Here is a 63273-nt window from a genome sequence, read left to right on the forward strand (position 1 = left end):
CTTCCACGGGTTAAAAATCTCTCTCGTGTCCTATGCAGTAATGCAATTTGCTTCTGAGACAGGAAACCTTGGCTTGGACGAGAGAGACGGGCAAGAGCCAGGGTGGGTTTATGGATGGAAGGTCAGACTAGAAACCGACTTTTCTCATCCAGCTCCCAGGCGCTGCGCTTGAAGGCGGAGAAACGGCGGCGGAACTGGGAAAGCTTCATATTCGCTTTCGCTTTCGCAGAAAGGAAGCGCTCCCTCCAAGGAAGCGCCGCTTTCCCCGAAATGACGTCGCGGGGGCGGGGCTCGTCCGCGGCTTGCGCTACATCTTCCACCCGCGCGCGCATTTGCAGGATGGCAGGCTTTGTTGATGCGCAGCAGCTGAGCGGCAGCTCCAACTTTCGCTGGGCGCGCGCGCCTTAAAGCAGCGAGGAGCGCCGCGCGCCGCCTGCCTTGGGGGGGCCGCCAGGTTACTTCCAAGTCCAGAAAGAAAGAAGGAAGGAGAGGCACGTCTTTGCATAAACGTATGTATGCATGCGTGGTGCATGTTTTGTGTTTAGCAAACGAACTAGCCAAAAATCGGAAGCAGCTTTTCCTTGCGCGGGTGTGTTGTCCTGGGGGAATGGAAGCAATTGGTTTGCATGGCTCCCCCCGTCACTTTTAAATTTTTGCCTAATCCTGCACACCCATTGTTAAGGTGGAAGAAATGTTTGGGGCTTGCGTCTCCTTGGATGGTTGCAGGATTCGCGTGAGAGCTGAGCCTCAGGGTGCAATCCTTTTCGCGATTCAGTTTCATGGAGCTCCCTGGTAATTGGTTTAATTTCTGTGGCCGAAATGCACAGCCAACAGCTGTGAGTCATGGGCGGCAGGGAAGCAAGTCTGGTTTTAAGTATAACTAGAGGGCAAGCAAGCAAGCAAGTGGACCAAAGGAATCAGGAGAGAGCAAAGTGGCATGGTCCCACAGGTCTCTGCTGCTTTTCACATATTTGTTGGACTACAACTCCCATCATCCATGACCACTGGCCAGGACTGATGGGAATTGGAGTCCAACATAATCTGGCGAGCCAAAGATTAGGCCCTTGCCTAGCCTTGCAGAAAAGTGGCTGGGGGTTGCCTCACTTGATCGCCAAGGTTGTAAGAAACATAACTTCCTGCACTTGCTGGGTTAGATTTTTTTTTTTTTGCCTCCTGCTTGCCAAGGCACAAACTGGGAGAGAGCAGCTCTGGGTATTGTTTACAGGATCACACTTGAGAGAACGTGTGAGCATGTCAGACCTAGGCTGTTCTTTCTTTCAACTTGGATTGAAACTGGTTTGGAGGAATATGGATCGAAAGTTCAACATGTGTGTAGGCTGCTTTCCCAAACCAGAGTAAAAGGAAGTGTGTACACATCCTTGGCAGGAAAGTGTGCACATACTGGTAAATGTTGGTGGCGACGTCTGACCCATTTGACTAATGTTGGTGGCTTGGCTATTTCAGAATACAGTGGTACCTCGGGTTACAAACACTTCAGGTTACAGACTCTGCAAACCCGGAAGTAGTACCTCGGGTTAAGAACTTTGCCCCAGGATGAGAACAGAAATCGTGCGGCAGCGGGAGGCCCCATTAGCTAAAGTGGTACCTCAGCTTAAGAACGGACCTCTGGAATGAATTAAGTTTGTAACCAGAGGTACCACTGTAGTTGTCCTGCAAATAAAAAATAAATAAATATGAGAGCTTCGACCAACTCTGGTGCTTGCAAACTGCCAGAAGCTGGTCCAGGAAAAATGAAGTGCCCCTGTTAGACTATCCACAGCAGCTGGTTTCTGTGCAACTTTTGTGAGGCCTCTGAGTCGGCCTTTGGTGGGGTGGGGGGCATTGAAAGTCTGTTGAGACCTGAGAAGTTGATAGCATGCTAAATGCAGTTTTCAAAGAAGGTTGCAGGGCATTTTGAAAACTAGCATGGAATCTTGTGTCTATTGAAAAGGCTGTCGCGTTTACTGTAGGCCAGAGCCCATTTTATGAGATGCATGAAGTGGTCGTTAAAGATGCAGTTCCACATTATTCTGTCTCTAGTCTGTACCATGCCCATTAGAAATTAAATGTTACATGCATCACCAATTCCATTGCATGTCATATGCTCTTCCTTGAGGAAAACAGGGCAGAGAGGCAAGTTCTCCTTTCTCTTTAGATTTTGCAAGAGTTTTGCTTCCCTGAATCCTCCTTTATGAAACCGTAAGGCATAAGTTGTTCCGTTTCCCCTATCCTTTAGTTCCCTCTGCTGTCCCTTTGAATGTTGGCTGGGCCATGTTTTGCAAATGCAAAGTATGACTTCCAAAGAAGAAAAGATTGTATACATTTATTTTAATAGTGAAAATTTTAACCAGCCTAGAGATAGTAGTGGTGTGAATTGTTATCAACATTTATTTATTTATTTATTTATTTAAAAAACCACTCTGCTTTTCTTGCACTCAGAACAATTACCTGAAACTTTCTGGCAACTTTTAAAGATTTGTAAGTAAAGCTGTTCCCAAAAAAGATTGACTGCTTAGGCCAGTCAATTCTGCTTAGGATATGTTTTTCTCAAGGGCTTTGGTTTTGAATTTGGAACAGCCTTTCTTCAAGCAGAGATGAACTTGGATTTTTTTTATTTGCATTTTATATTATAGCACCGTTATAAAACTTCAGCTGAAAAACTAGAGTGCATGTTTGGAGAGTTGGCTTCTTTTAGACCAAGTTAGTTTAGCTCTTTAATAATTTCATTAGCAGAATGTTCCCTTATAGAAGCAACTGGGAATCCTTGGCATTACTGCAGAAAAAAAATGTTGCCAATAACTAAGCAGTAAAAATCTGCACTGGAAAACAAGCAGTCAAGCCAAACAATGTTAGTAACCATTCGCTGGACTCTCCAGGGATTGAATATTATCTAAGTTTTGGCATGGAAGTGCAAAACCGCACAGTTTTGTTCCTACTTGTTGTTTGCAGGCAGATTGTTCTTATCTAAAGCAAGGGCATTTTGAAAAATGTTACGGTTGTCTTTACTGCTTTAGTTTAAAGTGTGATAGCACTGTCTGGAAGCCATCTACCATACTGACCTTTTAGTCAACCAACAAGCCTGAAGCAAACCAGTTCCCTTAATATACAGGTGACTTATGAAAATGTATTTCTTTAAAAAACAAACACACAATGCTTCCAGAATGTAAGAAAATTATTCCAAAAAAAAAAATTACTTATGCCACTTTCTGTCCACTTCCTGTTCATGTTCTTGCAACTTCATTTTTGCTACTTCTTACATCAGTCCATGCCCAGAAGAAAGTTTTGACTATGCCCTGGGTCCTTTTATGTTTTCCTTCCCTCCCCTTAAATTCCCTTAAGATTCTCACACAAATTCTGTGTGGGATGGCTGAACAGAATAGAGGTTTCAGCTTTCTGCTAGCCCCTGCTTTCATTTAAATGTGTGGGTAAATAAGGGCTAACCAAGAAATCTCCGAAGACAGAGCCGGGTTGAGCAGGATTACTGTAGTACTTCACATTGCATAGCTGTTTTCTATAACTAGCAGGAGCAGAATGACTTGTGTAAGATAAAGAACTGCTGTGTCTCAAGCTGCTTTTGAAAATCATCTCAGTTTCCATGTAGCGTGAAGAGTTTTTGATTGAGAAATGTGGCAAAGGTCCACATAGATGGCTGGTACTAGTTGTACTGTTATTTGGATCCCGTTTGGGCAAGTTTTCTTAAATTATATTCCAGTTTTTCTTCATGCAGAATTGGCATTACCCTGGCACATAATTTTATTGCCGCTTGTTCATCTGGAATATTTTTCAAACCCTCCTTCGGAGAGGGCTGTACAGTTAAAAATAAAAAAATGAAACAACTGAACAAAAGCCTGCCAGAGTAAAATGCATAATTGTGTGTAAACAAACAGATCAGAGTGACAGTATAATCATGGATGTGGTGGACAGAGGGCATGATCTGCTTCCTTGCAGACTCTCCAAGTGTCCCTATTTTTCAGGGACGCGCCTGATTTAGAGAAGCCGTACCGTTTTCTGATTTGATCCCGGAATGTCCCGCTTTTCCTTAGGTTGTGCCTATTTTCATTGGCAAAATGTTGGAGGGTATGGAGTTATCTGGCCCCCCGAACCGTCTGAAGGCTATCCTGTATAGGGAAGGTTTTTTTTTTTAATGTTTAATGTTTTATTAAGTTTTTATATATGTTGTAAGCTGCCCAGAGTGGCTGGGGCAACCCAGTAAGATGTGTGGCGTATAAATTATAAAATTATCATTATGTGATGGGATGTCCCTATTTTCATCGGTGAAATGTTGGAGGGTATGCCCTCGTTGTGACTCCTGGTGAGTCACAAAATTCAGGCCAAACAACTTGCTTTCTGAATCAGATAAACTTGTATCTTTCAATGGGCTCTGCTTTGGTATGATCTATGGAGAAACCCCCTGGAGGATCACAAATACAAAATATATTGAATGAAACTAGCAACATCAAAATGGAAAACTTCGGACCACATAAATGAATTTTGTTTAGACTCTTATGTGGAAAAGACCTTCACATCACTCATTTCCTACTACTTTTCTGTTGAAGGGGATGAGGGGCAGTATATGTTGTTGCTGTTTACTTCTTGGAAGGGTAGTGGAAGCTCTTTCTTGCCCCTGTCCTTACGGCTGCCTTATGAGGACTGTGGGCAGTTGTCATTTTGTATTTTAACTTAGGTGGGTTGCTTGCTGTGTTAATATTTTGCAAAACCTCAAATGCTAGAGCAGCGTGTCTCAGTACTTCTAGTCCAGACTTCTGCTCTGTCCTAAGGGTGTAATGGAAACGGTTCAAATGTTTGGAAAGGGGGTGTGGTAAAATCCTCACTGAGCTTTGCCAGTTCAGAATGCATTGGTTGCAGATACGATGCAAATACTGTCATTTGCCAGTGCAAGGCTTAGAAAAAGCGAAGACTTACCGTGCTCTCTCTCTTCTCCCAAATGTGTTTTGTCTAGTTAAGTTTTTGCCTCTATCTTCAGTATATTTTATTGCTATGGCCAGTGGCTGATGCAAATAAAGGTTCTTCTGATCTGATCTAGTGTCCAACTGTGATCTAGTGTCCCTTGCTTGAAGCATGGGAGGGAGATTAAAAAAATAATAATTAAGGAGCAAACAGAAAACAACAAATGACAACTTAAAGAGTAGCAAATATTATAAAAATACAGTGATACCTCGTGTCACAAACACTTTGGGTTACAGACTCCGTTAACCCGGAAGTAGTACCTCGTGTTAAGAACTTTGCCCCAGGATGAGAACAGAAATCACACGGCGGTGGCACGGCGGCAGTGGGAGGCCCCATTAGCTAAAGTGGTACCCAGATTAAGAACGGACCCCCCAAACGAATAAAGTTCATAACCGGAGGTACCACTGTACAGGCAACATATGAAAAAGTTACATGACTGCGTTGCTAATACGTATCAACAAATATTGGTTCTGTCAGGGAACTGTCTCCGGCTCAGCGCAGGGCTCTCGGGATGTTACCTGACCAGCAGCACATCCTCTTCCAGCGGAGGAAACAGCGACATCTCCAGCGGGGAGGAGCCAGCAGCTCCGGGTCTGGAGAGCAGAGGCTCTGGGGTTGTTGGAGAGACCCTGCACTCCCCTCGCTCAGCAGGCGAGGAGGCAGACACGCCATTTCCGGCGCCCCAAGTGCGCAGAGGGGTGAAACGTAAGGAGGGGAGGCGGAGATTTGGGATACCAGAACTCTTATGTTGGGGTCACAGCTGGAAGGGGCCACTCCCGGATTCTGCGAGTGACTGATACAGACATAACTTGTAGCTCTGCACTGTAAATAGTATGCACAATAAACCTCTTAAAAGATGGTTTGGAAACTTGCCTGGTTACTCGCGAGCAACCACCCCACGGACCTTATAGGTTCTTTTGCCTTTGGAAGCACCCTTCCTCTCGGCTTCCTGCTTTCACCCTGGACTCCACCTTCCCACCCTAATTCTCACCCAGGGTCTCAGTGCAGCCACAAAAAGTGCCACTAGGAGAAGGGTTGCTGCGGGCATCGCCCTAGTTTCCCCCTCTAGGTTTGCTTTTTATGGGCAAGCCCCGGGGCAGATGGAGCTTCCTCAGGCTGCCCACAGCTGTGTCCCATTAAACAGCCGCCCTCTCCACACCCGGTTCCGGGTGTAGTAGGTTTGGTGAGTTTGCCAGGGGGCCCCAAGGATGAAAAAAGAGTGCCCTCCACTCAGTTCTTCTCCAGCCTCTGTCTCCTCCTCTTCCAGCCTTTAGTGGCAAATTGTGTTCTGCCACCCGTTTCCCAGAGGATAGTGGAATATCTGCAAGGATCCTCCTTGACCTCACAAATGAACTTTAATTTCCATATTTGAGAGTTTGAAGCAGGCTTGTAAATAGCCACTGGCCTGATAACCTGTGGTGACTGAGGCCAGGTATGTCATCTTGACACGCTGAGAAACAAGCTAGTCTTTTGTCCCTTCATTCCTCCTTTTGTAGTATGAGCAACCAAACCAGAAAGCCTTCCATTCAAGGCTGGAAACTATGCTTGCCAGCTTTGGAACAAGCCATGATATTATACACAACTTCAAGTCTTCCTTTAATAGCGTGGCTTGTTCTGAAGTTGGTAACCATAGTTTCTTGGTTTGGACAATATGGAAACACTGTTTAATTACAGGCTTCCTAGTTTAATTGTGGCTTGTAAAGAAAATGCTTGTTCATATATTGGCTTATTAAGCGGAGAGATTATTGTTTTACCATTCTTAGAGCTGGTTCAGTCTGACAGGCAAAGCTCCATGTTTAGGTCACAAATAACTAACATAGGTAAGCACAGACAGGTGGGCCAGTGATATTTCTTCTTGTATGCTGGCAAAAAACAAACAAACACCCAACTGTGCACTTTTTAGCAAGGTGATTTAAGTTTCTGATAGCTTTCCAGCCTGACATTTTGTTACGATAAATCCTGAAAGCACGATATTTAGATTGTCCTCCCCTTGATTTGCTGGGAACAAACAAAAATAAATCTAGCAACCATTTTGTTATATTTTTGGTGTCTGGTATTTCAACAACCTCTTTCTACGTAGCTCCCAAGGCAGACTGATTTTATTTTATTTTTAAGGAAACAGCTCAAGATGTTTCCATCCACCTTCAGCAGCTAGTCCTAAGGAGAGCCTTTTTCAGTTAAAGTTGGCATCGTGAGCACCTTCGCTGCTAAACTTCACTTTTGCCATCCAGTGGGTGGCACTGTGGGTTAAACCACAGAGCCTAGGGCTTGCTGATCAGAAGGTCGGCGGTTTGAATCCCCGCGATGGGGTGAGCTCCCGTTGCTTGGTCCCTGCTCCTGCCCACCTAGCAGTTCGAAAGCACGTCAAAGTGCAAGTAGATAAATAGGTACCGCTCCGGTGAGAAGGTAAACGGCGTTTCCGTGCGCTGCTCTGGTTCGCCAGAAGAGGCTTAGTCATGCTGGCCACATGACCCGGAAGCTGTACGCCGGCTCCCTCGGACAGAAAAGCGAGATGAGCGCCGCAACCCCAAAGTCCTCCACGGATGGACCTAACGGTCAGGGGTCCCTTTACCTTTACCAGTAGTAGAGAGTGATGCCCATTCTGTGCAAATGGGCATGATGGTCCCACCCTTCCCTATTGAAAAAAGCCTGTTGTATATTATAGTTGAGACCACAGGTGCTTTTATTGAATCTGCTACTTGCCAAGTAGCAAGTAGTTACTTAGGTCCTTCCGTTCTGGTTTCTGGGGTGCTGGGCAAAGGGAGCAGTTCCACATACTGTATGCACCAAAGTATGGTTTCAGGAATCCATGATGATCAACTTGCAAATGCTGAAGGCTGAAGGAGTGGAAATGATGTTATCATTGCACCATGAGATCCTTAAAATACATGGATCCTTCTTCCTACCCTGCAGGCTTTGAGATAAACAGAGAGATATGGCGAAACTCGCCAGAAAAATAAGAAATCAAGATAGCAAACTTTTTATAAAATATTAATAATAATAATAATAATAATAATAATAATAATAATTTGTACCCCGCCCATCTGGCTGGATTTTCCCAGCCACTCTGAGCGGCTTCCAACAAAAATCAGATACAAAAATATCACACATTAAAAACTTCCCTTAAAAGGGCTGCCTTCAGGTATTTTCTGAATGTCAGGTAGTTGTTTATCTCCTTGACCTGTGATGGGAGGGCGTTCCAATAATGAAAATGGTTTATTGAATATTTACAAATAAACTGTAAACCAATAAGAACATTGGCAGGATTATTGTAATAACCTGCAGTTTTATAAGAGTATATATTTAAAGTAGATGAATAAATCAGTAAATTAAGTTAATTTGGAATCTGCAGGAAATATAAAACATAAATTTAAGGAACCGCAGAAAGGGGAAAGGAAGTCAAGTTTTGAAATGTTAAAATGATTGTAAAATTATTGAAATGTGTAAAGCTTAAAATCATTTTTTTTTTATTTAAAAGAAGAGATTAAACAGAGAGATGAGCCCTATAACTTACTTAGACTTGTGTCTTTGTGGTTGACAAGTTCTCTGAGAACAGCACCAAAGGAGTCTCTGGAGGAGCAAATTCTGATTACTCTCCATTCTAATTCAAAATAAGAAAAAGGAGAATACTGTATGTATCTCTCTGACCCATTACACAAATGTTTCCTTTATCTTTTTACTTTGATGCGTTTGCATCTTTGGGTCCCTTTTGATTTTACATGCTTCCTGTTCAGAGTTTAAGTTACACTATATCTCTGGTTAAATGGAAAGCATCTGTTCAAGGAAAAACATCCCAACTATAAATTATGGGTGTGTGTGTGAAAAGAGGGGTATACCGGTAATATTTGAACTGGGCGCTATAAGCCTGTGGTGGTGAGTGATGCTATCTGATAATTGTCCTGAATATTGTTATTTTTCTTTAGCCAACATTTTTGTCCCTATTGAGAGAGAGAGAAGCCTTTGTTTTGGGCAATTGGTCCGAGAATGGAGGGAACAATCTTAGCTAGAAAGCAGATGGTTTCGAGGTCATTCTTCCAAGGCTGGGTGGAATTTGTGTTGTGGTTTTGATAAGGAAGGTTGAAAGATTTCGGGATGGAAGTGAAGAAGAACCAAAGAAGGTAGAGAATCTTGGTGCAAGTCATAAATTTAAGAATGACTCGGTTTGATGAGGGGTAAAATTGTGCAGGAGTGTTACAAAAGAGAACAATTTGGAGCGTATCTGGAGATTTGAAATGAGAAGAGTTGTATTACGGAAAATACGTGAAAACAAAGACTTCGGAGTGCTTCTTCCTTCCTTCCTTTCTCTCTCTCTGGTTGTTCTCTTACAACTTTTAGCTCACATTTGTGTTTCTCCATTGATATTTTTCTCGCTGCGGCCTCGGCCAGTTCCTTGGAGGCAAGCCTGTGCTTTTGATGTGGCCTCGTAGATGTTGGCTTTTCTTGGGGTTTTTCCTTCTTTGATCGGGTTTTGATTTTTCTAATCCTTGTGGATTATTTTTGCTCAGGAGTCTCGTAGTGGAAACCAATCGACCACAGCAGGTCTGGTAGATATGGACGCATTATTGCCTAAAGTCCCTGAGTCTATCCCAGTATTAGGGACACACGTATATGCTAAATCCCATTCAATTTTTCTTGTATTTTTTAATTACCTTTATAAGGCAGATTTTTTTTAAAGTGCTATTGCTTTTAACTGGACTGGAGGGAGAGGGTGCTAAGAAAATAACTGCTTTCTTACATACTTAAAGCAACTAATGCAAAGCCTTATATCTTGTTTAGTTCTTGTAGTAGCCCCATTGTAATTACTTTATTTATTTATTTATTTATTTATTTATTCATTCATGCACTCATTTTTATACATTGTATTTATTTTGTTATCATACTTTCACTTGTAAATGAATACGGTTTTCACCTTTTGTCAGTTACAGGTAGGTAGCCGTGTTGGTCTGCCATCAAAAATTTAAAAAAAAATCCTTCCAGTAGCACTTTAGAGACCAACAGAACAAACCTAGTTGGTCTCTAAGGTGCTACTGGAAGGAATTTTTTTTTAATTTTTAACTTTGTTTTTACCTTTTGTCAGCTTTTTTTAATCGCTTTTTTTGTTTATTTTGGAGCGGTTCTGGCTGTTTTGGACACTGTTTGTATGCTCACTAGGCAAAATTAATATTTTTTGAATTTAGAAATTGTTTTCCAGTTCTTTGTACAGTGTGAAGGAGTCTGTTGGAGCCAAATGCTATGTTTTGCTGCAAATAAAAGGACAGAGTTTTCTGCACACACACACACACACACCCTTTTACACTGATGTTTCATCACTAAAGTCCATATTAAGGCAAGCCTTTACTAGGCCAACCAAAATATTGCAAAATAGCATGCAGTCTTTTGAGTACTCTGGAACTCTTTATCAGACTACATGGTAAACACAGCAAAAAAGTAGGGAAGGAGAAAGGGGGGGGAGGAAATGTGCATTCTCAGAGTCTTAAGGCGGGAGGAGGAGAGAGCAGGTAGGTATTTTAGGTGCTACAGAGGTAGCAGCAAGGAAAGGACTGGTTGTGATTGGAAAATAATGAATTTGGTTGTTTTAACAGCAGAAGACTGTAATAAGAATATTAAGGTATGTTATTTTGTGATACTTTGTTTGGGTTAATAAAGGTATTACAACATTAATATGGACTTCGGGAATTTCTTTATGTGCCAAACCTTTTGACCTCTAAAATTGTACTTATAAAATGTTTCCTCCTCCCACCCCCTTGATAATTTAGGTGGTGGTGGTAGAAGACAGATGCAATTAAAATAAGAGGCAAAAACAAACCAAAGGTGGAGAGGGCAGCTTTCTGCTCACCTCCTGCTACGAAAGGCTTCCTTCCTGTGAAGCCTTGTGTCCTTTTATGCTGTATCTAGATGCAGTGTTTCCCAAACTTGGGTCTCCAGCCTGTTTTGGTCTCCATCATCCCTAGCTAGCAGGACCAGTGTTCAGATAGTCCCGATAATACTTCAGCTCATCACCGAAGGTAGAAGCACTTTATTGGTGTTTAAATATATGTGGTGTTGATTAAGTAACTCAAAATGCTCTTGTGCTGTGGGGTGAGGAAAATATTTTGTGCTGCCACTCAGAGCATATTTGTTTCCTCTCTTTGTCAGAATGGATCCCTTCAGCTTTGGGGACCCCTTTCATTATGCCGAATACTTGAGAGTGCAAGGGAATCAAGACTTCAAAAATGGAAATTATTCTCTTGCCATCAGAAAGTATGACGAAGCAATAAACATACTGGTTTATTTACACCAAGCAGCAAGGTAAGCTCTTCCTTAAAGAACTGTGAGCTGTCTAGCGCTAACTTCTAGACTTGAGCTTTCCTTCTGTTAAGCTACTGAGCTTGGATTCCAGTCACCAAGTTATCTCTTTGCCGTTTTCCTTACACTCTTTATTCAACTTTTTATAGCAGGGTTCCCTTGGGATTTAATAAAGGGAATGCATAAGGTATAACAATCCTCCCCCCACTCTCTTTCTGTGTATAGGAAGGTGGTGGGGAGAAATCACAGTCCATGTGTTCTGTAAAACTATAAAGCTGTTTCTTTTGGATTTGATATCCCACTTTTCACTACCCGAAGGAGTCTCAAAGTGGCTAACATTCTCCTTTCCCTTCCTCCCCCACAACAAACACTCTGTGAGGTGAGTGGGGCTGAGAGACTTCAAAGAAGTGTGACTAGCCCAAGGTCACCCAGCAGCTGCATGTGGAGGAGTGGAGACGCGAACCCGGTTCCCCAGATTACGAGTCTACCGCTCTTAACCACTACACCACACTGGCTCTCCTACACCACACTGGCTCTCCACCACACTTTTGACACAAGTATATTTAACATTCTCATCTTTTAGGTTTTCTCATCCGCGAGATGTGGCAGTTTTACTCTGCAACCGATCAAATGCCTTTTACAACTTAAATAAATGGGGAGAAGCCTTCTGCTCAGCAAGAGAGAGCCTCCAGTGGGATCCAACTTACGTTAAGGTATTCTGTACTCTTTGCAGAGGATGAGTGGCCACCTGTCATGGATGGGATTCGTGCATTCCAGGGGGTTGGACTAGATGACCCTGGGAGTCCCCTCCAACTCTACAATTCTATGAGTCTCTAAACCTAGGTTGCAGGGTCGTTGTATTTTAGTTAAAAAATAAAATAAGGATTAAAAGTTCTGAATATAAGATATTTTGAAGCAGTGTGTGGTTTCACTCGTAAAGACCGAAAATGCAAAGATTGAGTGCTGACATTAAATGAGCTGAAAACTTGAAGAACTTTGGATTTCCATTTGCTTGTTAAATTTTGTTGTATTGGGAAGCTCCATGTTTTGGCTTGCAATTCACTTTTACTTAATATGAACATACATTTATTTACAGAGCAGCTGATGGCTCAGTACTGCGTTCCCATTCAGAGATTTATTTATTTAATTTCTGCACCCCCATGGTTTGCAATATAAAAACACAAAAATACATAACATTGGTGCTTAAATAAAATATTACTGGCAAGATTTGTATCCAAGCTAAATAAGATTTGTGTCCAAGTTAAAAAAACAAAACACCACAGTAACAAACAAAATCAATCACCCTTCCATAGAAGGTGATAATAAACCAAATGAATGTTTAATTTTATCATGTTCATTAATATCTGTGGGTATATTCTGAGTAAAACATAGTTGACTAGTGGCCGTTGTGTTTGGTGCAAAAGTGTCCTCTGTTTAAACCCTGCTAGGTGGTTCTGTTCTTATATTGAAATATTGCTATTAAATGTCTGTTAGCCTTCACATATATTCCTGAAGTGAAAGACTGACTCTTTCTTTCTTTCTTTCTTTCTTTCTTTCTTTCTTTCTTTCTTTCTTTCTTTCTTTCCTTAGGGGTACTATAGAGCTGGCCACTCCCTGATTAAATTGAGACAGCCTCTCGATGCTGTTAAAATGTTTTATCAAGGTTTAGGCTATCTCCATGGTTCATCAGATGTGGGCCAAATTTCTGATTTTATAGTCGGTATCTTCTCAAGCGTTAACGGTAAGTGATAACGTGAGATTTTGTCTTCATTAAACTGTCACAATAAGGGCAGGATTGGGAGCGGCTGATGGCTGGTGAGTGCCTGAAATGAAAGGCCTCATTTGCAAATCACAGTAAACCGTAGTCTGAAAGAAACTACGGATTACCATGAATGAGCAGCGTGCAAATGGTTCACTACTCCCTTGCTGAGCTGAGCAACAAACTCTGAAGTGGGTGCCTTAGCATTTTGTGCAAACCAACGCTTGTAGTTTATTTCTCTCCAAATAAGCTATAAGCAGTAGACCAAGAAAGAAACTTGGCTGCTACTTGTGTTTTGTTCAGAGATAAACAATCCACTACACTGGTTTGCACCCAGCACTAAGCCAACCAATCCATGGCTTTTTTACAGGCTTAGCAAAGTGAAGTGGGTCATAATTGAGCAGTGGGCTTCTCATTCGCAGTCATTTATAATGAGTTTCAGAGGATTGCTTACAATGGTGTACAAACCAGGTCATTGTCCACAATCATTGTTATAGTGTAACCTTTGCAAAATGGATTTGTCACCTCGGGTTGGTGGGTAAAATGTCTGCAATGCTAGGTGAAAACGGCAAGATCTTTGCCCTGACTCAGCGAGGGAGTTAGCCACGTAGAAGTAGCTTCAAGAACCATGCTTGCAATGCGCTTTCAGGCGCACGGTGTCTGGTGGTTCCCTTCGCACGACGTGGTGGGGATAGGAAGGAACCTGTGCTCCATTCACAATGCCCAGATTCTGCACATTTGGCATTGCCCCCTACTATATCTGCAGGTGGGTGACAATGTTTTTCAGCGCTTCCCCACGTTGAAAACCCGTTGCAAACAGAAAGCCAAGAGCAGGAAAAGAACGAAACGAAACTCCCCCCCCCCCGCCCACCCGCTGCATTAGTTTTCTATTTGTATAGATTTTGGTGTGTGATAGAGCATTTGAAACCTGCAGGCTGAAATGATGCAGACCATTCTACCACTCCAACATTCTGCCATCAACTTCCTACCTCATTCTGTTGCTTGTATAGACCAGCTGAAGGGAGCCCTAGGGAGAGAGCATTGGTGATCCTGCGGTTCGTTTTCTCCATTGTGTAATGGCATTTCCCCTTCCTTGTTGATGCCATGAGGGGATTTCCTAAGTTGGAAGAGCACAAACTGTAAATGATGATGATGATGATGATGATAGCTTAAGCCTCTCTTGTTTTACCCCCCCCCTTTAGATGAAAGGACTATTACCCCAAATTTATTATCCGTCTGTAAAAAAATTGTGAGCGATAATTTCATTCCACCAATTTGGCAACAGGTGATTGAAAAGCTGGCCAGAAAAGGACTGTGGCAGGTAAGCATCTTATCATTGTAAATAATGACATCTTTTTTTCTCCTGAGCTCAGGCTGGCTTTTCAAAACCTATATGACAGTGGGTGATCGCAGGTTCTGGAATCTGTCTGCTTCGATGTTTCTTTATTTATTTTTTCTTTTAATAAGAATTTATTGGATTTTAACAATAAAAATACACAAATTAAACACACTACAAAAAAACTACAAACCAAAAACACACACTTATTTATCTATCCTTATCCTCTTTAAAATCATTATTTTGGGACTTCCTCACGTTCCTCTCTTCTGCGTTCATTTCTAATCTTCTTTAGTAACTTTGTAACATTGTAAAATCTTCTTTCTCACAACTATTCTTACTCTTACAATTCAAATCATCTTATACCTAAAATCTTAATCCTAATAAAATAAACATTACATAACTCCAACTTCTTATAACCTCCCTTAACTTAACTTCTGATTACTGTAGCCTAAATCTCTTCTGATTCCAATTTCAAATTTTTATTAATCACATCCTTTCAAATAATTATATATTTCTTCCAATTCTCTTACACCGTTTTTCCCTTCTGGTTTCGGAATTTCGTGGTCAGCTATTTAAATGTCTGCTTCGACGTTTCAGCCCTGTGATTGCATAGCCCAACTTAGAATTGGGATAAGCGGACGTGAATTGTAGGTGTGCTTCCTTAATTTGTAAGCTTAGCGCCGTTTTTGGTGTAGTGTTCATTATTTTTGCTTGCACCTTTTAAAGAAGGGAAAAGAGAGACTGACCACGTAGGTAACAGTTACAGGTAGGTAGCCGTGTTGGTCTGCCATAGTAAAAAATAAAATAAAAAATTCCTTCCAGTAGCACCTTAGAGACCAACTAAGTTTGTTCTTGGTGTGACCTTTCGTGTGCATGCATACTTCTTCAGACACACTGAAACAGAAGTCTGAACTTCTGGTCTGAACAAAGACATTAGATTCTTATCTCATTATACATGACAAATCTATTTTTAGCCATCTCCCCCCTTGCTTTTCCCTGTAAGACCAATTGCAGTCGTTAACAGTCGTCAACAGGTTTTCCACACCTATCAGCCAATCACCCATTCCCACCACCCTTCAGAGTCATACCCCTCCCCACTCTCTCACTATATATAAGGGCCTGGTGACTTCTGTTTCAGTGTTCATGTAGGTAACAGTAAGCCAAACGATGGCTTGCTGTCAATAGGCAAGCGTATTGGTGGACTGGGAGAAAATCACAGCCATTGCAGTCGTTCTCTGGTCCTGCTGCAATGCTACTGGGAGCTCAGCCATGGTTTGGCTTAGTGTTATGTCATTGTCTTGTGGTCTGTCTCACTCCAAACAGACCACAATGGCAAGCCAAGGACAAAACTTGGCGGCTTGTTTGAAGTGAGACCCAACAACGAGGCTAGATTCATACAGAACAGTAAACCAAACTGGTTTAGCTCTCAGCAGCTAAACCAGTAGCATGAGCAGGAGAGGACAACCAGTTTTCTCTATGTTGGCAGGTCGTAGTGCAGCAAAAAGCAGTTTCTTTACTTCCCATAGCAATACCAATGCTGTTTCATGGTTGTTTAGGTGATTGCATTCTTGCAGCCTGATGCAATAGTAACCTGTGTTTATCAGTGATAATCTCTGAGGAAGCAATACTGAATTCAGTTGTCCCTTCATTCCCCCAACAAGTGAACACTGCTGTCTCATTCAACAGTAACAAGTTGTAATCTTCGGTGATTCCAGAAAAGCAAAATTTTAAGGTATTGGTGTTTAGCACCTACACGGAGACAATAGAATCAGAATACAGCCAGATATATTTCCTTTTCATCCTTTCCAGTGTCACTGGAATACCATAGTTTCAAAGAATTGTTCTTGTTAGCAAAAGCACCAGGTGTCGCTGTGATCTGAAAAAGATGTGAGGTCTACATTGCATTTAAAGTTCTAACGGAAAAAATCTTTTCCCCTCACTCCCTAGTCTTGCCTGTTGTTGGCTGCTGAGAAAGACAGGTTGCCAAGGAATCTGCAAGTGACCAATTTATCACTAAGAGAGCTGTTTGAGGTTTGTCAAAATCTTCCAGTAGAAATCCTTTTACTGGGGCCTGGGTGAATGGAATTAGGAAATGGATTTCACCAGAGGGCATGCATGAATTTCAGGTAACATAGGTAACCAATATCTGTTTTACAAACTAAAGGGTGGAAGAGGAGCCTGCACGCAGTCCAGCAAACTTGAAAACAACAACAACCCAACTCCATTACTAGCTTGCTTTAACAGACATGTCTGATTTCCCTTAATTGTGGATAACAGGGTTTTAGTTGGTTTATTTAAGGCAAACATGGTGCTTAAATAAAATATTACTGTCAACAGAAATGAAATTTGTATCCCAAGTTATACTGCCTAATCACCAGCATTTCTATGTGGTGGGGATTTTATCAAAATACAGTGATGATGGAGGATCAAGATATAATAATAATAATAATAATAATAATAATAATAATAATAATAATAATAATAATAATAATACATTATTTATACCCCGCTTAGAGCCTTAAACATTTATTCTTTGTTTCTCTTGAACCAGAAATATGTTCTCTTTGGCCAGTATGAAAAAATGGAAAGGGTGCCCAAACTGGTGGAGTGGCTTGTCTCCCTTGGAGCAAATATAAGAAGTGTTGGAACCTATCCTCTTCATGCTATCATCATGCTTTGTATCAAAGCAAGTAAGTGCTTTACAAAAAAAAAATTTCACAAAATAAATGATGTTCTGAATGGTGCTGCAGGTAATTTGGAGATGAATTTTATATGCAAAATCCATGGCAAAGTTTCTTTTGGAGGCCACAAGAAACAAAGACCATCATGCTCTAGACATAACAAAATGACTATCTCGGTCTCTTTCGCCTGTTGTTTGGTTGTCTTAACTGTATCTTGTTTTGAAACTGTTCTGTGGGTCTATGGACCGCAATGTATATATATATGACGGGGTGAGTTCCCGTTGCTCGGTCCCTGCTCCTGCCAACCTAGCAGTTTGAAAGCACATCAAAGTGCAAGTAGATAAATAGGTACCACTCTGGCGGGAAGGCAAACAGCGTTTCCATGTGCTGCTCTGGTTCGCCAGAAGCAGCTTTGTCATACTGGCCACATGACCCGGAAGCTGTACGCCGGCTCCCTCGGCCAGTAACGCGAGATGAGCGCCGCAACCCCAGAGTCGGACACAACTGGACCTAATGGTCAGGGGTCCCTTTACCCCCCCCTCTCTCTATATATACATATATGCAAAACATAAAGCTATGGTCCCATGAAAATGTTGAGAGATGGCATTAGTCAAGTCTGACCTGCAATATAGGCTGGCCAACCTTTGGACGGGGGGGACACTTGTTGGGGGCAGCGTAGAAGTAGCTATGTTATAAAGTCTGGCGCTTTCCCCTGCTCAGTATATTAGAGTATCTGTAAACTGGACTTAAAGGGAAAACGAACCCCAAGGCAGGGGGGAGCTGCAGAAACACTGTGCCGTCAAACTAGAGGGGCACCATTTCATATTCTGGACTTGATTTGTGACGCGTGTGCCGAGAACATTGGCCATCCCTGCCCTGCAAGGTTCTTTGCTATACTTACTTACCAAACCTTCATTAGGCATTTACAAGTAAAATCGCGAGAGAAAGAATCACATACAGGAACTTTAAAATATATATACACAAAGAAACAACAATTAAACTCATAGGCTGATTGTATGTGTGTATATGTAAAATCTAGAATTTCCTCCTGTTAAAGTACTCCTTGAAGCACTGCTGCCAAAAACTCGGCTACCCCCGCAGTCACCCCTTGGTCAATGTCAGAGAGACAGAATCCAACACTTCCACCATGCTGTGGTTTCAAACCATCCAAAAGGGGGGACAACACGTGTTCACACGCAGCGTACTGTGTAGTGGACAATAAAAGAGAATATGCTCTACAGTGTCCAGGACATTCAGGGAACATCCTCAGTATCTCTTGTTTCTGGGAATATTCTGATACAAAATCTATATTCTATTGATTCTTTCCTATACACCAGCTAGACTAGATAAAGCCAAGCAGGGGAAATAAATTATATTGCAAAGATACTTTGCTATCCTTTTTTATATATTCTGGAAAGGTTAAGCACAGTCTTCCCCTTAAACTGATGGCATATACTTTTCTTCTCTTTAATTATTTAGATGGAAACCACCTTTTCAGATGGTTATTGAATTGTAAGCCTGAACTGAAGGATCTTATCAACCAACAAAATGAAGAGGGGGCCACAGTTCTCCACGTTGTAGCATATCATTCAGTTGGATATCCTTTGAAAAGTAAGTGAATAGTTCAGTGTGTGTGTGTGTGTGTGTGTGTGTGTGTGTTTAGGTAACCTGGTTTTTGCACAACGCAATATCTTGCTAGTTTAATTCTTGTTCTCCTGTTCTTTTTATAGAAATCCTAGAAAGGGCTAAGGGCTAACGGTGGGTAACATTGTGCTTTTAACAGAGACCGGCTTTTGTGCTGCTGCATTTTGAACAGAATAATCAAACTAGGAATCGGCTTTCCCTGAGACCATCTCTAGTGGACATATTCTCATAGAATTGTAGCATGATAGTTTCTGCAAGTTTTATTTTGCCCACGAGGTGGCAGTGGGAAAACAAGTGTCTGTTCCAGCGTCAAGAGTAGGCTTCTAATTCATTTACAGTGCAATCCTAGGTAGATCTACTCAGAAATAAGCTTCATTGAGTTCAGTGGGGCTTACTCCTAGGTAAGTGGGTTGGCAGTAGTAAGCACCATCGTGTTAATGGAAGAGATTTTCCCAGAGCCACTTGGGTGACTGAAAAGTTGGAATAACATGAGTAATAAATACACAGCTGTCGCAGAAAGGGAATGAATAATGGGATAAAGACGTGCTCAGGAAGGACTGTATTTCACTAATAGAACAACGGCTCTGGGCGTAGAAGGTCCCAGAATCAGTGGGACCATTTAAACCTAGGAGTTCCATAAGATTGGAGCCACCATTGAAAAGCAATAATTTTGTGCTCCCAGTATTTTTGAAATGACAATTTGTATTGCTTTGTAGTAGTCTTGTGAAGGAGCAGGGAAGCAGGTGTCCTGTTGGCTTCCTGTCTTGCAATCCTTTTCGAGATTGAAGGGGAGAAACTAAGCATCTATCTGTTCCATTTGAAAAATGCACCTCCCGGTATATTCCTCTTTTTATTTATTTATTTATCAGTCTAGTGGGCACCCAAAATGTGAATGCTCCACCATATATTTCTGAGCCCAAATTGGTGACCTGGGAACTTTTCGCAGTTTTTGTTATCCCCTTTTCCCTGTTTTTGTTATCCCCTTTTCCCTGTGTGACAGACCAGGGGTAGATGAATGAGTGGTGTGTTTTGATGTTTCTGGCAAGCATGGATTGCAGCAATGAGTTACTCATTGGTTGCTCTTTGGACCGGTTTCAGAACTGCTGCATACGAGCGCCACACACTTCTCAGAGGTTCTTCCTTCCTGCAAGTGTCAAATCACAAAGCTGAAGTCATGACGTGAAGCCTGTTGTGATTCAAGTCAAGAATATTGCAGACTCCTTTTATTTGTTTTGTATTTCAGATCTAATAGAAAATGTGGTGATGCTTCTAAACGCCGGGGTGGATCCAAAGATCTGTGATGCCCAGTCCAGGTCTGCTATGGATATCTTGAAAAAACACAAGAAGTTCAGGGTTGTAGATATAATCAGCAAGCACATGGAAAGATGTAATGTACACCGGGATGAGTCACCAGGTACTTCAGAGGCAGGCCTGCTTGTTCAGTTCAGTAATAACCCTCACTTGGCAAAAGTGTCCTCTTTGTTTTCTAGGTTGGGTCTCCATCTGTGGCTGGACTACAACGCCCATCATTCACACCTAGCAGGACCAGCGGTCCGGGATGATGGGAACTGTAGTCCAAAAACAGCTGGAAACCCTGCTGTAGATGTAACACTTAACCATTATTCAAGGACTGGGTGTCGTGATCATTTTGCTCCTCTCCATCTCTCTGTTAATTTCATCCATGTCCCAACTTCCCACCCCTAACCATGGTTTCCTGTTACGTTTTTGCAAAGTGCTTTTGTCGCCAAAGCTTTGAAACTGGGCTTTGATACTGGAAACCCAAAGCTACTACACACTATGACAGCTATCAGTGCAGAGGTGAGACAAGCATACATAGGCCGAGGAGATTTGTGCAATCCTTCGGGCTTGTGTGCCCACTACTGTACTAATATCTCACCAGTTGAGCAACAGGGCTGCATGGAGACGTTGTTTTGGTTGATACATAAAATTGTGTGTTGTTATGTGCTAGTGATGGAGCAGTCCCCTTAAGCTCTTTTGGGAAAATCTGGGGTTCCTCTGAAACTTTTCAGGTCATCTTCAGAGAGAAGACGCCAGACACTCTTCTCTGAAAGAATCTCGCTTGCTCCTACAATTCACAGCGGCTGAGAAGTGTTGGGGGTGTATTCTAGGGCAGGGATGGCCCTCCAGGTTTTTCAAGACTCCCGTCATCTCTGAGCACTGGCTGGGGCAGATGGGAGTCTAAAAACATCTGGAGAGGCCCAGGTTCCTCAGTCCTATTCCAGGGCATGCTCTTTGGTTATGGGTCCAGTGCTGGGGCCCAACAATTATCTACAGTGGTACCTCGAGTTACAAACGCCTCAGGTTACAAACGCCGCTAACCTGGAAGAGTTACCTCGAGTTGAGAACTTTGCCCCAGGATGAGAACAAAAATCGTGTGTCGGCAGTGCAGCAGCAGCAAGAGGCCCCATTAGCGAAAGCACACCCTTGTTAAGAACAGTTTCAGGTTAAGAACGGACCTCCAGAATGAGTTAAGTTTGTAACTAGAGGTACCACTGTATTTGTTTAGTTGTTTAGTCGTGTCCGACTCTTCTTGACCCCATGGACCAGAGCATGCCAGGCACTCCAGTCTTCCACTGCCTCCCGCAGTTTGGTCAAACTCATGTTGGTAGCTTCGAGAACACTGTCCAACCATCTTGTCCTCTGTCGTCCCCTTCCTCTTGTGCCCTCAGTCTTTCCCAACATCAGGGTCTTTTCCAGGGAGTCTTCTTTTCTCATGAGGTGGCCAAAGTGTTGGAGCCTCAGCTTCAGGATCTGTCCTTCCAGTGAGCACTCAGGGCTGATTTCCTTAAGAATGGATAGGTTTGGTCTTCTTGCAGTCCATGGGACTCTCAAGAGTCTCCTCCAGCACCATAATTCAAAAGCATCAATTCGGTGTTCAGCCTTCTATATGGTCCAGCTCTCACTTCCATACATCACAACTATCTATAGGCAACACAGAAGAGTTATGTGTCCAACAGAAAGAGTTATCCAAGAATGTTTCCTAGAATTTTCTACAGGATTTCCAAGGCACATTACATTGATGTGTTCCTGAAGAGAAAAACAACAACAGTCCCATGGCATAGCAATTAAAATATGTAACCCTTTTTAAATGGCATGATTATATAAGCAGGATTATATGCATGAGGTATTATCCCAAGCTGCCTCTTTCAAGATGGTTACAGCAGAAGATTTTGGATGACGGGAAAATTTGAAAACCACTGGTCTTTGGGAAATATATGGCTATTGGAAGCAGAAATGTTGTGCCACTTTACTATTGATTTTTTCCTTCATATCCCCTTATCATGGATTGCAGATCCATGAGCTCTGTTCCGTCGAGAAAGGAGAGAGAGAAAATGTCTCAGAAAGGTTTTCAATGTTGTTCCCCACAGAGCAGACCGAAAGCACAGCCCCTGTAGACAGCGTTGCCTTGCTTCATGATGCTTTTGAGCAGTTTGTGAGGTTTTGTCGTTCAGAAAACAGAGTGCATAACATCGGTGTATTGAGGCATGAAAAAGTTCAGCGGCTTCTGAACCTGCTGAATTCAATAAGAGGTAAGCATGTTTCATTCTCAGTATCTGATATATGCCAGGGACGTGTTTGAATCATTTCTGACACACAAGGATGGAGGAGGAGGAGGAGGAGTTTGGATTTGATATCCCGCTTTTCACTACCCGAAGGAGTCTCAAAGCGGCTAACATTCTCCTTTCCCTTCCTCCCCCACAACAAACACTCTGTGAGGTGAGTGGGGCTGAGAGACTTCAGAGAAGTGTGACTAGCCCAAGGTCACCCAGCAGCTGCATGTGGAGGAGTGGAGACGCGAACCCGGTTCCCCAGATAACGAGTCTACCACTCTTAACCACTACACCACACTGGCTCTCAGAATGACTTGGAAACCAAGTAAAATGTTTGCTATAAATGCCAATCCTCCACTACTTAATATTTCTAGAACTTGAGCGTTTGTGTGCTTCATCTAAATACAGGTAACATATTTTGGCAGTTGTTCAAGTCTTGCTGCACCTTGTCCCCTGCTGCTGTATGTAGGAAATTAGCACACCGGGGGATATTTTACATAGGAGCAGTTTGAAATACAATACTCTGCTTGCTATCTACTTGAACGTTCTGAAGGCTGAATATCTACTAATCCATTTTAACTGCTTTGTTTTCCTCTCCTGATGTGCTCCATAAAACCCCAGACTGACAGCTGCAGTCCTGATGCATGTCCACTTTTGGTCTTCAGAGGGATCAGCATATCAGATAGAAAGTCTTAATTGCAGAGCATTTATATTGTCCTCTAGGTGGCAAAAGTTGTCCAGTTGGATATTTTAATGTGCTGTGAAAACTGATTTTCTGTGAAAGGTAACCAACTGAGTCGAGGAACATAGAGAATTGTATCGCATCATTGGATTAACAAAAGAAAAGCACTTGTAGCTCCTGCCTCACTTAGAAGCCTTTCAGTGCCTGCCAGAAAGTTTGTGATCTACTGTTTGTAGCACATAGGAGGCACCAATGGAATCTTTCTGAGAAACAAAAGGGAAAACAATTATGTATTTTCATTGCCTTCTTCCTTTCTTAAATATATTCAGAACTAAAACGTCACATTGGCTATTTTGCAGGTTTATGGGGAGTTCAGTTTTTTCTTCCCTAGGTTTGTAGCTTTTTAAGTGCAAAACTGTGTTAAGTGTTTTGAGGAGGGCAATCAGTGCCCAACTTTCTCATACCTTTCTTGCGCTAATCAGCAATTTGTATGTCAACTCATTCAGTTGGAATTTAAATAAGATAGAAGTTGTGACATGTTATGGACAGAGCAGAAGGCAGAAGTGTTTTGGATTTTTCTGGAACAATAAAGAGTCGCCTTAAATTTCCACCATGTCTAAATCAGATTAGAATTTCCAGTTTACATCCAGGCCTACTCAGAATAAGCCCCACTGGGTTTGATTAGGTGAGCACAATATCCAGAAGAGATACATACATCACACACACACACCCCATGACTACTTTTCTGGAAAGCGGTTTAAAGTAATTTACAGTGGACTCTTGTGTTACGTTACCTTTGGGTAACGTAACTTTCGGGTTGCGAATGCGGCAAACCCGGAAGTGTATTCTTCATGGTTTCGCCGCATGCTCAGAAGTGGCGCCTCTACTTGCAGATTTTTCGGGGTACGTGCGAACCCCTGGAACGAATTACATTCTTATCCAGAGGGCCCACTGTATCTCTGTCTTTAATGTGCTCCACAAACACAGCACACTGTACATGCCAGCAGAAGCATAACAGTTCTCGGACAGCTGGAGGGAAACTTCCATACAACTAGGGAAAATGTGGGTAAAATGCTACCTCTTTTAATTGTTCTGAAAACTACATCAAAGGGAAGAAAGGGCATTTTAAAAAGCTAGGGAAAATAAGAAGGGAACAAATGAGAAGAAAGGAACTTGGATGGAACGAAACCATGGGGTGGCTTCAAGAGGTGTTGGTTGCGTGAAACAGGTTGCCCACCTCTAGACATGCAATACTCAAATCCGAAGTGCCCAAGGAATTTGTTATTTTAGTCGAGTGTATTTCCAAAGATCTTGTTACTTTTGCTGGGCATAATGGCAGCCTTATTTTTACTACTTTCAGAAATTCCCGAAGAAATAGTTTGTGACATTCCTCCTGCATGTGCCAGCAGTTTCATAAAGTTGTTGCTGCAGAAGCAAAGGTGGCATGAAGTTATGCTGTTGCTGACCCGAAAAACCACAGGGAATATGAGGCCGGGAGACGGCCTTATTAAGAACTGTAATCTTTCGGACGTTGACATTGGCACTGTCTTGAAAGACATAAACAGGTCAGATGGGCGACGGCTGCATCTCGTGAGATGCTTGATCCAGAGGGGAGGTGAGCATTCACAGATACCAAACTTTCCTTGAAGATCTGAATATCTTTGTTCTTGAGTTAAACTAACGCCAGTCTATCTCTTCTGCCTTTTTTTTTTTTTTTTTTTTGAAATACAGTCATACCTTGGAAGTCGAACAGAGTCTGTTCGACTTCCAAAGCGTTTGAAAACCAAAGTGCGGCTTCTGGTTGGCTGCAGTAAGCTCCTGCAGCCAATCGGAAACCATAGAACCCACTTTGGACGTTCGGCTTCCAAAATAACGTTTGAAAACTGGAACAGTTACTTCTGGGTTTTGATTGTCCGGGAGCCAAAACGTTCGAGAACTAGGCTTTTTGAAACCCAAGGTACGACTGTAACTACAAATAGCCTTTTGTGGCTGCTGAACTATGGCGTGGAAAAGCCGTGGTATTGTGTTGCATAATAAGATGACGCTTTATGTGAGCAGAGGGTGACCAAAATTGGTGGCAGAGGCTTGGTGGTGTGGGGTACAATCAAGCGACATTGAATTGTGATGCTATGAGCTTGATGTACCCATCCTTGGGTTTAACTTGATTGTAGATGGCTGCAGGAACATTAAGAAGCTAGGAATTACTGCAGTACAGGGCGTTAAGGACCCATAGTGCCCCCATGGAAATAAACTTTGCTTTTGAACTGTTATGAGAAAGAAACAGAACCCGTGTATAAGGGAAAATAAAGTGGGGGGGGGACCCCAAAACTGTATATTTTGCAAAGTTGTTATTGTACTTCACAAGATCTTAACCTATTATAGTATTTGTAAAGAGTGAATTCCAAATAGCATTGAATCTGTCCATGACAAGTCTGTGTTTATATGCAAGTTGTTCATATGTTGCGAGTTTGTGTAAGTCTTTAATCCAATTGTGAAAGGGAGCCGCATTTTTATTAAGCCTGCCTTAAGCTTAAGAGAGAGGCTCCCATAATGCTTTCCATACCTCTGCCCTGTTTATCATGGGGCTGCGCTATGAAAAGTTGCCCTTTCATCTCATTCTCCCCTCCAACCTAAATGCTAGTAGGCAAAGGGCGGCTTGCATGCAGTCGTAGCGAAATCCTTGTTGTTTAATCTCACAAGCTTCTGTGGGTGCATTGTGCCTTTTCTAGAAATGTTGGAATTTAGCTGTTGTTTCTCCGATCCACGGTAACATGCGCTTGTAATCTTGGTATTTGTAACATCATTTTCCAAAGCGTCACCTGAGGGAAGTGGAGCAAGCCATGAAAAACCACTTCAGAGATGTTTAAAGAGCAATGATTTTGAGCTGGCCTCTGTGCTCCTGAGCTCTGGTGCAAATCCACGCCATATATCCATGGTAGAAGGCGATACCCCTCTACATGCTGCGTTGTCCATTTATTTTGATAAGAAAGGTAAGGACTTTGACTTGGTATTTTTGTTGGTGGTGGTGGTTTATTGAAATAGTTTATAACCTTCATCAACCATGTTGACGGCAGCTTCTCCTGCCATCCTCTCACCATTGCAAAGTCAGTGGCGTGTGCAAAACCATCAGAAAGGGGATGGGAACGTTCCATAGCTCAGTGTAGAGTCCATTTAAAAAAATTTATTATTCCACTTATACCCCCACCTTTCAGCTAAGGAGCTCCAGGAGGCATACACAGGTCGCCCCCTCCCCATTTTTATCCTCACAATGACCCTGTGCAGGAGTTTAGGCTGAGAGGCAGTGGCTGGCCCAAGGTTCACCAGTGAGCAAGGATCTGAACCCTGGTTTCCTAGGTCTTTGTCCACCACTCTAACCACTACCCCATACTGCCCCCCCCAACGATTTCTATTCGGAAGAATTGTGGGAAGCAAATCGTAAGAAGAATCTCTGCCAAAGAACCCAGAGAGTTTGCTGCCAGTCGAAATAGGCAACGTGGGGTTCCATGAACAGAGTCTGATGAAACCTCCTACATCATGTGTAATATTCATTAGTTCTTTCGAATATCAAAGCGCACAACGTGGCACTTTTTATTCTCCTTTCTGTCCTGTCTTAGAGTACAGCTACCTCATTTGGAAGCTTTACCTGAACAGTTAAGTATAAAATTCAACAGAGCCGAGAGCTTCAGCCAAGTTAATTAGGAACAAATGAGCCATAGCATTGTGTGGAGAATCTATACGCTGGTGATGACAGATGGGAGTAAAATGGGAACACGGGGACAACCTGTAGTGTATGCAGAGTGCAGCTCTTGAAGCACCCTTTCTCTTCTTCCACCCCACCCCCTTCCGAAAAGGAAGAAATATTCCTTAAGGTGGGTCAAAATGATTTTTTTTTTTAAAAAAAGTCACCTAACACCCCCTAGATCAGGCATCCCCAAACTCGGCCCTCCAGCTGTTTTGGGACTGCAACTCCCATCATCCCTAGCTAACAGGACCAGTGGTCAGGGATGATGGGAATTGTAGTCCCAAAACAGCTGGAGGGCCAAGTTTAGGGATTCCTGCCCTAGATCAAGAGATTGCAGAACTCTGAACTTGTTCCAAGGCTGTGGAGAATTCCTTCTGCTTGGAATGAAATATCTGCCCTCCATAGCTTTCTCTCAGGCCAGGAAATTGTATTGTATCTGGTAGGCAGCATCTCATTAGAAGTAAGTTAAACTTGAAGGATGGAAACAGAGATGGTTATGAACCGCTTTGAGCATTGTACAGTAGGGATAAAAAGGATCAACTTTAATCTAAAATATTACTGTGGCTTGTGTGAATGGAAATACAAAACTTAATTTTGTATGTTTTGTTTTTTCTCTCTCTGTAGACGAGAATGGCTTGCATTTATTGAGTCACCTTCTAGAATTGTACGATTCAGATCCATCCAAGTTTTCGTATCTTAGTCCCAATAGGCAAGACAAGAATGGGAACACAGTCATGCACATTATTTTTCAGAAAAACCTAACAAAGCACGTTAAGAAAATGTTAGGCTTGCTTGCAAAGTTTGAAATTAACTTGAATTTAAAAAATAAATCTGGCAGAGATGTGCGTCACAGAATAAAAAAAAATGATCCAATGCTTATAGCTTGGAATGAAGCTGTGGCTGAGAACAAGAAGAGGTCCCGACATGATGCAACAGGGCAACAAACTAAAATACCGAAATCCAATTCGGCTTGCGGCAAGTCAGAGCCCAAAAATTCAACCCATTCTTCAGATGCACAGTCATCTAAAATGCCACCTGAAGAACTGCTGCCAGACACAGAACGTAATCGATGTGCTGTTTCCCATGAAGAGGGAGAGGCAGAAGTTGCTGTAGTTCAAAGCTCATCTTTCAGAGATACCAATAAGCCATTGACTCTGCGAGATTGCCTTGTGCAAGCAATCACACAGTTAATCCAAAAACTTGCACTGAATGAAGTCTCAACAGAAGTGAACTCAGTGGCATCCCAAGTACCAAAGCAGCCACCTTCCATGACTAGGGTTGCAGATGACAAGAGTGAATACCGGCAGGCATGTGCCCATGAGGCTTCTAATGCTTGCCCAGACCAAGATGAATTGGGGGAGAAGGCGCAGAGTGAGCTTGAGAAGGCCACAGCAGAAGAGGAGGAAGACCCTGAAGTCAACAGACAGCTTCAGGAAATTGAGACGTGGCTTCAGGACTTTGATAATATGACCTGGGAAATAGAGTGCACCTCCGAGGTGCTTAAGAAATTAGGAGACAAAAGCTTCCCTCACCATATGAAGAAGAAAGTAGTATTGGCAATTCAGCAGCTAGGAAACGGCGAATGGACCAAAGGTCTGCAAAAGAGGCTGAAACATTTGAAAGGTGACATTCAGCTCTACGAGGCGAAGTTGGACAAAGGGGCCAGGCTGCTTTGGGAGCTTGCCATAGACTTTTCCCCTCGCTGTAGCGAGGCTGCGGAAAAGATAATAGAGAATGAGAATTCCACGCACCCCACGGAAAAAACTGGGAGGGTTTACACAGAAATCATTAGGATATGGGACATTGTGCTTGATCACTGCAAACTCAACCGAGCCATTGACCGCGCTGTCGACCGTGCCGTTGACCTTGCTGTTGACCGTGCCGTTGACCTTGCTGTTGAAAAGATATGTAAAGCATACAATCGTGGGCTGTCCTGTATTTTGAGGAAAAAGCTTAAAGGTATCAATGCCACTCCGATTTCTTCTAACTTGAATATACAAAAGCGCATTCCTCGCATATATGTTGAAGATACTAAGCCAGAAAAGTTAAAAGATCATGTCCTGCCTGAGTACTTTCCCCCAGCTAGTGCGGTGGAAACGGAATACAACATAATGAAATTTCACAGTTTCAGTACTAACATGGCACTTAATATCATCAGTGACATGACCACTGCTGTTGAATACCCCTTCAGAGTGGGCGAGTTAGAATATGCAGTCATTGACTTGAACCCCAGACCGTTGGAGCCAATCATCTTAATTGGACGGAGCGGAACTGGGAAGACTACTTGTTGCTTGTACAGGCTTTGGAAAAAGTTTTATTCTTACTGGGAGAAAGCAGAGTTGGCGGGAGGTCCCTTGCTTGTCAGACAGATGTGGCACAGATTGAAATTTAATATGCATTTTGAAAACAGCACTGAGGAGGAAGATAGTGAAAAGCAAGATGGCAGCGACCACACTGATTCATCTGAACTGGAAACATCTCTAAGTACAGATGAGCAAGAGCAGGATGAAGACGACCAGGGTTCAAATCTAGGGGACCCAGAAATGAATTTACGGTATGACTCTGATGAGGAACATGCTGCAGAAGAAACTGACAAACTGGAACACTTGCATCAGATCTTTGTTACTAAAAACCATGTTCTGTGCCAAGAAGTTCAGAGGAACTTCATTGAGCTTAGCAAGTCTTCAAAGGCAACTAGTCATTTCAAGCCCCTTGAAGCAAATGTTCACCGACTTCAGGATGTTAAAGACGAAAATTTTCCTCTCTTCCTCACATCCAGACAATTGCTGCTCCTCCTTGATGCCTCTATGCCTGAACCATTTTTTCTGAGGAATGAAGACGGAAGTCTGAAGCGCACCATTGCTGGGTGGTCTACTAAAGAAGATCTCGCCATCTCAAATTGGCAGGAGGAAGAGGAAGACGTTGACATTGAAGTAGATTATGATGAGGATGAAAAGGTTGCAGAAGTCCATATTAGAGAGAGTGATCCTCGAGTCTTTGTGACTTACGGTGTATTTGCTAATGAAATCTGGCCCAAAATGGTAAAAGGCAAATGTCCCTACAACCCAGCGTTAGTTTGGAAAGAAATAAAATCTTTCTTGAAAGGGTCTTTTGAGGCTTTAAGCAGCCACCAAGGCATACTTACAGAAGAGGAATACAAAAAACTAGGACGGAAGAGGTCCCCAAACTTCAAAGAAGACCGTAGCGAAATTTATCAACTCTTCAGCCTTTACCAACAAATAAGATCACAAGGAAATTACTTTGATGAAGAAGATGTCTTGCACAAATTGTCTCAAAGACTCTTAAAGCTCAGTGATCTACCATGGTGCATCCATGAGCTTTATGGGGACGAAATTCAGGATTTCACCCAGGCAGAGCTAGCATTGTTAATGAAATGCATTGATGACCCGAATGCGATGTTCCTGACTGGTGACACAGCACAGAGCATTATGCAAGGAGTTGCTTTTCGTTTCAGTGACTTGAAGTCGCTTTTCCACTATGCTAGCAAAAACTCTGCTGACAAGAAGCAGAGTATTGTTAGAAAACCAAAAAGGATATACCAGCTTTATCAGAACTACAGATCTCATTCAGGTATCAAAATCTTAAATCTATATACATACATTACATGGGGTGGGCTGAGGAGACAGAGGTTTAAAAGAGTGGATAGCTGTACTCCATTAAGCTAAAGTTCCTTAAAAGTATTCCAGTTGAACAACCTAGAACAGTGGTTCCCAATTGGTGGTCTGTGGACCCCAAGGGGTTTGTGTAAGCCACCCAGAGGGTCTGTGACACCATTCACATAACAAAAACTACCATAAAAATATCGTTTTTAAAAGTAGGGGGTTTATGGATTGGCTTTTGAAAAACAGGGTCCACAGTACCTAGCTAACTGAGAACCACTGATCTAGAATGAAAACGATAATTTCCAGGCTGAATGAGAATTTATTTTAGTTTGTACAGATATCCTCTGCAGTCTTATACTGAAGCACTGCTTTACAGAGGATTTTCCTGTAATTCTGCCGTTTGACCTGTGTGATTTCTCTTACCCATCTTTGCAACAGTTCTCTGATGCGGGCTTGTGATTATGGCATTTCTTGAATGGAGAAAAGAGGTGGAGAACCATTGCTCCCAGTAAAGCCATGGCTGATCTGGAAGTTGGCCCTGGTCCACGGTCACACAGACAACATACAATTAAAGCACTATTTTAACAGTCCTGGAGAATCCCGAAGACTATAGGCTTTTTTGTTTTGTTTTTAAGGATGCTGACATTGCAGAGCAACAATTCCCAGCACCCATAACAAACTACAGTTCCAAAGATTCTCCAAGACTGTTGAAGTAGTATAATAGTGTTTTAAATACATGGCGTAGATGTAACCCAAATCAATCCCACATGACTTCTTGCAGAACCGTTGAGGCTTTTGGTAACTGATGGTCATAGCTGCTGTTGTGCAGAGTTGGATACTGGCACCAGCTTGGGTTGGTTCCTTAGGGTCTAAAGCGGTATTCCGTGATACCCACTTCTGTGCACCTTTCTGCCCCTTAACATGAGTTTATCAGAAATGTGGAAGGAGGATATATGACTCGACCATGTTCTGCCCTTCTGTGTCCCCTCATGTGACCACCCTCGATGAAGCAGCTTTTAAGCCATAGCTGTAAAACAGCTTTGTGTCCCAGCTGTAGTTTTGAGTCAGGCATTTGCTAACTTTTCAAGATGAATATTGTTCTTTCAGTTACCCTTTTATTTTGTTTCCCACCGGAGAGAAGACAGCTTTTAATAGGTCAATTCTACTTGCTCATTATCATTTGCAGGTATTCTCCACTTGGCCTCGGGGGTTGTTGAATTGCTTCAGTACTATTTCCCAGAATCCTTTGATCGTCTTCCTAGGGATTCAGGCCTCTTTGATGGGCCCAAACCCACCGTCTTGGAATCTTGCAGTGTTAGCGATTTGGCAATTCTGCTGAGAGGCAACAAAAGAAAAACACAGCCGATAGAGTTTGGAGCGCATCAGGTAGGCTTTTCTCAGCATATAATGTTCTGTACCAGATCAGAACGTTGCAGTTTTCACTATTGTAAATGACAGTGTGCCGTCTTGAGTTCTTTGAACAGCTTTTCAGAATGTTAATAAAACTAAGCAGGTCTGTAGTAAGTGAGAAGTCCACTTGTTTTTCTTGTTTATTCATTTGGGAGCATCAGAATACATTGCACTTGTAAATTATGGGCACCAGGTCTGAATCTTTCAGCCCTAATTTCAGATGGAGGTGTGGAAGCTGTTCCTGGATAACTACAATAACCTAGGCACCTAAATGAGGCTATTCTTCTCAGTGATAGGATCTGTCTAGGCTTATCGATCACCAGAATCTGAAGACCTAGATTCAACTTCAGGCAACTTTCTACTTGTTGCGTTATCTTCATGGGTTGCTGTGGTTTTGGTGATCTAATGTTTCCCATTTTGATTGTAGGTGATTCTCGTAGCAAATGAAATAGCAAAGGATAAGATCCCCGAGGAACTTAGTTTAGCTCTTGTGCTCACAATTTACGAAGCAAAAGGATTGGAATTTGATGATGTGCTCCTTTACAACTTTTTCACAGATTCAGAGGTATGTAAAATAGAGAGAGAGAGACTGGATATCATTCGTTTCTCTTTAGGGGAGAGCTCAGCAACTCAAATAGGCCAGGTTGACTTGTCGTCCTTTGTTCCTCCTAATAACAATATGTTCTTTTATCTGCTGGTTTGATTTCCATCACATGTGCTTGTTTGTACTAAATGTTCCCCCCCCCCCCAATATATCACATCTTAATTTATAGAATATATTGAGGACTAGTGAAGACGTTGACCCCAAGTAAATTGTTTTGGAAACACTTGACAAACGAGTTCCACTTAGCTTATAGCTGGAGTCATTTTCATATCTGGGATTGGATAAGGGATTTTTGCCCAAGACAGAGGGTTTCTTTGTTTCCTTGCACTGTGTGCTTTTGCTCACTGATTTGAAGATTCTGGGTTGTTTTGCTTTCTGAGGTTGACTTGAAATGTGAGTAAAATTGAAAACTTGGTTACAGCTTTCTGGGTGCAGTAGTGGTATTATAGCTATGGTTTTCTGCCCCCCCCCTTAGGCTTACAAAGAATGGAAAATAATTTCTTCTTTCAAACCTCCCTCTCCTTTACCTGAAGAAACCAAAATGGTCATTGAAACGCCCTTGGAGAAAGTTGCTGATGCTCAAGGGAAACTTCCTGTTCTGAATCCAGAAATGTACAAGGTGATTACAAAATAAAACCAGAAGCAATCATTATGTCCCTATTTTTAAATCAGCCTGCAGAATAAATAAAGAATACATATGAATCTCTAAATAGATAACATCCCAATCTTTGAGGACTAACCGAAGATATTGCATTGTAATGCGTTTTTAATCTTTCATCCATTGTCTTAAATTGGATACAAATTGTGCTAATAAAAGTACATTCCAAGTTTCGCTTAAGTATCTTAGCGTCCAAGAGAACTACAATATTGCCCTTCTTTCCTGGGTTACACATAAAAATTGCTGATTGGTGGGTAGGCAAGTTAATATGTGAACCTCAAGCCTATAATGAGGTTTTGAACATGCACACCAAATTACCTGCTGATTTCTCAGGCTTCTGGGAAAATAATTGTATTATAAACAAGCAGTGAATTCCAAACAGGCAAGTTTAAACCAAAGGCCACACTTGGCTTGGCAATCTAATGCCATGTTAGGTTCACTAGTAGATTTATTTTGATTTCCGCGTCATACAGTTTGATTTATCTTGATGAAACATTAGTCCGAATGTATTTAGCTGCAGCACTGCTTTTTATGATAGTCTTTTGCACATATATCAACATTGTATTCCTAGATGCTTAATGGAGAGCTAAAGCAGTTATATACTGCTATTACAAGGGCCAGAGTCAATCTGTGGATCTTTGACGAAAACAGTGACAGGCGCGCACCTGCATTTCGATATTTCATCAAGCGAGAACTCGTTCAGGTTGTCAAAACAGAGGAAGATAAAGGTAAGGTCTATGCTACAAAATTCTGCAAACGAGACTGTCTCATGATCAACATTTGATTTTTGCATAGAAGGTGCAAATAATCAAGGAAGGAGAAATTTATGCTCAAATGTTTTTTTAGTGCCTACATTTTAGGAAATTCGCAATGGCTTCACTAATGTTAGGGCTAGTTTAATGAGCTTAAAAACAGCCTTCCTGTTTTTAACTGCAGTGTCCATCCTCCCCAACCAATATGGCCAAAGGTCAGGGATGATGGAAGTTGTAATTCAACAACATTTGGCAGACACCAGGTTGGGGAAGTCTGACTTAAAAAGATCTGTGTCTAATATATCTCTGGTTTCTTCTTATCTCTGTCTCTTCAAGAGTTCCTTGGAACCAACTCACAGCTGACTGCAACGCTAATGAATTTAAACATACTAGGAAAGCATTGGCTAAAGCTGTCACATATCCAAGGACATTTATATCTGTGCTCAACAGTTAGCTTTGTCAGAGGGCCACTTTGAGAAGGGGATGTGAGTTGGGGAACCAACTTCCCATTTTCTCCACTCCAAAGCAGGCTTACAGTCAAGAGAACTGCTCAGATGACTGAATTAAAAGTGAGCTGAGCTGATGTCACAAGAATTTTAACAGTGCAACAATTCCTTCCATCCTTGTTTTGCCTCCTAGATTTCGATGACAGCATGTTTGTTAAAACCTCAACTCCAGAAGAATGGATTGCGCAAGGAGAATATTATGCAAAGCATCAGTGTTGGAAGGTAAATTCACAGCCTTGCTTAAAAGGGAGGGCATTTTAGGAAAAATACATTAATGCTGGCAATGAAACATAGAAGTGAAATTGCAAACAAACAAACAAACAAACAACAATACAGAATAGAATTATGCTAACCCGTGTACCTGTAGAGCTTTTCTGGGGAGGGGCAGGCTTCTGCTAGGGTGGGGCAGAACCTCATTTAATTGGGTATTTTCTTGATGCTTTTCAATAATTTTGCAGATGAGGCATGGCAAAATTCCATGGGTGTGGCCCCTCTCATTCACAACTGGGAACACACCTGCAAATCCTGTTGAGTCGCTATGTTTAAGTCTGTATGCCCTGTTGATGCTTGCTGTACTTAAAATGGTGTTTTTTTTCTTTTTTTGCAGTGCAACACAAAGGCTTATTTTTGTTGCTTTCATTGGTAAAGTGTCACTCAGTGAAAACTATATAGCAAGTAGACCGATAGTTGTGGAACTAAATTCACATTTTGTCTTTGTTGTCATGTACCAGTGTGTCATAGCTGAATTGGCACCATTTCGAGAAATGCTTAAGAATTAAGGCTAGATCCATTGCTGCTTTTGTTTTTTTAACCCAGTAGTTTAATTAACCAAATGCTATAGAGCATGCTCAACTTGTTTTGGGTTACCTTTGGCACACTTGAAATATTGGGTGTGCTTCTCTATCATCTATCTATCTATCATCTACCTACCTACCTACCTACCTATCTATCTATAATATAGAAAAGTAGTGTGTTTTGTAACTGTTTTCTTTTCTTGTTTGCAGTTCGAATTTTATATTAAGAATTTTTTTTAACCAATGTTCTTGAGAGGTTTGCATGTACCATTTAGGAATGGATCCAGATATGCTTTTCCAGAAGGCAAGCTTATGCTTATGGAACGGCAAGGGTTACAGAGTTGTGTGCAAAGAAATGAAACTAAATTCAAAGATGCTGTTCTTCTTTGCTGTAGAAGCCTGCCCTGCTACATAAAGCACTGGGTGAACTCCAAATCAAGCTGTTGTGCCAACGCTTGTGGAACAGGGCTTGTTGCTATTTTCCTTCCATTTACACTTCTTTGGATCTAACTCTGTCGTAGTTCGTTGCTCGATTTCTTTGCACGCACGCTAATTGCATGTTCCAATTTACAGCTTAAGCCTTAACCCAAGGTTGGGCAAATGTTTGGGTTGAGAGTGAAGCAGATGGCCTCAGAATATGGTGGACTATCTTTCCTTAGAGGTTTTTAAGTAGAGGCCTTTCAAATCCTTTCCCAACTCTGATTTTGCATCTTTCTGCAGTTTATAATTAACGTGAAGTTCACTGCTGCAAGATGTGAAGAGCGATACCTGCTTAGTGTTGGAATTCCATTCCCCCACTGTGCAGATACAGTGGTACCTCGGGTTACAGACGCTTCAGGTTACAGACGCTTCAGGTTACAGACTCCGCTAACCCAGAAATAGTACCTCGGGTTAAGAACTTTGCTACAGGATGAGAACAGAAATCTGGTGGCGGTGGCAGTGGGAGGCCCCATTAGCTAAGGTGGTACCTCAGGTTAAGAACAGTTTCAGGTTAAGAATGGACCTCCAGAACGAATTAAGTTCTTAACCCGAGGTACGTGGGATTGTTTCATCACATGTCTGTATTTACATTCCATCACTGATGGAGTCATGGGAGCGGATGTTGTTTTTACACTGTTCTGCTCTGTTGTACTGTTGTATCCTTCTCTGTGAGGATGAAGAGAGAGAGAGGAGCCATGGATTCCTTTGTCCTGATTTGTATATAATAAAAGTAGCTTAGTCTGCTGTTGTTGACTCTGCTAAGTCCATGTGTGCTCATTGTCTCAAGACATGAGTCACAGAAGCACGTCGGGGAAGTAGGTTGATGGATCTCCTGAGCAGCACGAAAAAGGGAGAGATGGGCTGGCACGGCACGTATATGTCGTTTGCCTGGGGGCCTGTCCTGCCTCCTGGCGTGCCCCCCTCCCGACACTTAGATGGTTTTCAACAGATAATTCATGGAGGGAAGGTCTATCCGCGGCTATTTGCTATGATGACTAGATGGAAGCTCCAGGTTGAGCTTTGTTTTGGGGGTGGGGGTGGGCAGCAACTGTGAAGAAAGGCAACAATCTTCTTGTGGCTTCCTACAAGCATCTGTTCGGGCACTTTGTGAAGCCTTCTAGCAGCGCTGCTTTTTTGGGAAGCATTGGTATCTCAAAGGCTGCAGGTCAAGATACTGTTACAGGAGCAGGAGCAAGAGATGATTTTAAAAACAGCAACACACCCAACAATTAGCAAGCCTACTTGATCTGTTGCCTGCCATTCAAATAAGTGGGTAGCACTGCTCCTCTGTGAAGCAGCCAGTGCTCTGGATAAATGTTATTTTCCTATTTCAGGTGGCTGCTAAATGCTATCAAAAAGGAGGAGCAACTGAGAAGGAAAAACTAGCCTTGGCACACGACGCTGTGCTTAAAGTGCAGTCAAAGAAAATGAACCCCAGGTAAGTGTTTTCTAGACGTAAAAAACATAAATCTGTTTTGACAGTTTTCGGTTAAAGGTCAGTTGATGCATCACTGTAAACGCTGGTTTGCAGCAAACACTGCCCTCCCCCAACTAAGCACACAGGAGCAACAAACCATAATTGTTGGTTTAGTGTTAATTTAAACCAGAGATTGGTTGTTTCATTTTGGTCCAAGCAAACCATGATTTGCAGCCCAAGGTTCAATCTTGCTGTGTTCTTTGCACTTGCTAGTAGAGAGTCACAAGAACAATCTGCGTATTCGTGGTAAATCATTATTTGTGGCTTGCTGTGACGTGTGAATTGACGTGGCGGTGATAGGGAATCTGTGGCAGTATTATGCTTCCTGTCTTAGATGCTATAAAAAGTAAATATCTTGCCTTACTCTAGGGTGCACACCCAGCTCTTTAGGATGCTGCTACCACCTCTGCTTCCTACAATTATCATTCCACAAAGTTTCTCTGTCAGACTTTCTGCTGCTTGGCCTTTCCATATCTAGAGCTTCCATTTGAAGCCAGTGGAACAAATTGGTCATGACTACTTTACTCCTTTTTGCTTCCAATAAAGACAGTTGTGATGGATGTAACATAGACCATGGCTTGATTCAAAAAGAAGACTTGAGTTCCCTTTTAGTGCAACGAAGTCACTTTATTCTATTTCTTGCCTGTATGAAGAGCACGTGTTGGAATCTGTTTCTATCTCGGCTTGTTAATGTTTTTAGATAGCTAATGGAATTAAATACCTTGAATCAGTTGGCTGCCTATTTTTCAAAATGTGATTGCTTTGTTTTATTTCTCTCTCTATATATATAAACAGAGAGAAGCAAATGGAATATATGGAACTGGCTAAAACTTACCTAGAATGTGATGAACCAAATTTGGCTCTCAAATGCCTAATCCACGCCAAAGAATACCAGCTTTGCGCACAACTTTATGAAAAATTAGGAAAGGTAAATGTGGTTTCCCCACTTCTTTATTTTTTATTGTCCAGTTTATTTTGGGGGGCTCTTTAGTATTTCACTATGGGAGAGTAAGAAATCCAAGTTGATTTATCTGCTCATCAAAGCATTGCATTGAGAGCTATTTTAACAGTTAATGGAAGTGACATTAGACTCAGGAGAGCTGTTTGGGTCAGTATATTTTATCCTACAGCTACTCTGCATGCAAAAGGTTTCTTATTTCATATTTTCTGTTGTTCATATTACTTCACTTTTGCATAGTCGGTAGGCAGATATGAAAGCTAGCTTGGTGTACACCTGGTTGCCCCAACAGAATGTGTGTTGTGTTGATGTGGGCATAAAAGGTAAAGGTAAATGTACCTGTGACCGTTAGGTCGAGTCGCGGATGACTGGGGTTGCGGCGCTCATCTTGCTTTACTGGCCAAGGGAACCGGCATTTGTCCGCAGACAGCTTCCGGGTCATGTGGCGAACCAGAGCAGTGCACGGAAATGCCGTTTACCTTCCCACCAGTGTGGTACCTATTTATCTACTTGCACTTTGACGTGCTTTCAAACTGCTAGGTTGGCAGGAGCTGAGACCGAACAACAGGAGCTCACCCCGTCGTGGGGATTCGACTGCCGACCTTCTGATTGGCAAGCCCTAGGCTCAGTGGTATAGACCACAGCGCCACCCGTGGCCCTGGATATGGGCATATGAAGCCTTAATTTTATGTAAGTGGGTGAGACTTAATTTGAGGTCAACCATGGAGAAGCAGAAGGCAGGGGGAAGAGAGTGTGGTGAAAGACTAGGAACTAGTAAATATTTTAAGCTGGCCCCTGTGTTGTTGTGTGATGAGGATAGACAAATCAATTTCCTTTCTATTGTGAGAAGTGTTAAAAGGGAGAAATTTGTCACAGACAGGGCTGTATCACACATGCACGCACATGATTTGATTTCCTTTACATTTGTCGTGGTACAGTTGGTGAATTGTTGCTGAATGTGTATTTATTCACTTGAAATATGTGGTGCTTGAGTGAACTCCGGGAGATAACTAAACTCCTATCTGATGTTTGATGATGGCCTATTAGCATAAGCAGGTTGTTTCATCTTGCAGTCCGTCTAGCCCTATTTGCTAGAATTAGAGAGGTGTTGCCAGCTATTGTATGCTTGAGGTAAGCATCCACATGGTGTCATCATTGTACAGGTGAAAGAAGCGGCATATTACTATAAAAGAGGACAATACTACAAAGACGCATACAGATGTTTTGAGCAGATGCAAGAGTTTGATCTAGCACTTAAAATGTGTTGCCACGAGGAGCTGTATGAAGAAGCAGCAAAATCTGTTGAAAGGTTTGTATTTAAAGAACCTGTTTCATAAAAAATAGCATTTCTTTTGCCTTGCCAGTTTTTTTTTAAAGCTTGCTGATTTGTGTCCTTGGGTTGCAATGCATGCCATTTAGAACCGTATATCTAAATAGTCTGTGAAAAAGTTAATACTGTACTTGGAAAGATAGTTTAAGCAATGGGTAGGCAAACTAAGACCTGGGGGCCAGATGCGGCCCAATCGCATTCTAAATCCAGCCTGCGAATGGTCCAGGAATCAGCGTGTTTTTACATGAGTAGAATGTTCCCTTTTATTTAAAATGAATCTCTGGGTTATTTGTGGGACATAGGAATTCATTCATTTCCCTCCCCCCAAAATATAGTCCGGCCCCGCACAAGGTCTGAGGGACAGTGGACCAGCCCCCTGCTGAAAAAGTTTGCTGATCCCTGGCTTTAAACCATTTCTACAGTGCATATACAAAGATCTAATAGAAAAGTAAAAGTGCTGATTTTTTAAAAAAGAAACAACGCCCAGTACTTTTTTTTGTTTTTAAATCAGCTTTGAAAATCATTCAGTCACTCAACCAATGAGTTGATTGTACTAGTCAAATGCCATGACAATTTCATTACCGTTTGCCAGAATATAAACCATAATATAAAATGTACACCAATAATAAAACCAAGTAATATGAAGAAAGGGAAATTGGAAATATTGTCAGCTAGCTCAGACCTGGCTCAACTTCACATTAAAGCTCTGAGTCTCCAGAACAACTTGTAGCAGCGTTAGATAACATCTCATGGGAAGTTAAGTTGTGCATCTACTTCCAATTCCCTGTTGAAGTTTACTTATATATGCCTGTTTCAGATACCAAAAGATGATGAGAAAAGAAGGACTGCCAATTTCCAAACTTTCATACACAGCAAACCAGTTTTATTTGGAAGCTGCGGCCAAGTACCTGCGCACAAACAAGATGAGTGAAATGAAGGAGGTGCTGTCTCACCTTGACACCGAAGACCAGCTTGTGTTTTTGAAAACGCACAAATGCTTTGCTGAAGCTGCCGACCTGCTGAAGAGGGAAGGCAAAGATGAGGAAGCTGCAAAGCTGATGATGCAGCATGGCTTTGTACTGGAAGCAGCCAAGCTCACTAACCAAAAGGAGTTCCGAGCATCGTGTCTGCTTGCTGCAGCCCGCCTTAGCGTAGCGGGCATTTGTAAGGTGGAGAACGTAAGAGTCATCCTGAGCGAAGCCTTAGATCTGTTTGAGCGAACAGACCAAAAGTCTGGTAGCGCAGAGGCTACCTATTTGATAGGACTTTTAGAGAAAAACTTCTGTACGTTGCAGAAGGCCTTTAGAATGTTTTTGTGTGTGAATCACAGCGCCGGCGCTGTGGAAGCTCTGTTTGGAGCAACAAGCTGCAATGTCAAGAGTGAGGCCATTTTGGGATTGACATCCTATGGAATCGAAGCCCTTCTAAATCTGGTCAAAGCTTTCAAAAAAGCAGGCACCAATGCCGAGAAGGAAATGGTGAAGTCGTGTTTTGAATACTTTGGGATTGTGCTGATAGACGGGAAAAGTTGCCAGGTCTCCCAGAACGAAGCAGGCTGTATTCTAGAACATTTGTCCGAGAGTTACAACCAGAGAGAAAAGAGAACAAGTGATCAGCTCAGTGTAAGCCTGGAAGAGGTGAAATCTGCACTGAATAAACATTTGTTGAATAGGCTTACTGCCATTATTCGCCATTTACATGGTTTGAGCTTCCCAAATATTTGCACAAAGTTTGTTGCGGGCTTGAAGTGTGAGGACGAAACCTGTGAGGACTTCCATAGCGCTCTGTCACGTCACGAGATAAAATCTATATTTCAGTGTAAAATGCACCTGGCTGCAATAAATGGGCTACTGTTAGAAGCCAAGCAAGTGTTCCCAAAAGATTTGCTTCATGAAACCAATGCCATTGATGAGCTATTGACCGCTGATAAGTATGCACTATGCAAATCTCTTATCAATGCAATATTTCCCAAGCATTTCCACCTGAGGATGGTATCCGAAAATCCAATGGCATGCAAACAGATCCTGAGCCATTATCGCTTTAGCCATAAAAATTCTAATCCTTGCAGGATGGTTCTGAGAGAATGCATCCGGACTGAATTTAGAAACGAGACGGCCCAGAACAGGAGAGAATCGACGGATTTGTGGCTGAGAATGATGCAGGTCTTTGCCTTTACTTCTACTTACCCCGAAGAGTTTGATAGACTCCTTTCCAAAGAAGAAGATGACTATAATAGAGAACTGAAGATGGCGGATGAAAGGGGGAGAGGGAGATCCAAAGGCATAGAGGGCAGATATGGAATGCTGCTGCCTGATAAATATGCAGGGAATGCTGAAAGCACACACTTGTGTTTCATCAGACTCTTGCAGGAATCCATGGACCAGCTCTACATTCACAGAAACCTTGAGCGGTGCAGGTGGCTGTTTTATCGCTTCATGAACGTCTTGGTGAAGAAATGTGTTGACCCTTTAATTCCAAGCATAGGAAACACTGTGGCTTTGCTGGAATTTCAGTTCATCCTGTGTTGTGCCGTCCTCATGCACCTCTGCAAAACCATGACTCTCTGCCTTCCCAAGAGTTATATTGCCCTCTTCCATTACTGGGACTATTTATTCGCAAGAGGGGACCGATGTAAAGACCCCTTCACCTTTTCTGTCATACAAGAGTATAAGCCACAGGACACAAAGCAAGCCATAAAGGAATTTAAGTTTCACCTGAGATATTTAGCCAATGTTCTGTGTGAGTATGAAAGCTTCAACGTACTCTTTGATGCTTTTGGTGACCTTGGCTTCATCATGTCTGGGGAAGCTGAGCGCACTGTGGTGCTTTGTTTAGTGATGTTGGTGAATGCTGATCAGGTGCTTGGTTGGAAATATAAAGATCTTTTAGCCAAACATTTTCCCGCCCTCCGAGAAATCCTTGCAGAACTGAAAAGGGACTACCCTTCCAAGGTGCCTGAAAGATTGATTAAGATTGTGGATCTGGTGAGTGAGACTTCCAGTGTTAAAGAAGTAGTCGATGGCCTCAAGGAGCTGCTGTTTTGTCGAGACACAGAGTTTTTAGCGGACTGTTGTTGGAGGTGGGACCCTAAAGGAACAAGGATTACTAAGTATGAGAACAGCAAACCTGTCAGGGGTATCTATTTTGAGGTTGCTGACTTGGACAGATTTGCATATCTGAGCCAGGCAAGGAATTTCGAAGAGGCAGAAATAGATATTGAAAAGGACATGTACATCGAAGAGAGAGAAGACCCATTAGCCAATATAGCATCGATAAGGCAGCAGAAGCAACAGCAAAAAGCTTCTGCCAAGCGGAAGCTGCGGGGCCTTTTCTTGTTTGTCTACTGTTGCATTAGATGGAAAAGGATTTCCTCTTCAAAGCAAGAATCCCCGGATATGGCATCGGGAGTCTTCAAAAAAGCAGACATTGACCCAACACAGTGTGACCTTTGTGGAGTCAAATTTATCCAAAGGCCTGCAAACTTTGCTGCTCAGACAGAACCTTCTGAAAAAGAACCCACAGAAGTGACAACACCAACAGAGGCAGACTGGGAAGAGAACATGGACAGAAATGAAATTTTTGCTGCTGGTGAAACTTTTGAAAATCACATCATCCTGGACGAACATGGAAATAATTTTGCCTCTTACCAGAGGTATTTTGAGTTTTTCAGAATTAAGGTGGAGCCATTAATCCGAAAGGGGATGGATGTGATGGAAAGTATTGCCGATAACACGTGCATCAAAGGCCACTTTGCATCTAATGAGCAGTCTAATCACATGCAAAGTAGAATCCAAGCGGCTATTAAGAAGATTTCTGATATGGTGGAGGACATCTATAGGAGAAAGGCATGGGCTGATGGTAAGGCATTTCAGTTGTTTCAACGTCTATCATCACAGCAGTCAGGGAATGTTTTCCTTTGCAGGGAATGATGCTGAAATGTCATTCATAAAAATTATTTAGTGAATTCTGGCAGAACCCCACACTATGCAGATGTGATTTTTCAACAGCAACAGTCCACTCCAGTAATGAAGTGTTAGATCTAATGCCTAGCACTTCATAAGGAACCAGCCATGATGCACATATACAGTTAAATAATGGCTTGCCCTTTCAAACGAAAGTAGTGATTTCCTTCCCACCCCCTGTCCCAAACGTCCATTGTTTCTACATTCCTATAATAAGTGTTAAATCGGGTTACAGGTAGGTAGCCGTGTTGGTCTGCCATGGTCAAAACAAAACAAAAAATTCATCCAGTAGGACCTTAGATCTTTCGTTTGCATGCACAATTCTTCAGACACAAAAGCTCATACCAAGAACAAACTTAGTTGGTCTCTAAGGTGCTACTGGAAGATTTTTTATTTTATTTTTTTTGTGTTAAATGGGGTGTTACCCCTTCCCATTACACCCATGGTCCTAATTGGTTACATCTTTTTGTTTTTATGTTTTAGCTGAAGAAACCATGTCCAAGTTGGCTAGCAATTTGAATTCTAATTTAGACAAAGCTTCTAATTGGCTGAAGGAAACGGAGTCCCGCCTACTAAAGGAGGAAGGTATGTTTTAAATTTTAAGTACATGCAGCTCACGATATAATGTTACATCTGTTAAAACTGAACCTTGTATTGTTTAGAGGTGAGCAGCACCGTGGCTTGTAAGAATAGTGATATACCATGCTGGCAGCCCATTCAGTTACTTAGCATGGAACTTGTAATTTGAGATAGTGGATTCAGTATGTATGTAGCCTTATTGCTAGGTCAGGAGCTTTCCTTGACTAAATTCCTCCTTTCTTGCTCAACTGCTGAAGGGACATGTGGCCTATGTCACGGCAGACCTTGCACATAAAAAGGGGGGGAGAACTGGGATGTAAGCCTTCCTAGCAAAGAAAAGTGAATTCTTTAATGTTGTCTCTCGCACAAACCCATGGGCCATTTCACATTACATGTGCAACGGATCTATACAGTCTTAATTGAAGACCAGTTGCCAAAGTGAGCACAGTTGTGTGCTTTCCATAGCCATGGAGAAGAAGGAATTTCAGTGGAGGCATAGCCGTTGAAGTTACAGGAGATGTCCCTTGCTATTCATTATCCAGATAAACACAGTATCGTCCTGTATTTTGTGTCTTGTCAGGAGCAGAGCCCTCGCGTGGTGATCTTGCTTTGTGTTGTTTTTGCTTTTTTCAGTCATCCCCACTCCCCTTTTCTTATGTTGGCCATGTGGTAGAGAGCCAAGCTTCAGATTCGATGCAAATAGCTTTGGATTGTTGCCTGGGGGGAACCTGAAGCCCTGCTGCCTAGGAGAAATCGCTCTTCGGTTCCTTGCTTTGTATAAGGATGCAGGGAGAGCTTTAGTGGGTCAGACCAAAGGCCCATCTAGTCCCAACGTCTTGTTCTCACAATGGCCAAACAGATGCCCACGCGAAGCCCACAACTAGGACATGAATGCGGCAGCCTCCTTTCTCCAGCTGTTGTTCCCCTTGGAGGTTACATAAAGCTATCATGACTAGTGGCCATTGACAGCTTTAAACTCCATGAATTTGTCTAATCCACCCTTTAACAAAGTTGGTGGCCATCACTACATCTGTTCATTTCGTTGCACTTTTAATTTGTATACCCCCTTTCTACATTAGTATAAACAAGGCAGTTTACAGGAACAAAATAAGCAACAAAGAACGCACACCTTATAATAATCCGATCTTGTGGTTGTAAAATTTTCCTTCTCCTCCTTTTGGCAATTAGAATTGACACATGGGCCACTCAGTAAGGCAGAGGTTTTAAACCTTTCTGAGTCTACAGCTCCCTTGAACAACTATATTCTTCCTGCGGCACCCCTGTGGGGCTCAGGAGCCCTGTTATGCCACCCTTTGCCTGCTGAGCTGGTAGCCTCTCACCCTTTTTCTTGAACACCCTCCCTTGGGGACTGTTCCCTCAGCCTCCTCTCCTGCCGCCGCCCCTGGTCTCTGAGCTGCCGCCTTTGCCCCAAAGAGAGGTGCCTTCTCTCACTGCCCCACAGGGGCCTGGGTCTTGTCTGCCCATTCCCAACAGCAAGGGCTGGCACACTGGCTGGCTGGCTGGACTCCCTCGCCCACTTGCTTGCTTACTCCTGGGCCACCTCAGCTCCTGGCAGCCAGCACCCCCTGGCCAGCTCCAGAGGCACCATTCACCTACGGAGCTTGTAGCCAGCAATATAAACTTTGTTTATAGCTATACATACAGCTATACAAGCCTTTGGGAGGCAGAGATGCAAGAGGGCATCAGGAGGGAGGGAAGGAAAGAGGGATGGAGGCCAGTGTTGCCCGTGGCACCCCTGAGCATCATCAAGGCACCCCAGGGTGCCACGTCACACTGGTTAAAAACCACTGCAGTAAGGCATTTGAAGAGAATCATCAACTTCAAGTGTCCTTTTGAAGTTGGATTATTTTCACACACAACCCTTCCGCCAACCCACCCCAAATTGTGTGTTTTTTGCATGAATCGGGGACAAAATGAACTTTCTGAGAAAGGAGATTTGGATCCTCGCTTTCATTTTATTAGCTCCACGACAAAAATTCAGGTGGCTCTTCTCGTCAGGTGATACAGTAATGGGAAAGTATATCTTTCATGCATTGTCACAGAGCAGCTCATGGAATGGGGGCTAAGTGACCAGAGAAGAAACAAGATGAGATCCAGCAGCTTCATTAGTGAAGAAGGAAAAAAAAAACCCCATAAAGTTCTAGAACCTTTTTTTTTTTGACAAGTTTAAACTTGCACACGCAAAGGGAGATTTCATAAATGACATCTAACAAGTGCAAGTTTAACCTCCTTTTGACGGCTTAAGGTTTACATATGTTGAAAAAGGTTTTAGATAGAATAGAAATTTAAGAACCTGCAACAAAGAACCTGCACAAGCAATGCTGACATCAAACCCTACATATATTAAGTAAAATAGAAACATTCCCACCCCACCCCACCCCACCCCACCCCCACCCACCTTTCCTCCCGTCCACCTCTTTCCCCCATTTCTCCCTAATGTCTCAACAAATGAAACAGATTTGTAAAAATATTACATGGAAAAAATACGAGTGAGAGACATTGCACATACTTTTGTAAATCAAGAAAATCTTTAATAAAAAAATAAAACAATAGAAATTTAAGCCATTCTGGCATACTTGCCAATGACAAAGTGAACAACAAGGCTGTGGGACTCCACAACCTCCCCCCCCCCCCCAGGATGCAGCTTAGTAAGTATTCCTTGGCACATTGTTTTGACTTTAAAATTGAACAATTCTTCCTCTTTCCTCTTTTAGAGTTTGACCATGACAAAGACTTGGACAGTGAAGTGAAATGTGAAGAGGACACTTTTGAAGAACTGCACCCCAAGAAGCCCTCAAGAAAGATGATGAAGAGAAGAAGAAAATAATAATATTTTTTTAAAGGTGAGGTTTATTCCTCCCTTGATTCGAGTTGTATTTCATTTACATTTTATAACTTGAGTATCGAAATGTAAAAACACAAATTAAATTGGAAAGGTGAAGCCTGCCAGCAAAGGTTTCCCTCTCATAGTAACTTGGATAGAAGGTTAGCAGTCAGCTTTTAGTCATTTAGGGTTGGGTTTTTTAAAGTACTTGAAGAAGCTTAAAGTAGAATAGAGTCAATTCCACAACAGGGAAAGAATCTGGAGCAACATATTTGGCAGGGAGTCCCATGTCCCTGCTGGTACATAAAGTGGTTGGGAGAGGACACAATTCAACTCGAAAGTGATAGGAGGGGTAGATGCTTAGGTTTTTTTGGCTCATCTCCTACTTTCCCCTGTAACTTTCCCCTACCACCATCAGTGTCCTAGATGGATGTTGGTTGCATTAAGGGGAAAACATGTCTTCCTATTTCATGTTCCCCCATTTAAAATTGCATCTTCCCTCTGCTACTTTGCAGTTGCTTGGCAAAAGTCCAGCTTTTGAAAACTCCTGCCATTGTTAGATGTGTCGCTCTACCTTTCAAAGCCAATGCATAAGCAATTGGGAGTGGAGGGAGAGAGAATAATCCTTCCCTTCCCTTCCCGTTCTCACCTTCTTTACTTTCCATTTTTAAATATGTGCCTACAAGCTGGGCTAGGAACATTCTCAACAACAAGAGAGGTGTTTTTTATTTTTTCAGTTTCATAGAATTTCAACTTTTGCAGAATGTTCAGAAATACCTTATGCAAGTGAGAAGCAGCTGCAAATTTGTGAAGCTCAGCCTCGTTCTTCCTTTCCTGGTATCTCCTGGAAACTGCAAAGAATAATGAGAGCACTCATTTTTCTTGCAAACTTGCTTTGATATGAACTGTTCTCCTACATGTGTCAAAAATATAATCTTTCTCTAGAGTTTCATTATAGTTTATATGCATTTTAAAGAGATTTTTTTATACTTTTACAATTCAAAATAAAATAAAATACAGCATTGTACTATTTTAGAAAATAAAACAAAACAAACATTGGTGTTTATAACTGACTCGTGCCTTTTTTCTACAGAGGTTGTAAAATCAGTTTTAGAGAAGAGAGAGCCACGAGAGAGGAATACTTGCATGCTTTTTCCAAAGTGCTTGTGTGAATTGAATGCGTACCATCGAAAAGGGGTGGGTGGCTTGAAGTAGATCATGAGGATTTCTGACTCCCAACTTGGAAACAACAGCATTGCTTTTCACCCCCTTCTCAGTTATTCTGCTGAAATGAATAAAGTGTGCCCAGGGCAGGTGCTGGTGTGGAAACACTTAAGTTCGATTGAATTCTGATTTTATTTTATTTTTTTAAAGGTTTCCTGATCTCAAAGTTATTTGATTCTAATGGTATGTTTGGCTTGGCTCACGTTGGTGGATATCAGGGGTCCTAGTATATATATAAAAAAGCTTGAATTCTGTTACAACTGTTACATCAGTTACAAGGGGGGAAATATTCTCCCCAATTTAATTATTCCAAGAGATCAGTAGAGGTCAGTGCAAGCTTCCTTTGAGGGAATTTTGTCTGCTGTTAGTACTCTTCGCCCTGAGCAGCTCTTGTCAACAATCATCCTCCATTTAAGGAACCCAAAACATAGTTTGGGGGCTACTGGGGTTGAGGATGTGCATGCAATAATGCCAGTTTCAAATAATTTTTTTAAGCAACACTCTTTTAAGATGTACTACAGGAATGTCACCCAAAGGAATGGAATTACAACAATCACTTCGTCTGCAAATACTGTAACACTATTCTTCCTCAACAGCTTTGTATTATGATACACGTGTGTTTGTTTGTTTGTTTGTGTGTGTGTGTGCTTTGTAGGGGGGGAGAGGGGTGGAAATGATGTTTTAGAATTTTAATATGAAAGCTGCCTTTGGCAGAGTATCGTTTGGAAAGGTGGTTTATTATAAAGGTTTTTAAATCAGTAAAATACTTAAGTGCTTCAAATGTCAAAACCACCTCCTGGAAACTAATCAGTGCAGACCATATAAAACAGGCATGGCAGTATTAACCACCAGCCCCATGGCTACAGCTTTGAGCAGAAATTGCAGTTTAAGCTTTTTTGATATATATAAGAGCAGCCATGAGTTAGTCCATTCAGAGGTCATTATGGCATGACTTGCAAGGCTGTTTGGCTGCAGGGGGAAGCAGCACTTGCTACTGCAGCCTCTTCCACTTTTAGCAGAAGCATCAGATTAACCTCATCAGCAGCTCAGCAATGAGCTGGTTTACGTGTAACGCAAGCCAAACCATGACTAAACGCAAATGTGTGGGTTCCTAGAGAGGAGATGGTGGCACCCAGTTCTCCTTTTATTGTGCTGCTCAGAGTGAAGCCATGATTTGGCTTGGCATGCCATCCAAACCCAGGCTTGTGGTCTTTCTCCTCCAGACCAACAGAAACTCTTAAGCCCAATACCAAACCACAAGCCCAGGGTTGGGTGGCATGGTAAGCCAGGACTGGAGGGAGGAACTGAGGCCCACGTTCTTTTCTAAGCAACCTGCTGGGGGCTGCATGCCAGTGGTGGGTGGGGTCAGAGGCAAAAGTGGGTGGAGCAATAATGTGAATTTTACCTTTGCACTGTATGCTAGTTTCTGCACATAGGTGTGCATGCTCTCAATGTGTTGGGTATCACGACCAGTGTGTATGCATGAAAGCGGAAAACCTTGAATGGGCATGTATTTGTACTTTTGGATGGAGAAGCTTTGCTTGGACTTCATTAACAAAACGGCACCAAACTAGCACAACACTTGGGCAGCAGTTTGCAATCAATCAGACAAGATTGGATTCTGGGGTGGCACAAAACGTTGGGTTTGCAGCTCAAAACTTTGGCACCTGTTTAGAGTCACTCGGACAAGGTTGGGTTTTTTGGGCATTAACTTGTGACCCCAATTTTCTGTGTCAATTAATCGGGGGGCACCACAAAATGCGGGGTTGGCAGCACGAAACGGCATGGAACTAGCATCAGTTTGGGGGGGATCTGGAATTTTGGAGTCGCACGTTAATGGCGCTCTTTGAGTGTTTCTCTTCTAGAAGGAGAACTCTGTCATTTGCACAACAGGATACTATGCTTTCATACATAGGTTTTTGAAAATAGTTTTAGGATCTGCATCAAGTTGTAAGCACTAGTTAGCGAATACAGTTTGCTTTTGTTTCAGCACAGCCGCCGATTTCTCCTGAATCTGTTAATGAAGCATTTTAAATCAGAAACCTAAGAGTTGATTAAAGAGTTTTTATTTCAGTGATCTCACCAACAGCCCATTGCCCTCTCTAACACTACTTAACACACTGGAAGGAGTGCATTTTTTCTCTGGCTCCTCCCTTTAAAATAAAATATAAAAAACCTCTACAGATTGGGCGTTCCAAGTGTCCAGATTTAGTACTCCAGTGTCATGGTGGCAGTCATGAGTTACATACATTGCCTTGCAGCCTATATTCCCCCTTACAAGGTGTGGGGGCTTATCTTATTACAGCTACTAAGAAGCCATTTCTTCTTACACAAACATGCAGCATTGCAGAAAGCACATTCATCTGTGATTAAAACCAACTGTGTGTGGGTGGTTGTGGAGGAGAGCTCAATATCATCTCTCGTCTCTCATTTTTAACCAGCCAGCTTATTCTTAAGGAAGAAAACAAATCTCTCTCGCTAGAGGATGGAGGAGGGAGTTCAGAATCTATTATGTCATCATTCTGGTCTTTTGTTGCCGCTCCTGCAAGGGGGTGTGTGCACTTATGACAAATTAGGAGCACAAAAGGATGAATTTTAAAAACCCAACTGCACAATGAAAGAAAGACTCGGTTTTATCTGAAGTTTATTGAGCAGCTTTCCTGTATAGAGCATAAGCCATATTATCACACAAAATGAAATAGGGGTCTGCACTCGGAAGCAGGTCAGTGTTAAATGTGCGTAGGATCGCACATCTGAGTGTGTCATCTCTATGCTGTCAAAATCCCCACATTTGCTGTTCAATATGCTGTTAAGGACGCAGGTGGCGCTGTGGGTTAAACCACAGAGCCTAGGGCTTGCTGATTAGAAGGTCGGCGGTTCAAATCCCCACGACGGGGTGAGCTCCCGTTGCTCCGTCCCAGCTCCTGCCAACCTAGCAGTTTGAAAGCATGTCAAAGTGCAAGTAGATAAATAGGTACCACTCTGGCGGGAAGGTAAACAGCGTTTCCATGCGCTGCTCTGGTTCGCCAGAAGCAGCTTTGTCATACTGGCCACATGACCCGGAAGCTGTACGCCGGCTCCCTCGGCCAGTAACGCGAGATGAGCGCCGCAACCCCAGAGTCAGACACGACTGGACCTAATGGTCAGGGGTCCCTTTACCTTTACTTTTATGCTGTTAAGTACACATTTGAAACCTACCTGAAGAAAGAAAGATGGCCATGGGCCACGATATCCTGCGCATGTGGTCCACTTGAAGCACGATAAACTCTCTGTATTTGGGTCATTTGATCCTTCAGCAAGCCCTTAGTTTCAATAGCTTTTGGTCAAAGCAGCCCTGTGGTTCAAAGAAATACCACGGGGAAAACCTCAGGCTTTACTGGCAATCTCGACAGTCATGACCCCTTGAATTCTTAGTGGGAAATGGTGGCTCTTGACAGTCAAATAAGGTCCATCGTAGAGTCGAATGTGAGGCAAAGGACAAGGTGGCATCTCTCTCTCGCCCGTCTCCCACTGAGCATACAGAAGGTGACAGGACTGGCTCTTGAATCTTGCTTTTAGGACTGAGGGCAACAGGCAAGGTTAGGGGGCTCAGGGTAGTCCCCCACACATGTACCTTGCTACCTGGTAACTACTGTAGGCCTATATCTAGGTCTTTTTAAAACAAGGGCAGGGAAACTCAAGGCCACAGTCCAGCTGCCTACCCTCCAACATTTTGCCGGTGAAAATAGGGATGTCCTATTCCACCATAATAAAATAATAATTTTATTATTTATACCACGCCCATCTGACTGGGTTGCCCCAGCCCCTCTGGGCAGCTTCCAACACGTATAAAAACGTAATATAACATTAAATATTTTTTTTAAAAGCTTCCCACTACAGGGCTGCCTTCGGATCTCTTCTAAAGGTTGCATAGTTACTTATCTCCTTGACTCAGGGGTCGCACAACTCCATACCCTCCAACATTTCTCTAGTGAAAATAGGAACATCCTAAGGGACGTTCTGGGATCAGATCAGAAACTGGGACGGCTTCTGTAAATCCGGAACTTTCCCCTGGAAAATAGGGACACTTGGAGGGTCTGCAAACACAACCTCAAGCAGCTGCCTCTCTTAGCTCAAGGCTGGGCAACGTTTTCTTAAAATCGAGGGCCACACATCCATTTAGGAGTGATCCGCCATGGGCCTCATGGTGACTGTGGGCAAGGCCTAAGCCCTGGCTCCCTCTCTTTTTTTTCTCCACCCAGCGGGCTATTGGAAAAGGGATTGATTACTCTAGGACCGGGCTGCCGGTTTGCAGATGGCCTGCTATGGGCCATCAGCTGTGACAAATGTCATTTTAAGGTCAGGTGACATTCTTAATAGGATGACCTGAGAAGAAGATGTCTGCCATCCACTTTTAACTACTACAAAGCTTCTCTGCCTCCATTTAAGCCAGTGGACAAAACAAGTCTCTCTCTCTCTCTCTCTCTCTCTCTCTCTCTCTCTCTCTCTCTCTCTCCCCACCCCCCTGAAATTCATGGGTCTTGAATAAAATGGGGGAAGTGAGCGAGACAAAATGGTTGCAAATACCGCCACATGTCTACAGAAACCCAAATTTGGACTTCTTAAACCCGCAGGGAAGAAAGTGCTTCATGATCTCTGACGGCCTTCCTGTGGAGCTACCATTTCAGTTCTGTAGCTAAGAAACAGGCCGATTTCTCTGTGTGACTTCGAACGGACAGAGACGTTTGAACAAGCTAGCCAGCACCGTTTCGTTTGAAAGCTTTGCGGAGGGAGACCCTTTCATGTGCCTTTTTCAAAGGAAGAAAAATCTATAGTTGTGTTGTACTGGTGCGTATAGGGAATCCTGCAGAGCCTTATCTAAAAGGCTTCTTTTTTCCCCTAAACATAATGCTTCTTGACAAATTTGTTGTCGATTTTAATCCTCTTCAGCCTCCCCTCCCCCTGAATGCGACTTGTATTAATGGAAAAGACAGATGACTAGAGTTTTCTTGACTCCCTGTTTTTCGCTGAAACTAGGACTTGAGGAAGACTATCCACAGGGCATTGTAGATGATGCAGATAAGTTGCCATGGTAGCAAGGAAGAGTCCCCAGGCTCCTGGCCTAATGACGAATTCTCCATGGCATGGAGGAAGGGGGGGGGGCTATTCCTAATAAGCAGAGAGGGAATAGAAATGGGTTTCCTAAGTCTGTGCAGATAAACTTTCCTTCTGCGTTTCTTTCAGCAACAGCACTCAAAACACTGCTTTAGGTTTATGTTTTGTTTTTGTTTTTTGTATGTTTGTTTTAAGGAAGGGGAAATGCCTCTTAAAACTGGGTACTTTGGTTTTGTGGAGTTCTTTTCAGAACATCCTGCACTTAGCCGAGTTCTTGAAAAATCCAACCAAGAAATATTACACAGCCCCACTTCATTGACTTTAACAAGGGGAACCATATTGGGTTGAAAGCGTCTTCTTCTATTTGTCCCCGTGTCAGTTTCAGTTTATTGGTTAGTTTTTCTAATAATGGGGTGGGATTTTTTTTTAATATTGCAGCCCACTCGTATCCATGTTTACTTTGAAGTAGTTAGCTTCATTCATTTCCACAGAACTTGCATCCAAAAGGGTAGTTGTTTTAGTCTTGCAACTATGCAGCCAGACTGCAATCCTATGCACACGTGCTTTCAGAATAAGAGCTGTTTGACACTGGAACGGTTTCCCTCCGGAGATTGTGGACTCTCCCTCCTTGGAGGTTTTTAAAGCAGAGGCTGGATGGCCATCTGTCATGGATGCTATAGGTGAGATTCCTGCATTGCAGGGGGTTGGACTAGATGACCCTTGAGGGTATCTTCCAACTCTGCAATTCTACAATTCTATTATTCAGTTTATTGGGGGCAAGTAAGATATCTTAGACAGCATCTTAAAAAGCAGAGACATCACCTTGCCGACAAAGGTCTGTATAGTTAAAGAGATGGTTTTCCCAGTAGTGATGTATGGAAGTGAGAGCTGGACCATAAAGAAGGCTGATTGCCGAATAATAGATGCTTTTGAATGATGGTGCTGGAGGAGACTCTTGAGAGTCCCATGGACTGCAAGAAGATCAAACCTATCCATTCTGAAGGAAATCAGGCCTGAGTGCTCACTGGAAGGACAGATCCTGAAGCTGAGGCTCCAGTACTTTGGCCACCTCATGAGAAGGGAAGACTCCCTGGAAAAGACCCTGATGTTGGGAAAGATGGAGGGCACAAGGAGAAGGTTACTTATCTCCTTGACTCTTTGTGACCCCATGGACCAGAGCACGCCAGGCACCCCTATCCTCCACTGCCTTCCGCAGTTTGGCCAAACTCATGCCAGTCACTTTGAGAACACTGTCCAACCATCTCATCCTCTGTCGTCCCCTTCTCCTTGTGCCCTCCATCTTTCCCACCATCAGGGTCTTTTCCAGGGAGTCTTCTCTTCTCATGAGGTGGCCAAAGTACTGGAGCCTCAATTTCAGGATCTGTCCTTCCAGTTAGGAAGGTAAATGGTAAAACATCCTGAATGCAAATCTGAGTCCTCTGCCCTTGGCTATGTATTCATATATCAATATGACTGATGAGCAATAACATAATGGAGAATTTGTGCCACTTTGTGATTGCTTCCCTCCCCCACTCCCAAAATTGATGTAAAAAAAAATGCACGATGCTCCAAATTTCTGGATTTGTTTGCCATGTCAGAATGACGCCGGCAATATTTTTCAATGCAGCATAATTTTCTGTACAAATAAGACAAATTGCTCTTTGTTATATAATGTGCACAGCAAATTAACATTGTTTTGACCTTTTTTCTGTTCCCCAAGCACATGAGCGCATACAGCCCTAAAGAGTTATTTGGGGGTATTGGCAATATCAGTTCTTCTTCTTTTCTAACAAGGGCCCCCTTCTCTGTAGATAATAAAACAGGTTTATTATAGAAAGTCGGTGGTGGGGCCTGCACACTCTGGTGAAATGAATCCTAATGCTCCGCATTGAAATGGACTCAAGCAGCAACAACCCACATGTTCTCAGTTTATGTGCCTGAGGCCGAGAGAGACCTGAGAAGGCTGCTGCGTGACTCCCGTTTTTTTGGGGATAACATTGTGCATCGAAGAGGATGCCCTTTAGAAATGTACATCTGCAGAATTTATTTTCCCTGGGGTGTGCCTAAAATTGGAAAAGAGGTTAATGTGGACTCGTGTGTGCTGAAGTAAACACCATGTAATCCCTTCAGTTTTATCCTGCGTTCCCCCCCTCCCACGGAAATGAGAGTTGGCACTTTTAACTCTTCACTAGTTAAGGATTAATCCATGCTTTTTGCACGTCCGTGAGAGTCCTTTTCTCACCCCTCACAGAGCATTTTTGTTCTGTGAACCGCCCTGAGACCTTCGGGTATGGGGTGGTGGTGGTAATATCAAACAAACAAACAAAATAATTTTTTTCATAAATGTTAGGGATTTAAAATTGTTTATTAAGGAGCTGCAGCGACAAACCAGCAACACTCCCTGAACCTGGAGGCGAATGGAACAGCAGCCACATCACCTGGACCAAAGGCAGCCAGACAAATGTAAACCGAGGCATTTCATTATTTAGCAAGCAAAAAAATTGACCTTTGGCTTAAACGGTGGAAGAAGAGAGGGATCATTTCTATGGTGGCAAACTAAAGAAGTGTACTTGGAAGTGATTGGCCGAGGTGGGAATTCAACCGCATTGCAGGTAGCTTGTGGGATTGAAGACAAGATACGGATTCTACTAATCGCTGTCTTGTTCCCCATGAGTCTTGTCAACTCTTTCTCTTTGGCTTATGCAAATCATGAAATTTATCTTAAGTACCTAATTGGTGAGAGGCCCTTGAATGAGTACTGCCCTTGAATGGTCAGGGGTCCCTTTACCTTATATGCACACAAGTTTGTGTCTTGTTCAAGAGTACAAACTTGCCCATGGATTTATTTCTCTGCTGGTGTCTCGTCTCGTGGGGTCAGGGCGGAGTTCCTTATGTAACCTTTTTTTGTACCCATCACCTGTGCACAACATCTTGCTTGCTTGCTTTTTCTCCCAGCTGCTTGTTTGTGGGTAGGCATCCAGAAGTTATTTTGCTGACATATGTGTCAGCACAAACCAAGCCAGGAATCAGGCAGGTGAGAATCCAGCCCAGGGACTTTGCCTGTGAGAGTATAAATACATTTCTTCTACATTCTTCTTCCCCAAAGAGGCATTTCCTGAGATTCTTTTTTGCCCTCCTGCAGGTGAGATTACTTTAGTACCTAACTACCTCCTGCAGTTAAAAGGCAAACCTGAGGCAATGATGGATTAATTAGGTTGTTTTCCTAATTCCTCATGGCATGAGATAATTCTTCTCCCCCATCCACCTACCAGAACTGGATGCCTGTGCTAAATACCTGGGACTGGTACCTAGCTTGAACCCACCTAGGCTGGGAATTTTGCCTATTCCTATTAACGATCCTTAGGTTGTACATGTGAAATGCTTTAAAACCATAAAGTACTTGCAAGGCAGGATTTCAGTCATCTTTAAAGTTACCCTTTAAGGTTGGCCTGTTTTATTCCCATGTTTTGGGTAAGGAACTGAGCCCTAAGGCAGGTTTTTGATACCTGGGAGGCCTACGGACAGCACCAGATCTAGGGTGGTTTTGGCAGTTCCCACGCACAAGGAGCCGAGCCGAGGGGGTGCAAAATTGATCAGATCCACAATTGAGAAGATTCATTTGGGGGCACCAAAGCTGGTGGATAGCATTGCCCATTCTCCCCAAGTATTGGTTGCACTTGCTTTGGCTGATAGGAACTAAACTACAACAAAATTAAGGGCCACAGATTCCTGATCAAAGGGCACCAACCGAATGAAGAATGGCTGGCGGAGGTCAGATATGAAGGGGTTGGTTTCACACGCTTCTTCAGAGTGCACATAATACCTGCACTCAATAATAAAAGAGAACCCAGACAGACAACCTCTTGCCTTCCAGTGTTCCCTGTTCTTTCTTTTGAAGGATCTGGTTTCTGGAGAATATATCACCATTATTTGGCACCTTGTGGAAGCACCGAGTTAATTCCACTTTCAGCAAATTGCAGGAGAACAATGCCTAGGCCAGGCATAGGTCAAACTCTGCACTCCATATGTTTTGGGACTACAACTCCCATCATCCCTAGCTAACAGAACCAGTGGTCAGGGATGATGGGAATTGTAGTCCCAAAACATCTGGCGGGCCGAGTTTGCCTATGCCTGGCCTAGACAATTCAAAAATGCCTTACTGTGGAAAGCACTAGATACTTTGTGGTTCATAGCTCAGTCTCCTAGCTACACTAGCTCTGCCCTGAAATGAAAGTCACATTGAGCATTATTATTATGGAGCCCTGTTTGTTACTTTCAACTTGATTTAGCCAGCAGTGATCGCCCCAAGCAAATAAAATACTGAGTCTGTTAATTCTCAGTTTTACTGAAGGTAAGTGAGACTAAACGAGAATTGGTCTAGCGGATTGAATGCCAATATGCATTCATATTTTTTGTGATTAAACCAACTGAATCCTGTTCATTTTAAATACGCTGCATAAGAGTCTGTGCTGTAATAGCATTTCGTGATGTTTGCAGGCTAATAGTATTTTCAAGGGCATCAATAACTCTGAAAAACAATATCTCCCATGAGATGTTTGATCATCTACCTCAGAGCAGTAAGTAAACAGAAACGCAGCAATTAAATGTGTACATAGCCTCACCTGTATGCAGTCTGTAAGCCCTACAAATACATTTTATTGTTTCAACATCAATGGGACAGCTGCATGGCTCCTAAAAATCCAATTTTGTGTCAAGTTGACTGAAATTTCTTACCCTTCAGGAGAAAGCGCTTCTAGAAAGACCCAAAATGCCATGATATTCTTTAATGAAACTGAGAGTTGTCTGTGTATACCATTGCATTATAAATAATAAATCTTACTGAGAGTTTGTTACTTGGTTTATATAAATAAAACATGGGTAAACAGCTTTTTCCACTAAGTTAGTAGTGCAACGGCTGTCATCTGAGCTTTGGTTATCTGAGACTCCTAGTTGTCCAAAACTCAGTGTGCCCTCTATGTCATTGTAACTCTGTAGATAATGCTCTCCTTAATTTTATTAGGATAGCTATAAATAGATCTTTGTGCAGGCGTGGCATACTTTGTGCATCCAAGGTGGTGAGGGCAACCAACACGGGAGGGACTAGCAGCTTTGATGCCCTTTTTGAGTGCTTAGATGCAGCTGGCTATACACTGTCAGAATCAACATGCTGGACTAGTGATACTCATTTCTGGGTATCGATTTGGACTCAAGTCTCTCAGTCCAAAACACAAAGGGTTGTATCCAAAGTTAGTTCTACCCAGAGTAGACCTATGGGCGTTACTAACTTAGGTCCATTAATTTAAATGGGTTTACTCTGATTAGAACTCAGTTGGAGACAACTCACTCTACATCACGCTGGTTCTCCTGTGGGTCAAAAAGACAATTCTTACATACTTCAGGTGGGGTTTTTATTTTCTGAATATTTTGGTAGTGTCTGACCCATTCAGACAAAGAAGCTTTTAGTGTGTTGATTCTTCTAAGCAGAACACAAAATTTTCAGCAGCTGCAGCAGCTAATCCTTCTTTTTCACAACTATTAATGGTGCAGAACACCCAATTTCTTTTGTATCCGGCTACCCTAATCCTTCAGTCTGCTCAAAATAATAATTACAAATCGTAAAATAAAAACCAACGATAAATGGGGGAGGGGGGGAATATCCACCAGGTCAAATTAGGAATTTGCTTCTTGAACGTAATTGTTTCTGTTGCCTGTCAAAAGGCAGGCAGTAAAGGAGACAGGTGCTTCTTCCTAGGCAACCTGTTCCACAATCAGGGCGCATAAGTTCAGAAAACCCTCCCTTGGCACGTGAACACGGGCATTTTTAGTTCTGCACAACACTGGTTAGCTTCAATAGCTCGTAATTGTGCTTCCATGTACAGGAGCACTCTCTCTGATTACCGAATGCTGAGTTGAAACACAGGTGGGTTTGTCATCTTTTTTATTTATTATTATTTTATTTATTAAAGTTCTATACCGCCCTTCCTCCGAGGATCGCAGGGCAGTTTACAATATAGAAACATAGGAATACATGTCTTAGTAACGAGAGCAGCACTATATAGAATGCATTGCAATAATCCTGTCTGCAAGTTACAAGAGAGAGCATGACTGCAAAGGGCCTCTGGTTTGATCCAGCTTGCCAGTTTCGGTTTTTAATTCACTTCTCCCAAACAAATACTTACTTCATTAGTAAGTGGAAGATATTTTGTCTGGATTTGATAAGCTCATTACCAGCCTGTCTTTTTTTACTCGTATATAGACAATGTTGCAAAAAAAAAAAATATTAATTCATCAGGACAGGATAAAAACAGTGTTTTTGGTAGCTTTGATTAAAAGGCATTGCACTCAACCCATGCAAATTATTATAATTGTGGTTTGCAGCGTATTGTGAGGCATTCTTTGTGAGGTACATATCTCTCAGTGTGCAGCCTAAAGATAGGGGTCAACACAGTGGCCATAATTGCAGCTCAACACAAATCACACATAATAAAGTCTATGGTGCAAAAGAGCATAGAATGCCAGGCAGTCATAATTTCTACTCATTTTACTTTTGACATGCAATTGTAAGATGACACATTTGCCATTAAAAAATAATAATGTATCTATTGAGAATTCTCCAGCTTCTGCCACAGTTGATTTAAAAACGACCACCCATCAGGATACCCCTGCTACACTTTGGTTTCTAATTATCTTGTGCTCCTGTGGAGTAATTAGTTCAAAACTTGTGGCAGTGTCAGGTGCTAAATCTTTAACCTTCCCAAATAATTGTATTTCGAAGTTGTCAGATATTCTACAAGTGGGACCTGCAACAAAAAGTTATAGTGCAGAGTTTACTGGTTCAGGGTTCCAGCTGCCCATGCCTTCTTTCCATTGCATTCCCTTCTCCCCAGTTTTCCATCCTCCCCCCCCCAAAAAAAAAGAGAAGAAGAAGAAGAGGAGGAGTTTGGATTTGATATCCCGCTTTATCACTACCCGAAGGAGTCTCAAAGCGGCTAACATTCTCCTTTCCCTTCCTCCCCCACAACAAACACTCTGTGAGGTGAGTGGGGCTGAGAGACTTCAAAGAAGTGTGACTAGCCCAAGGTCACCCAGCAGCTGCATGTGGAGGAGCGGAGACACGAACCCGGTTCACCAGATCAGTATTTTTCAACCTTTTTTGGGCAAAGGCACACTTGTTTCATGAAAAAAATCATGAGGCACACCACCATTAGAAAATGTTAAAAATTTAACTCTGTGCCTATATTGACTATATATAAAGTAATTTTGTTGAATTTTTCAATTTTTCCCACGGCACACCAGGCAACATCTCGCGGCACACTAGTGTGCCGCGGAACAGTGGTTGAAAAACACTGCACCAGATTACGAATCTACCGCTCTTAACCACTACACCACACTGGCTCAGCCACTATTCTGTGACAGCTGATGATGCTTGGTCCTCATTGGGCCATTTTTGCCATCTCCAACGTTTTTGCTTTTCCCTAAAATATTTTGTATTTCTGCAAACCTTTGAGTCCTACCCCCAGCCTGCTGATACCTCCCTCTTGTGTTGGTTTTATTTGAATTACAAAGGTATCTGCATTTGGAGACCAAAGTCTCATTGATGATGTAATTATTAGAGGATCTAAGCAAATGCAAAAGGGTGCAGGGCTTCTGTCCCTTTAATAGTTGTGTAGAAGATATAATTTATCTCACCTGGATGAATATTAAATGTGCAAGAGTCTTGTCCTCTGCCACATCTGGCCAGGTTAGCATAGATAGCTCAGTTGGTTAAAGCATGGTGCTGATAATGCCAAGGTTGCAGGTTTGATCTCCGTATGGGACAGCTGCATATTTCTGCATTGCAAGGGGGGTTGGACTAGATGATCCTCAGGGTCCCTTCCAACTCTTTGTGTCTATATCTGAGCCAAGGAGTCTTATTTTTCAGAGCTAGCATTCAGCTGAGGAAGACATTCACAAGCACAATGGTTTCTGGATAGGTATCTCCTGCTAAGGAAGTACGAAGTCCTAGACCCTGAAGTCACTTGGCTATACAATACCGCTCCTGTTCCCTCACAGACCACAGGAAATGTTGTTGACTAAACATGCAACCACCCAGTTCACACATTCCATTTGCCAATGTGTGTCTACTCTGGGATTTGATCATGAGAAGAAACACCCATGAATTATCCCTACTGAGTCTGGTGAGTTGGGGTCTGAATGCTAGGATGAAGGCAACATATCAGTTTCCATAGTTCCTCTCCCCCACACCTGTTGTACAACTGATGCTTCTTTTGGTGTGTATCAGTGCATGTTGCACTACTTCTGATGCAGCCTGATGAGTGTGTATATTTTGTTGGTCCATGTGACAGAGATTGCACTCTGAACATATGGTAACCCACGACTTCTCGGAGTAGTGAGAAGTTCCAGGCATGTTTATTCCTTTGGAAGGAAGCCACTGGAAGCTTCTGGCATTTTATAGCATTTGTAAAGTGTAACTATTTAGTAATATTTTACAAATATACAGCGTGAACATAAATGGAAGCACACAGCTTACATATGCCAGCAGAAAATTCTCAGCTCTCCAAAGAGGGTCATCCCCTCCAAAAAAAGTGTTGTTGTTTTCCCCAGCATTTGCTTCCTCTTTGCATTTTCTCTCCAAAAATGAAGTCTGCCTATGAATATGCTGTTATTAATTTTTCCACACATGTCTAGCTTGCCTCTTACTCAGGCGGAAGGGGCAGGGCAAAAGAAGAATGACTTGACGTATTTTTCGCTCCATAAGACACACCTGAACATAAGACGCACCTAGTTTTTAGAGGAGGAAAGGGGGAAAACCCTGTTTTTTTGAGGATCAGCTGAAAGTGGTGAAGCTTTTTTTGCAAAGGGAAAAGCCCTGCTTTTTTGAGGATCAGCTGAAAGTGGTGCAGCTTTTTTTGCAAAGAGGAAAAGCCCCGTTTTTATGGGGTCCAACTCACAGTTCTGCAGCTTCTAGTCCTACAGCCATTTCTACAGTTTCCAGACAGATAATCTAATCAGCCAGTCACATGTCGCTGGGGAAACAAACAGCCTCCCTCTGCATTCAACAAAGGAGGCCTGGGGAAGGGGGCGGGCTGGAAAGGGAGCCGTATCTCTCTCCTGATCACTTGCTGAACAGCTGTTCAGCACTTCCTTTCAACACTCCCTTCTCTCTTTGTAAAAAAAAAAGAGCACGATCTGCTTTTGGCCCCTAGGCAATTCAGCTTCAGGGACTATGCATTCGCTCCATAAGACACACAGACATTTCCCCTTACTTTTTAGGAGGAAAAAAGTGCGTCTTATGGAGCAAAAAATACGGTACTTTCTCTTAACAACCTTCTAGCCTTTTTAGATCGTTTACCTGTAATTTCCCTAACATAAGATCTGGCTGACAATTTTTCCAGTGATTATCAAGGACAATTTGCAGTCATTCTGGCCCCATTAACCCTCCCCTATCCAGCTCCCTACCCCCAACTCATGCAACACAGTTATTTGGGAGCCGTGCTGTTGCTGTGCAACTGTTCTTGCTTTTATGAAGTGTGCTATTGTTGCAATGTATATCAGCGCTGGAAGCATAACATTACTGTACATATGATATCATTTGAGTGTTCTTCTGGCATTGTTTCTGATGCTAAGCAATTATTTTGTCACACCCTCTCTTTTATGTAAGCAGAGTAAGAACCATTGCCCTTTTTAAAGCACCCAATTGGTGCTGGCTCCCTTAGGCCATTGCTCTGGAATTGTATATCTGGAATAAGTAGCTAACTTCCATCACGCTCCACGTTTGACTGATGGCAAAATTGGAGATGTAGCCATGGTGGTTGATAGGAGAACGCAGCCTCCACATACTGCCCCCTGCCAAACGCCTATCTTGTTGGAGAGGCTCCAGTCCTGTTTCACCCGAGAATATTGTTTGATGGTTAGGTATTTTGAAACAAGGGGCAGGGAACCTCCAGGCTGCAAACCAGCTGTTTAGTCCTTTGGCCAAGTGGCAAAGCATGGGGGGCCACAGGGGCAGTTGCCCCGGGCGCAAAATTGTTAGGGGCACAAAATTTCAACACCCAATGCTTCCCACATACAGCAGCATGCTTCTATTGCTGGGCTCCATTCAAAACGGCTTCTCCATGCGAACCAGGAAGTGCTCTCTCCAGACAATGGAATGACTCTTCTTTCCTGATCTCTGTGGCTACAATCTTCCGGGTGATGCAGATACCGTTCCACGCGGCCCTGGGTGCTGACAACCCACACTACACCACTGCTTTGGCAGATGCCCCAAGTGTCCCTATTTTACAGGGACACTCCCGGATTTACGGA

General features: G+C 42.6%; 1 protein-coding gene across 2 annotated transcripts; it reads left to right on the plus strand.

The window, feature by feature from the left end:
* Positions 1-492: 492 nt before the first annotated feature.
* TRANK1 (tetratricopeptide repeat and ankyrin repeat containing 1) lies at positions 493-47660 on the plus strand. Of its 2 annotated transcripts, XM_033164903.1 has the most exons (25): positions 493-509; positions 11104-11256; positions 11837-11966; positions 12844-12994; positions 14215-14333; positions 16299-16382; positions 16903-17041; positions 18512-18643; positions 19920-20090; positions 22066-22227; positions 24291-24545; positions 25744-25920; positions 27297-30263; positions 31482-31681; positions 32133-32270; positions 32785-32928; positions 33539-33695; positions 34359-34447; positions 36834-36937; positions 37772-37904; positions 39098-39243; positions 40082-43122; positions 43710-43811; positions 46541-46669; positions 47388-47659. In XM_033164903.1, the coding sequence occupies exons 2-24, from the start codon at positions 11105-11107 to the stop codon at positions 46651-46653; spliced, it is 9006 nt and encodes a 3001-aa protein (XP_033020794.1). In that variant the 5' UTR covers positions 493-509; position 11104; the 3' UTR covers positions 46654-46669; positions 47388-47659. The 2 variants fall into 2 exon arrangements, with proteins under 2 accessions (XP_033020794.1, XP_033020793.1); XM_033164902.1 differs by having other exon boundaries at positions 46541-47660.
* Positions 47661-63273: the final 15613 nt, after the last annotated feature.

This window comes from Lacerta agilis, chromosome 12 (genome assembly GCF_009819535.1).
Source record: "Lacerta agilis isolate rLacAgi1 chromosome 12, rLacAgi1.pri, whole genome shotgun sequence".
In the NCBI taxonomy this organism is placed as follows: domain Eukaryota; kingdom Metazoa; phylum Chordata; class Lepidosauria; order Squamata; family Lacertidae; genus Lacerta; species Lacerta agilis.

What these genes read in the sequence shown, in the direction of transcription:
- TRANK1 (XM_033164902.1), top strand. Translation starts at nt 11,105, where the DNA reads ATGGATCCCTTCAGCTTTGGGGACCCCTTTCATTATGCCGAATACTTG. An exon ending in CCAGAAAAGGACTGTGGCAG is followed by an intron (nt 14,334 to 16,298) that starts GTAAGCATCTTA and finishes CTCACTCCCTAG; the next exon opens with TCTTGCCTGTTGTTGGCTGC. An exon ending in ACTTTTTCACAGATTCAGAG is followed by an intron (nt 32,271 to 32,784) that starts GTATGTAAAATA and finishes CCCCCCCCTTAG; the next exon opens with GCTTACAAAGAATGGAAAAT.